This window comes from Ambystoma mexicanum, chromosome 14 (genome assembly GCF_040938575.1).
Source record: "Ambystoma mexicanum isolate Mex_15411 chromosome 14, UKY_AmexF1_1, whole genome shotgun sequence".
In the NCBI taxonomy this organism is placed as follows: domain Eukaryota; kingdom Metazoa; phylum Chordata; class Amphibia; order Caudata; family Ambystomatidae; genus Ambystoma; species Ambystoma mexicanum.
Genome location: NC_090940.1, coordinates 568187466 through 568259554, shown reverse-complemented (window position 1 = coordinate 568259554; position 72089 = coordinate 568187466).

Below are 72089 nucleotides of genomic sequence, written 5' to 3'. Positions count from 1 at the left end.
TTGAAAACTTTGAAGGCCCAAAAAAGGGGTTTACAGGCATCCTAGACCCCCTAAAGTCCAGAAAGTGTTGGTGGCCCTAAAACTGTGCAGAGAGCTCTGAATGTCCCAAAAACATTTGTAGCCTGAAAGGGGCATTAACCCGCATCCTAGACCACTGAATTTCCCAAAAATATTTTGGGCACGGGAAATGCATCCTACACCCTGAAAGTTCAGTATATGTTAGCAGCCCAAAAATGCCTTAAAATGCATCTTAGGCCTGCAAAAACGTTGAAAACTTTGGATGCCCAAAAAAGGGGTTTACAGGCATCCTAGAGCCCCTAAAGTCCAGAAAATATTGGTGGCCCAAAAACTGTGTCAGAGAGCTCTGAATGTCCCAAAAACATTTGCAACCTGAAAGGGGCATTAACCCGCATCCTAGACCACTGAAAATCCCAAAAATATATTGGGAACGAAAAAATGAATCCTATACCCCTGAACGTTCACTATATGTTAGCAGCCAAAAAAGCCCTTAAAATGCATCTAAGGCCTGCAAAAAGGTTGAAAACTTTGGAGGCCCAAAAAAGGGCTTTACAGACATCCTAGACCCCCTAAAGTCCAGAAAATATTTGTGGCCCAAAAACTGTGTCAGAGAGCTCTGACTGTCCCAAAATCATTTGCAGCTTGAAAGGGGCATTAACCAGCATCCTAGACCACTGAAATTCTCAAAAATATTTTGGGCACGAAAAATGCATCTACACCCCTGAAAGTTCAGTATATGTTAGCAGCCCAAACAAGGCCTTAAAATGCATCTTAGGCCTGCAAAAAGGTTGAAAACTTTGGATGCCCAAAAAAGGGGTTTACAGGCATCCTAGAGCCCCTAAAGTCCAGAAAATCTTGGTGGCCCAAAAACTGTTTCAGAGAGCTCTGAATGTCCCAAAAACATTTGCAGCCTGAAAGGGGTATTAACCCGCATCCTAGACCACTGAATTTCCCAAAAATATTTTGGGCACGGAAAATGCATCCTACACCCTGAAAGTTCAGTATATGTTAGCAGCCCAAAAAGGCCTTAAAATGCATCTAAGGCCTGCAAAAAGGTTGAAAACTTTGGAGGCACAAAAAAGGGCTTTACAGACATCCTAGACCCCCTAAAGTCCAGAAAATGTTTGTGGCCCAAAAACTGTGTCAGAGAGCTCTGAATGTCCCAAAAACATTTGCAGCCTGAAAGGGGCATTAACCCGCATCCTAGACCACTGAATTTGCCAAAAATATTTTGGGCACGGGAAATGCATCCTTCACCCTGAAAGTTCAGTATATGCTAGCAGCCCAAAAAGGCCTTAAAATGCATCTTAGGCCTGCAAAAAGGTTGAAAACTTTGGATGCCCAAAAACAGGGTTTACAGGCATCCTAGAGTCCCTAAAGTCCAGAAAATATTGGTGGCCCAAAAACTTTGTCAGAGAGCTCTGAATGTCCCAAAAACATTTGCAGCCTGAAAGGGGCATTAACCCGCATCCTAGACCACTGAATTTCCCAAAAATATTTTGGGAACGAAAAAAATAATCCTATACCCTTGAACGTTCAGTATATGTTAGCAGCCAAAAAAGCCCTGAAAATGCATCTTAGGCCTGCAAAAAGGTTGAAAACTTTGGATGCCCAAAAAAGGGGTTTACAGACATCCTAGACCCCCTAAAGTCCAGAAAATGTTGGTGGCCCAAAAACTGTCAGAGAGCTCTGAATGTCCCAAAAAACATTTGCAGCCTGAAAGGGGCATGAACCCGCATCCTAGACGACTGAATTTCCCAAAAATATTTTGGGCACGGAAAATGCATCCTACACCCCTGAAAGTTCAGAATATGATAGCAGCCCAAAAAAAGGCCTTAAAATGCATCTTAGGCCTGCAAAAAGGTTGAAAACTTTGAAGGTCCAAAAAAGGGGTTTACAGGCATCCTAGACCCCCTAAAGTCCAGAAAATGTTGGTGGCCCAAAAACTGTTTCAGAGAGCTCTGAATGTCCCAAAAACATTTGCAGCCTGAAAGGGGCATTAACCCGCATCCTAGACCACTGAAAATCCCAAAAATATATTGGGGACGAAAAAATGAATCCTATACCCTTGAACGTTCAGTATATGATAGCAGCCCAGAAAAAAGGCCTTAAAATGCATCTTAGGCCTGCAAAAAGGTTGAAAACTTTGAAGGCCCAAAAAAGGGGTTTACAGGCATCCTAGCCCCCCTAAAGTCCAGAAAATGTTGGTGGCCCAAAAACTGTGCCAGAGAGCTCTGAATGTCCCAAAAACATTTGCAGCCTGAAAGGGGCATTAACCCGCATCCCAGACGACTGAATTTCCCAAAAATATTTTGGGCACGGAAAATGCATCCTACACCCGTGAACGTTCAGAATATGTTAGCAGGCAAAAAAGGCCTTAAAATGCATCTTAGGCCTGCAAAAAGGTTGAAAACTTTGGAGGCCCAAAAAAGGGGTTTACAGACATCCTAGACCCCCTAAAGTCCAGAAAATGTTGGTGGTCCAAAAACTGTCAGAGAGCTCTGAATGACCCAAAAACATTTGCAGCTTGAAAGGGGCATTAACCAGCATCCTAGACCACTGAATTTCCCAAAAATATTTTGGGCACGGAAAATGCATCCTACACCCTGAAAGTTCAGTATATGTTAGCAGCCCAAAAAGACCTTAAAATGCATCTTAGGCCTGCAAAAAGGTTGAAAACTTTGGATGCCCAAAAAAGGGGTTTACAGGCATCCTAGAGCCCCTAAAGTCCAGAAATTATTGGTGGCCCAAAAACTGTGTCAGAGAGCTCTGAATGTCCAAAAAACATTTGCAGCCTGAAAGGGGCATTAACCCACATCCTAGACCACTGAAAATCCCAAAAATATATTGGGAACGAAAAAATGAATCCTATACCCCTGAACGTTCAGTATATGTTAGCAGCCAAAAAAGGCCTTAAAATGCATCTTAGGCTTGCAAAAAGGTTGAAAACTTTGGAGGCCCAAAAAAGGGCTTTACAGACATCCTAGACCCCCTAAAGTCCAGAAAATGTTGGTGGCCCAAAAACTGTCAGAGAGCTCTGAATGACCCCAAAAACATTTGCAGCTTGAAAGGGGCATTAACCAGCATCCTAGACCTCTGAATTTCCAAAAAATATTTTGGGCACGGAAAATGCATCCTACACCCTGAAAGTTCAGTATATGTTAGCAGCCCAAAAAGGCCTTAAAATGCAACTTAGGCCTGCAAAAAGGTTGAAAACTTTGGATGCCCAAAAAAGGGGTTTATAGGCATCCTAGAGCCCCTAAAGTCCAGAAAATATTGGTGGCCCAAAAACTGTGTCAGAGAGCTCTGAATGTCCCAAAAACATTTGCAGCCTGAAAGGGGCATTAACCCGCATCCTAGACCACTGAAAATCCCAAAAATATATTGGGGACGAAAAAATGAATCCTATACCCTTGAACGTTCAGTATATGTTAGCAGCCAAAAAAGCCCTTAAAATGCATCTAAGGCCTGTAAAAACATTGAAAACTTTGGAGGCCCAAAAAAGGGCTTTACAGACAACCTAGACCCCCTAAAGTCCAGAAAATGTTTGTGGCCCAAAAACTGTGTCAGAGAGCTCTGAATGTCCCAAAAACATTTGCAGCCTGAAAGGGGCATTAACCCGCATCCTAGACGACTGAATTTCCCAAAAATATTTTGGGCACGGAAAATGCATCCTACACCCTGAAAGTTCAGTATATGTTAGCAGCCCAAAAAGGCCTTAAAATGCATCTTAGGCCTGCAAAAAGGTTGAAAACTTTGGATGCTCAAAAAAGGGGTTTACAGGCATCCTAGAGCCCCTAAAGTCCAGAAAATATTGGTGGCCCAAAAACTGTGTCAGAGAGCTCTGAATGTCCCAAAAACATTTGCAGCCTGAAAGGGGCATTAACCCGCATCCTAGACCACTGAAAATCCCAAAAATATATTGGGAACGAAAAAATGAATCCTATACCCCTGAACGTTCAGTATATGTTAGCAGCCAAAAAAGCCCTTAAAATGCCTCCAAGGCCTGCAAAAAATTTGAAAACTTTGGAGGCCCAAAAAAGGGCTTTACAGACATCCTAGACCCCCTAAAGTCCAGAAAATGTTTGTGGCCCAAAAACTGTGTCAGAGAGCTCTGAATGTCCCAAAAACATTTGCAGCCTGAAAGGGGCATTAACCCGCATCCTAGACGACTGAATTTCCAAAAAATATTTTGGGCACGGAAAATGCATCCTACACCCGTGAACGTTCAAAATATGTTAGCAGGCAAAAAAGGCCTTAAAATGCATCTTAGGCCTGCAAAAAGGTTGAAAACTTTGAAGGCCCAAAAAAGGGGTTTACAGGCATCCTAGACCCCCTAAAGTCCAGAAAATGTTGGTGGCCCAAAAACTGTCAGAGAGCTCTGAATGACCCAAAAACATTTGCAGCTTGAAAGGGCCATTAACCAGCATCCTAGACCACTGAATTTCCCAAAAATATTTTGGGCACGGAAAATGCATCCTACACCCTGAAAGTTCAGTATATGTTAGCAGCCCAAAAAGACCTTAAAATGCATCTTAGGCCTGCAAAAAGGTTGAAAACTTTGGATGCCCAAAAAAGGGGTTTACAGGCATCCTAGAGCCCCTAAAGTCCAGAAATTATTGGTGGCCCAAAAACTGTGTCAGAGAGCTCTGAATGTCCCAAAAACATTTGCAGCCTGAAAGGGGCATTAACCCGCATCCTAGACCACTGAAAATCCCAAAAATATATTGGGGACGAAAAAATGAATCCTATACCCTTGAAAGTTCAGTATATGTTAGCAGCCAAAAAAGCCCTTAAAATGCATCTAAGGCCTGTAAAAACATTGAAAACTTTGGAGGCCCAAAAAAGGGCTTTACAGACATCCTAGACCCCCTAAAGTCCAGAAAATGTTTGTGGCCCAAAAACTGTGTCAGAGAGCTCTGAATGTCCCAAAAACATTTGCAGCCTGAAAGGGGCATTAACCCGCATCCTAGACCACTGAAAATCCCAAAAATATATTGGGAACGAAAAAATGAATCCTATACCCCTGAACGTTCAGTATATGTTAGCAGCTAAAAAAGCCCTTAAAATGCCTCTAAGGCCTGCAAAAAATTTGAAAACTTTGGAGGCCCGAAAAAGGGCTTTACAGACATCCTAGACCCCCTAAAGTCCAGAAAATGTTTGTGGCTCAAAAACTGTGTCAGAGAGCTCTGAATGTCCCAAAAACATTTGCAGCCTGAAAGGGGCATTAACCCGCATCCTAGACGACTGAATTTCCAAAAAATATTTTGGGCACGGAAAATGCATCCTACACCCGTGAACGTTCAGAATATGTTAGCAGGCAAAAAGGCCTTAAAATGCATCTTAGGCCTGCAAAAAGGTTGAAAACTTTGAAGGCCCAAAAAAGGGATTTACAGGCATCCTAGACCCCCTAAAGTCCAGAAAATGTTGGTGGCCCAAAAACTGTGTCAGAGAGCTCTGAATGTCCAAAAAACATTTGCAGCCTGAAAGGGGCATTAACCCGCATCCTAGACCACTGAATTTCCCAAAAATATTTTGGGCACGGGAAATGCATCCTACACCCTGAAAGTTCAGTATATGTTAGCAGCCCAAAAAGGCCTTAAAATGCATCTTAGGCCTGCAAAAAGGTTGAAAACTTTGGATGCCCAAAAAAGGGGTTTATAGGCATCCTAGAGCCCCTAAAGTCCAGAAAATATTGGTGGCCCAAAAACTGTGTCAGAGAGCTCTGAATGTCCCAAAAACATTTGCAGCCTGAAAGGGGCATTAACCCGCATCCTAGACCACTGAATTTCCCAAAAATATTTTGGGAACGAAAAAATGAATCCTATACCCTTGAACGTTCAGTATATGTTAGCAGCCAAAAAAGCCCTGAAAATGCATCTAAGGCCTGCAAAAAGGTTGAAAACTTTGGAGGCCCAAAAAAGGGGTTTACAGACATCCTAGACCCCGTAAAGTCCAGAAAATGTTGGTGGCCCAAAAACTATGCCAGAGAGCTCTGAATGTCCCAAAAACATTTGCAGCTTGAAAGGGGCATTAACCAGCATCCTAGACCACTGAAATTCTCAAAAATATTTTGGGCACGAAAAATGCATCCTACACCCCTGAAAGTTCAGTATATGTTAGCAGCCCAAACAAGGTCTTAAAATCCATTTTAGGCCTGCAAAAAGGTTGAAAACTTTGGATGCCCAAAAAAGGGGTTTACAGGCATCCTGGAGCCCCTAAAGTCCAGGAAATATTGGTGGCCCAAAAACTGTGTCAGAGAGCTCTGATTGTCCCAAAAACATTTGCAGCCTGAAAGGGGAATTAACCCGCATCCTAGACCACTGAATTTCCCAAAAATATTTTGGGAACGAAAAAATGAATCCTACACCCGTGAACGTTCAGAATATGTTAGCAGGCAAAAAAGGCCTTGAAATGCATCTTAGGCCTGCAAAAAGGTTGAAAACTTTGGAGGCCCAAAAAAGGGGTTTACAGACATCCTAGACCCCCTAAAGTCCAGAAAATGTTTGTGGCCCAAAAACTGTGTCAGAGAGCTCTGAATGTCCCAAAAACATTTGCAGCCTGAAATAGACATGAACCCGCATCCTAGACAACTGAATTTCCCAAAAATATTTTGGGCACGGAAAATGCATCCTACACCCGTGAACGTTCAGAATATGTTAGCAGGCAAAAAAGGCCTTAAAATGCATCTTAGGCCTGCAAAAAGGTTGAAAACTTTGGATGCCCAAAAAAGGGCTTTACAGACATCCGAGACCCCCTAAAGTCCAGAAAATGTTGGTGGCCCAAAAACTGTTTCAGAGAGCTCTGAATGTCCCAAAAACATTTGCAGCCTGAAAGGGGTATTAACCCGCATCCTAGACCACTGAATTTCCCAAAAATATTTTGGGCACGGAAAATGCATCCTACACCCTGAAAGTTCAGTATATGTTAGCAGCCCAAAAAGGCCTTAAAATGCATCTAAGGCCTGCAAAAAGGTTGAAAACTTTGGAGGCACAAAAAAGGGCTTTACAGACATCCTAGACCCCCTAAAGTCCAGAAAATGTTTGTGGCCCAAAAACTGTGTCAGAGAGCTCTGAATGTCCCAAAAACATTTGCAGCGTGAAAGGGGCATTAACCCGCATCCTAGACCACTAAATTTCCCAAAAATATTTCGGGCACGGGAAATGCATCCTTCATCCTGAAAGTTCAGTATATGCTAGCAGCCCAAAAAGGCCTTAAAATGCATCTTAGGCCTGCAAAAAGGTTGAAAACTTTGGATGCCCAAAAACGGGGTTTACAGGCATCCTAGAGCCCCTAAAGTCCAGAAAATATTGGTGGCCCAAAAACTGTGTCAGAGAGCTCTGAATGTCCCAAAAACATTTGCAGCCTGAAAGGGGCATTAACCCGCATCCTAGACGACTGAATTTCCAAAAAATATTTTGGGCACGGAAAATGCATCCTACACCCGTGAACGTTCAAAATATGTTAGCAGGCAAAAAAGGCCTTAAAATGCATCTTAGGCCTGCAAAAAGGTTGAAAACTTTGAAGGCCCAAAAAAGGGGTTTACAGGCATCCTAGACCCCCTAAAGTCCAGAAAATGTTGGTGGCCCAAAAACTGTGTCAGAGAGCTCTGAATGTCCAAAAAACATTTGCAGCCTGAAAGGGGCATTAACAAGCATCCTAGACCACTGAATTTCCCAAAAATATTTTGGGCACGGAAAATGCATCCTACACCCTGAAAGTTCAGTATATGTTAGCAGCCCAAAAAGGCCTTAAAATGCATCTTAGGCCTGCAAAAAGGTTGAAAACTTTGGATGCCCAAAAAAGGGGTTTATAGGCATCCTAGTGCCTCTAAAGTCCAGAAAATATTGGTGGCCCAAAAACTGTGTCAGAGAGCTCTGAATGTCCCAAAAACATTTGCAGCCTGAAAGGGGCATTAACCCGCATCCTAGACCACTGAAAATCCCAAAAATATATTAGGGACGAAAAAAAGAATCCTATACCCTCGAACGTTCAGTATATGTTAGCAGCCAAAAAAGCCCTTAAAATGCATCTAAGGCCTGCAAAAAGGTTGAAAGCTTTGGAGGCCCAAAAAAGGGCTTTACAGACATCCTAGACCCCCTAAAGTCCAGAAAATGTTTGTGGCCCAAAAACTGTGTCAGAGAGCTCTGAATGTCCCAAAAACATTTGCAGCCTGAAAGGGGCATTAACCCGCATCCTAGACGACTGAATTTCCCAAAAATATTTTGGGCACGGAAAATGCATCCTACACCCGTGAACGTTCAGAATATGTTAGCAGGCAAAAAAGGCCTTAAAATGCATCTTAGGCCTGCAAAAAGGTTGAAAACTTTGGAGGCCCAAAAAAGGGGTTTACAGACATCCTAGACCCCCTAAAGTCCAGAAAATGTTGGTGGCCCAAAAACTGTCAGAGAGCTCTGAATGACCCAAAAACATTTGCAGCTTGAAAGGGCCATTAACCAGCATCCTAGACCACTGAATTTCCCAAAAATATTTTGGGCACGGAAAATGCATCCTACACCCTGAAAGTTCAGTATATGTTAGCAGCCCAAAAAGACCTTAAAATGCATCTTAGGCCTGCAAAAAGGTTGAAAACTTTGGATGCCCAAAAAAGGGGTTTACAGGCATCCTAGAGCCCCTAAAGTCCAGAAATTATTGGTGGCCCAAAAACTGTGTCAGAGAGCTCTGAATGTCCCAAAAACATTTGCAGCCTGAAAGGGGCATTAACCCGCATCCTAGACCACTGAAAATCCCAAAAATATATTGGGGACGAAAAAATGAATCCTATACCCTTGAACGTTCAGTATATGTTAGCAGCCAAAAAAGCCCTTAAAATGCATCTAAGGCCTGTAAAAACATTGAAAACTTTGGAGGCCCAAAAAAGGGCTTTACAGACATCCTAGACCCCCTAAAGTCCAGAAAATGTTTGTGGCCCAAAAACTGTGTCAGAGAGCTCTGAATGTCCCAAAAACATTTGCAGCCTGAAAGAGGCATTAACCCGCATCCTAGACGACTGTATTTCCCAAAAATATTTTGGGCACGGAAAATGCATCCTACACCCGTGAACGTTCAGAATATGTTAGCAGGCAAAAAAGGCCTTAAAATGCATCTTAGGCCTGCAAAAAGGTTGACAACTTTGGAGGCCCAAAAAAGGGGTTTACAGACATCCTAGACCCCCTAAAGTCCAGAAAATGTTGGTGGCCCAAAAACTGTCAGAGAGCTCTGAATGACCCAAAAACATTTGCAGCTTGAAAGGGGCATTAACCAGCATCCTAGACCACTGAATTTCCCAAAAATATTTTGGGCACGGAAAATGCATCCTACACCCTGAAAGTTCAGTATATGTTAGCAGCCCAAAAAGGCCTTAAAATGCATCTTAGGCCTGCAAAAATGTTGAAAACTTTGGATGCCCAAAAAAGGGGTTTACAGGCATCCTAGAGCCCCTAAAGTCCAGAAAATATTGGTGGCCCAAAAACTGTGTCAGAGAGCTCTGAATGTCCCAAAAACATTTGCAGCCTGAAAGGGGCATTAACCCGCATCCTAGACCACTGAAAATCCCAAAGATATATTGGGAACGAAAAAATGAATCCTATACCCTTGAACGTTCAGTATATGTTAGCAGCCAAAAAAGCCCTGAAAATGCATCTAAGGCCTGCAAAAAGGTTGAAAACTTTGGAGGCCCAAAAAAGGGGTTTACAGACATCCTAGACCCCGTAAAGTCCAGGAAATATTGGTGGCCCAAAAACTATGCCAGAGAGCTCTGAATGTCCCAAAAACATTTGCAGCTTGAAAGGGGCATTAACCAGCATCCTAGACCACTGAAATTCTCAAAAATATTTTGGGCACGAAAAATGCATCCTACACCCCTGAAAGTTCAGAATATGTTAGCAGGCAAAAAAGGCCTTAAAATGCATCTTAGGCCTGCAAAAAGGTTGAAAACTTTGGAGGCCCAAAAAAGGGGTTTACAGACATCCTAGACCCCCTAAAGTCCAGAAAATTTTTGTGGCCCAAAAACTGTGTCAGAGAGCTCTGAATGTCCCAAAAACATTTGCAGCCTGAAATAGATATGAACCCGCATCCTAGACAACTGAATTTCCCAAAAATATTTTGGGCACGGAAAATGCATCCTACACCCGTGAACGTTCAGAATATGTTAGCAGGCAAAAAAGGCCTTAAAATGCATCTTAGGCCTGCAAAAAGGTTGAAAACTTTGGATGCCCAAAAAAGGGGTTTACAGGCATCCTAGAGCCCCTAAAGTCCAGAAAATGTTGGTGGCCCAAAAACTGTGTCAAATAGCTCTGAATGTCCCAAAAACATTTGCAGCCTGAAAGGGGCATTAACCCGCATCCTAGACCACTGAATTTCCCAAAAATATATTGGGAACGAAAAAATGAATCCTATACCCCTGAACGTTCAGTATATGTTAGCAGCTAAAAAAGCCCTTAAAATGCCTCTAAGGCCTGCAAAAAATTTGAAAACTTTGGAGGCCCGAAAAAGGGCTTTACAGACATCCTAGACCCCCTAAAGTCCAGAAAATGTTTGTGGCTCAAAAACTGTGTCAGAGAGCTCTGAATGTCCCAAAAACATTTGCAGCCTGAAAGGGGCATTAACCCGCATCCTAGACGACTGAATTTCCAAAAAATATTTTGGGCACGGAAAATGCATCCTACACCCGTGAACGTTCAGAATATGTTAGCAGGCAAAAAGGCCTTAAAATGCATCTTAGGCCTGCAAAAAGGTTGAAAACTTTGAAGGCCCAAAAAAGGGATTTACAGGCATCCTAGACCCCCTAAAGTCCAGAAAATGTTGGTGGCCCAAAAACTGTGTCAGAGAGCTCTGAATGTCCAAAAAACATTTGCAGCCTGAAAGGGGCATTAACCCGCATCCTAGACCACTGAATTTCCCAAAAATATTTTGGGCACGGGAAATGCATCCTACACCCTGAAAGTTCAGTATATGTTAGCAGCCCAAAAAGGCCTTAAAATGCATCTTAGGCCTGCAAAAAGGTTGAAAACTTTGGATGCCCAAAAAAGGGGTTTATAGGCATCCTAGAGCCCCTAAAGTCCAGAAAATATTGGTGGCCCAAAAACTGTGTCAGAGAGCTCTGAATGTCCCAAAAACATTTGCAGCCTGAAAGGGGCATTAACCCGCATCCTAGACCACTGAATTTCCCAAAAATATTTTGGGAACGAAAAAATGAATCCTATACCCTTGAACGTTCAGTATATGTTAGCAGCCAAAAAAGCCCTGAAAATGCATCTAAGGCCTGCAAAAAGGTTGAAAACTTTGGAGGCCCAAAAAAGGGGTTTACAGACATCCTAGACCCCGTAAAGTCCAGAAAATGTTGGTGGCCCAAAAACTATGCCAGAGAGCTCTGAATGTCCCAAAAACATTTGCAGCTTGAAAGGGGCATTAACCAGCATCCTAGACCACTGAAATTCTCAAAAATATTTTGGGCACGAAAAATGCATCCTACACCCCTGAAAGTTCAGTATATGTTAGCAGCCCAAACAAGGTCTTAAAATCCATTTTAGGCCTGCAAAAAGGTTGAAAACTTTGGATGCCCAAAAAAGGGGTTTACAGGCATCCTGGAGCCCCTAAAGTCCAGGAAATATTGGTGGCCCAAAAACTGTGTCAGAGAGCTCTGATTGTCCCAAAAACATTTGCAGCCTGAAAGGGGAATTAACCCGCATCCTAGACCACTGAATTTCCCAAAAATATTTTGGGAACGAAAAAATGAATCCTACACCCGTGAACGTTCAGAATATGTTAGCAGGCAAAAAAGGCCTTGAAATGCATCTTAGGCCTGCAAAAAGGTTGAAAACTTTGGAGGCCCAAAAAAGGGGTTTACAGACATCCTAGACCCCCTAAAGTCCAGAAAATGTTTGTGGCCCAAAAACTGTGTCAGAGAGCTCTGAATGTCCCAAAAACATTTGCAGCCTGAAATAGACATGAACCTGCATCCTAGACAACTGAATTTCCCAAAAATATTTTGGGCACGGAAAATGCATCCTACACCCGTGAACGTTCAGAATATGTTAGCAGGCAAAAAAGGCCTTAAAATGCATCTTAGGCCTGCAAAAAGGTTGAAAACTTTGGATGCCCAAAAAGGGCTTTACAGACATCCGAGACCCCCTAAAGTCCAGAAAATGTTGGTGGCCCAAAAACTGTTTCAGAGAGCTCTGAATGTCCCAAAAACATTTGCAGCCTGAAAGGGGTATTAACCCGCATCCTAGACCACTGAATTTCCCAAAAATATTTTGGGCACGGAAAATGCATCCTACACCCTGAAAGTTCAGTATATGTTAGCAGCCCAAAAAGGCCTTAAAATGCATCTAAGGCCTGCAAAAAGGTTGAAAACTTTGGAGGCACAAAAAAGGGCTTTACAGACATCCTAGACCCCCTAAAGTCCAGAAAATGTTTGTGGCCCAAAAACTGTGTCAGAGAGCTCTGAATGTCCCAAAAACATTTGCAGCGTGAAAGGGGCATTAACCCGCATCCTAGACCACTAAATTTCCCAAAAATATTTCGGGCACGGGAAATGCATCCTTCATCCTGAAAGTTCAGTATATGCTAGCAGCCCAAAAAGGCCTTAAAATGCATCTTAGGCCTGCAAAAAGGTTGAAAACTTTGGATGCCCAAAAACGGGGTTTACAGGCATCCTAGAGCCCCTAAAGTCCAGAAAATATTGGTGGCCCAAAAACTGTGTCAGAGAGCTCTGAATGTCCCAAAAACATTTGCAGCCTGAAAGGGGCATTAACCCGCATCCTAGACGACTGAATTTCCAAAAAATATTTTGGGCACGGAAAATGCATCCTACACCCGTGAACGTTCAAAATATGTTAGCAGGCAAAAAAGGCCTTAAAATGCATCTTAGGCCTGCAAAAAGGTTGAAAACTTTGAAGGCCCAAAAAAGGGGTTTACAGGCATCCTAGACCCCCTAAAGTCCAGAAAATGTTGGTGGCCCAAAAACTGTGTCAGAGAGCTCTGAATGTCCAAAAAACATTTGCAGCCTGAAAGGGGCATTAACAAGCATCCTAGACCACTGAATTTCCCAAAAATATTTTGGGCACGGAAAATGCATCCTACACCCTGAAAGTTCAGTATATGTTAGCAGCCCAAAAAGGCCTTAAAATGCATCTTAGGCCTGCAAAAAGGTTGAAAACTTTGGATGCCCAAAAAAGGGGTTTATAGGCATCCTAGTGCCTCTAAAGTCCAGAAAATATTGGTGGCCCAAAAACTGTGTCAGAGAGCTCTGAATGTCCCAAAAACATTTGCAGCCTGAAAGGGGCATTAACCCGCATCCTAGACCACTGAAAATCCCAAAAATATATTAGGGACGAAAAAAAGAATCCTATACCCTCGAACGTTCAGTATATGTTAGCAGCCAAAAAAGCCCTTAAAATGCATCTAAGGCCTGCAAAAAGGTTGAAAGCTTTGGAGGCCCAAAAAAGGGCTTTACAGACATCCTAGACCCCCTAAAGTCCAGAAAATGTTTGTGGCCCAAAAACTGTGTCAGAGAGCTCTGAATGTCCCAAAAACATTTGCAGCCTGAAAGGGGCATTAACCCGCATCCTAGACGACTGAATTTCCCAAAAATATTTTGGGCACGGAAAATGCATCCTACACCCGTGAACGTTCAGAATATGTTAGCAGGCAAAAAAGGCCTTAAAATGCATCTTAGGCCTGCAAAAAGGTTGAAAACTTTGGAGGCCCAAAAAAGGGGTTTACAGACATCCTAGACCCCCTAAAGTCCAGAAAATGTTGGTGGCCCAAAAACTGTCAGAGAGCTCTGAATGACCCAAAAACATTTGCAGCTTGAAAGGGCCATTAACCAGCATCCTAGACCACTGAATTTCCCAAAAATATTTTGGGCACGGAAAATGCATCCTACACCCTGAAAGTTCAGTATATGTTAGCAGCCCAAAAAGACCTTAAAATGCATCTTAGGCCTGCAAAAAGGTTGAAAACTTTGGATGCCCAAAAAAGGGGTTTACAGGCATCCTAGAGCCCCTAAAGTCCAGAAATTATTGGTGGCCCAAAAACTGTGTCAGAGAGCTCTGAATGTCCCAAAAACATTTGCAGCCTGAAAGGGGCATTAACCCGCATCCTAGACCACTGAAAATCCCAAAAATATATTGGGCACGGAAAATGCATCCTACACCCGTGAACGTTCAGAATATGTTAGCAGGCAAAAAGGCCTTAAAATGCATCTTAGGCCTGCAAAAAGGTTGAAAACTTTGAAGGCCCAAAAAAGGGATTTACAGGCATCCTAGACCCCCTAAAGTCCAGAAAATGTTGGTGGCCCAAAAACTGTGTCAGAGAGCTCTGAATGTCCAAAAAACATTTGCAGCCTGAAAGGGGCATTAACCCGCATCCTAGACCACTGAATTTCCCAAAAATATTTTGGGCACGGGAAATGCATCCTACACCCTGAAAGTTCAGTATATGTTAGCAGCCCAAAAAGGCCTTAAAATGCATCTTAGGCCTGCAAAAAGGTTGAAAACTTTGGATGCCCAAAAAAGGGGTTTATAGGCATCCTAGAGCCCCTAAAGTCCAGAAAATATTGGTGGCCCAAAAACTGTGTCAGAGAGCTCTGAATGTCCCAAAAACATTTGCAGCCTGAAAGGGGCATTAACCCGCATCCTAGACCACTGAATTTCCCAAAAATATTTTGGGAACGAAAAAATGAATCCTATACCCTTGAACGTTCAGTATATGTTAGCAGCCAAAAAAGCCCTGAAAATGCATCTAAGGCCTGCAAAAAGGTTGAAAACTTTGGAGGCCCAAAAAAGGGGTTTACAGACATCCTAGACCCCGTAAAGTCCAGAAAATGTTGGTGGCCCAAAAACTATGCCAGAGAGCTCTGAATGTCCCAAAAACATTTGCAGCTTGAAAGGGGCATTAACCAGCATCCTAGACCACTGAAATTCTCAAAAATATTTTGGGCACGAAAAATGCATCCTACACCCCTGAAAGTTCAGTATATGTTAGCAGCCCAAACAAGGTCTTAAAATCCATTTTAGGCCTGCAAAAAGGTTGAAAACTTTGGATGCCCAAAAAAGGGGTTTACAGGCATCCTGGAGCCCCTAAAGTCCAGGAAATATTGGTGGCCCAAAAACTGTGTCAGAGAGCTCTGATTGTCCCAAAAACATTTGCAGCCTGAAAGGGGAATTAACCCGCATCCTAGACCACTGAATTTCCCAAAAATATTTTGGGAACGAAAAAATGAATCCTACACCCGTGAACGTTCAGAATATGTTAGCAGGCAAAAAAGGCCTTGAAATGCATCTTAGGCCTGCAAAAAGGTTGAAAACTTTGGAGGCCCAAAAAAGGGGTTTACAGACATCCTAGACCCCCTAAAGTCCAGAAAATGTTTGTGGCCCAAAAACTGTGTCAGAGAGCTCTGAATGTCCCAAAAACATTTGCAGCCTGAAATAGACATGAACCCGCATCCTAGACAACTGAATTTCCCAAAAATATTTTGGGCACGGAAAATGCATCCTACACCCGTGAACGTTCAGAATATGTTAGCAGGCAAAAAAGGCCTTAAAATGCATCTTAGGCCTGCAAAAAGGTTGAAAACTTTGGATGCCCAAAAAGGGCTTTACAGACATCCGAGACCCCCTAAAGTCCAGAAAATGTTGGTGGCCCAAAAACTGTTTCAGAGAGCTCTGAATGTCCCAAAAACATTTGCAGCCTGAAAGGGGTATTAACCCGCATCCTAGACCACTGAATTTCCCAAAAATATTTTGGGCACGGAAAATGCATCCTACACCCTGAAAGTTCAGTATATGTTAGCAGCCCAAAAAGGCCTTAAAATGCATCTAAGGCCTGCAAAAAGGTTGAAAACTTTGGAGGCACAAAAAAGGGCTTTACAGACATCCTAGACCCCCTAAAGTCCAGAAAATGTTTGTGGCCCAAAAACTGTGTCAGAGAGCTCTGAATGTCCCAAAAACATTTGCAGCGTGAAAGGGGCATTAACCCGCATCCTAGACCACTAAATTTCCCAAAAATATTTCGGGCACGGGAAATGCATCCTTCATCCTGAAAGTTCAGTATATGCTAGCAGCCCAAAAAGGCCTTAAAATGCATCTTAGGCCTGCAAAAAGGTTGAAAACTTTGGATGCCCAAAAACGGGGTTTACAGGCATCCTAGAGCCCCTAAAGTCCAGAAAATATTGGTGGCCCAAAAACTGTGTCAGAGAGCTCTGAATGTCCCAAAAACATTTGCAGCCTGAAAGGGGCATTAACCCGCATCCTAGACGACTGAATTTCCAAAAAATATTTTGGGCACGGAAAATGCATCCTACACCCGTGAACGTTCAAAATATGTTAGCAGGCAAAAAAGGCCTTAAAATGCATCTTAGGCCTGCAAAAAGGTTGAAAACTTTGAAGGCCCAAAAAAGGGGTTTACAGGCATCCTAGACCCCCTAAAGTCCAGAAAATGTTGGTGGCCCAAAAACTGTGTCAGAGAGCTCTGAATGTCCAAAAAACATTTGCAGCCTGAAAGGGGCATTAACAAGCATCCTAGACCACTGAATTTCCCAAAAATATTTTGGGCACGGAAAATGCATCCTACACCCTGAAAGTTCAGTATATGTTAGCAGCCCAAAAAGGCCTTAAAATGCATCTTAGGCCTGCAAAAAGGTTGAAAACTTTGGATGCCCAAAAAAGGGGTTTATAGGCATCCTAGTGCCTCTAAAGTCCAGAAAATATTGGTGGCCCAAAAACTGTGTCAGAGAGCTCTGAATGTCCCAAAAACATTTGCAGCCTGAAAGGGGCATTAACCCGCATCCTAGACCACTGAAAATCCCAAAAATATATTAGGGACGAAAAAAAGAATCCTATACCCTCGAACGTTCAGTATATGTTAGCAGCCAAAAAAGCCCTTAAAATGCATCTAAGGCCTGCAAAAAGGTTGAAAGCTTTGGAGGCCCAAAAAAGGGCTTTACAGACATCCTAGACCCCCTAAAGTCCAGAAAATGTTTGTGGCCCAAAAACTGTGTCAGAGAGCTCTGAATGTCCCAAAAACATTTGCAGCCTGAAAGGGGCATTAACCCGCATCCTAGACGACTGAATTTCCCAAAAATATTTTGGGCACGGAAAATGCATCCTACACCCGTGAACGTTCAGAATATGTTAGCAGGCAAAAAAGGCCTTAAAATGCATCTTAGGCCTGCAAAAAGGTTGAAAACTTTGGAGGCCCAAAAAAGGGGTTTACAGACATCCTAGACCCCCTAAAGTCCAGAAAATGTTGGTGGCCCAAAAACTGTCAGAGAGCTCTGAATGACCCAAAAACATTTGCAGCTTGAAAGGGCCATTAACCAGCATCCTAGACCACTGAATTTCCCAAAAATATTTTGGGCACGGAAAATGCATCCTACACCCTGAAAGTTCAGTATATGTTAGCAGCCCAAAAAGACCTTAAAATGCATCTTAGGCCTGCAAAAAGGTTGAAAACTTTGGATGCCCAAAAAAGGGGTTTACAGGCATCCTAGAGCCCCTAAAGTCCAGAAATTATTGGTGGCCCAAAAACTGTGTCAGAGAGCTCTGAATGTCCCAAAAACATTTGCAGCCTGAAAGGGGCATTAACCCGCATCCTAGACCACTGAAAATCCCAAAAATATATTGGGGACGAAAAAATGAATCCTATACCCTTGAACGTTCAGTATATGTTAGCAGCCAAAAAAGCCCTTAAAATGCATCTAAGGCCTGTAAAAACATTGAAAACTTTGGAGGCCCAAAAAAGGGCTTTACAGACATCCTAGACCCCCTAAAGTCCAGAAAATGTTTGTGGCCCAAAAACTGTGTCAGAGAGCTCTGAATGTCCCAAAAACATTTGCAGCCTGAAAGAGGCATTAACCCGCATCCTAGACGACTGTATTTCCCAAAAATATTTTGGGCACGGAAAATGCATCCTACACCCGTGAACGTTCAGAATATGTTAGCAGGCAAAAAAGGCCTTAAAATGCATCTTAGGCCTGCAAAAAGGTTGACAACTTTGGAGGCCCAAAAAAGGGGTTTACAGACATCCTAGACCCCCTAAAGTCCAGAAAATGTTGGTGGCCCAAAAACTGTCAGAGAGCTCTGAATGACCCAAAAACATTTGCAGCTTGAAAGGGGCATTAACCAGCATCCTAGACCACTGAATTTCCCAAAAATATTTTGGGCACGGAAAATGCATCCTACACCCTGAAAGTTCAGTATATGTTAGCAGCCCAAAAAGGCCTTAAAATGCATCTTAGGCCTGCAAAAATGTTGAAAACTTTGGATGCCCAAAAAAGGGGTTTACAGGCATCCTAGAGCCCCTAAAGTCCAGAAAATATTGGTGGCCCAAAAACTGTGTCAGAGAGCTCTGAATGTCCCAAAAACATTTGCAGCCTAAAAGGGGCATTAACCCGCATCCTAGACCACTGAAAATCCCAAAGATATATTGGGAACGAAAAAATGAATCCTATACCCTTGAACGTTCAGTATATGTTAGCAGCCAAAAAAGCCCTGAAAATGCATCTAAGGCCTGCAAAAAGGTTGAAAACTTTGGAGGCCCAAAAAAGGGGTTTACAGACATCCTAGACCCCGTAAAGTCCAGGAAATATTGGTGGCCCAAAAACTATGCCAGAGAGCTCTGAATGTCCCAAAAACATTTGCAGCTTGAAAGGGGCATTAACCAGCATCCTAGACCACTGAAATTCTCAAAAATATTTTGGGCACGAAAAATGCATCCTACACCCCTGAAAGTTCAGAATATGTTAGCAGGCAAAAAAGGCCTTAAAATGCATCTTAGGCCTGCAAAAAGGTTGAAAACTTTGGAGGCCCAAAAAAGGGGTTTACAGACATCCTAGACCCCCTAAAGTCCAGAAAATTTTTGTGGCCCAAAAACTGTGTCAGAGAGCTCTGAATGTCCCAAAAACATTTGCAGCCTGAAATAGATATGAACCCGCATCCTAGACAACTGAATTTCCCAAAAATATTTTGGGCACGGAAAATGCATCCTACACCCGTGAACGTTCAGAATATGTTAGCAGGCAAAAAAGGCCTTAAAATGCATCTTAGGCCTGCAAAAAGGTTGAAAACTTTGGATGCCCAAAAAAGGGGTTTACAGGCATCCTAGAGCCCCTAAAGTCCAGAAAATGTTGGTGGCCCAAAAACTGTGTCAAATAGCTCTGAATGTCCCAAAAACATTTGCAGCCTGAAAGGGGCATTAACCCGCATCCTAGACCACTGAATTTCCCAAAAATATTTTGGGCACGGGAAATGCATCCTACACCCTGAAAGTTCAGTATATGTTAGCAGCCCAAAAAGGCCTTAAAATGCATCTTAGGCCTGCAAAAAGGTTGAAAACTTTGGATGCCCAAAAAAGGGGTTTATAGGCATCCTAGAGCCCCTAAAGTCCAGAAAATATTGGTGGCCCAAAAACTGTGTCAGAGAGCTCTGAATGTCCCAAAAACATTTGCAGCCTGAAAGGGGCATTAACCCGCATCCTAGACCACTGAATTTCCCAAAAATATTTTGGGAACGAAAAAATGAATCCTATACCCTTGAACGTTCAGTATATGTTAGCAGCCAAAAAAGCCCTGAAAATGCATCTAAGGCCTGCAAAAAGGTTGAAAACTTTGGAGGCCCAAAAAAGGGGTTTACAGACATCCTAGACCCCGTAAAGTCCAGAAAATGTTGGTGGCCCAAAAACTATGCCAGAGAGCTCTGAATGTCCCAAAAACATTTGCAGCTTGAAAGGGGCATTAACCAGCATCCTAGACCACTGAAATTCTCAAAAATATTTTGGGCACGAAAAATGCATCCTACACCCCTGAAAGTTCAGTATATGTTAGCAGCCCAAAAAGGCCTTAAAATGCATCTAAGGCCTGCAAAAAGGTTGAAAACTTTGGAGGCACAAAAAAGGGCTTTACAGACATCCTAGACCCCCTAAAGTCCAGAAAATGTTTGTGGCCCAAAAACTGTGTCAGAGAGCTCTGAATGTCCCAAAAACATTTGCATCGTGAAAGGGGCATTAACCCGCATCCTAGACCACTGAATTTCCCAAAAATATTTCGGGCACGGGAAATGCATCCTTCACCCTGAAAGTTCAGTATATGCTAGCAGCCCAAAAAGGCCTTAAAATGCATCTTAGGCCTGCAAAAAGGTTGAAAACTTTGGATGCCCAAAAACGGGGTTTACAGGCATCCTAGAGCCCCTAAAGTCCAGAAAATATTGGTGGCCCAAAAACTGTGTCAGAGAGCTCTGAATGTCCCAAAAACATTTGCAGCCTGAAAGGGGCATTAACCCGCATCCTAGACCACTGAATTTCCCAAAAATATATTGGGAACGAAAAAATGAATCCTATACCATTGAACGTTCCGTATATGTTAGCAGCCAAAAAAGCTCTGAAAATGCATCTAAGGCCTGCAAAAAGGTTGAAAACTTTGGAGGCCCAAAAAAGGGATTTACAGACATCCTAGACCCCCTAAAGTCCAGACAATGTTGGTGTCCCAAAAACTGTCAGAGAGCTCTGAATGTCTCAAAAACATTTGCAGCCTGAAAGGGGCATTAACCCGCATGCTAGACCACTGAATTTCCCAAAAATATTTTGGGCACGGAAAATGCATCCTACACCCCTGAAAGTTCAGAATATGATAGCAGCCCAAAAAAAGGCCTTAAAATGCATCTTAGGTCTGCAAAAAGTTTGAAAACTTTGAAGGCCCAAAAAAGGGGTTTACAGACATCCTAGACCCCCTAAAGTCCAGGAAATGTTTGTGGCCCAAAAACTGTGTCAGAGAGCTCTGAATGTCCCAAAAACATTTGCAGCCTGAAAGGGGCATTAACCCGCATCCTAGACGACTGAATTTCCAAAAAATATTTTGGGCACGGAAAATGCATCCTACACCCGTGAACGTTCAGAATATGTTAGCAGGCAAAAAAGGCCTTAAAATGCATCTTAGGCCTGCAAAAAAGTTGAAAACTTTGGCGGCCCAAAAAATGGGTTTGCGGACATCCTAGACCCCCTAAAGTCCAGAAAATGTTGGTGGCCCAAAAACTGTCAGAGAGCTCTGAATGACCCCAAAAACATTTGCAGCTTGAAAGGGGCATTAACCAGCATCCTAGACCTCTGAATTTCCCAAAAATATTTTGGGCACGGAAAATGCATCCTACACCCTGAAAGTTCAGTATATGTTAGCAGCCCAAAAAGGCCTTAAAATGCAACTTAGGCCTGCAAAAAGGTTGAAAACTTTGGATGCCCAAAAAAGGGGTTTATAGGCATCCTAGAGCCCCTAAAGTCCAGAAAATATTGGTGGCCCAAAAACTGTGTCAGAGAGCTCTGAATGTCCCAAAAACATTTGCAGCCTGAAAGGGGCATTAACCCGCATCCTAGACCACTGAAAATCCCAAAAATTATTGGGGACGAAAAAATTAATCCTATACCCTTGAACGTTCAGTATATGTTAGCAGCCAAAAAAGCCCTTAAAATGCATCTAAGGCCTGTAAAAACATTGAAAACTTTGGAGGCCCAAAAAAGGGCTTTACAGACATCCTAGACCCCCTAAAGTCCAGAAAATGTTTGTGGCCCAAAAACTGTGTCAGAGAGCTCTGAATGTCCCAAAAACATTTGCAGCCTGAAAGGGGTATTAACCCGCATCCTAGACGACTGAATTTCCCAAAAATATTTTGGGCACGGAAAATGCATCCTACACCCTGAAAGTTCAGTATATGTTAGCAGCCCAAGAAGGCCTTAAAATGCATCTTAGGCCTGCAAAAAGGTTGAAAACTTTGGATGCTCAAAAAAGGGGTTTACAGGCATCCTAGAGCCCCTAAAGTCCAGAAAATATTGGTGGCCCAAAAACTGTGTCAGAGAGCTCTGAATGTCCCCAAAACATGTGCAGCCTGAAAGGGGCATTAACCCGCATCCTAGACCACTGAAAATCCCAAAAATATATTGGGAACGAAAAAATGAATCCTATACCCCTGAAAGTTCAGTATATGTTAGCAGCCAAAAAAGCCCTTAAAATGCCTCTAAGGCCTGCAAAAAATTTGAAAACTTTGGAGGCCCAAAAAAGGGCTTTACAGACATCCTAGACCCCCTAAAGTCCAGAAAATGTTTGTGGCCCAAAATCTGTGTCAGAGAGCTCTGAATGTCCCAAAAACATTTGCAGCCTGAAAGGGGCATTAACCCGCATCCTAGACGATTGAATTTCCAAAAAATATTTTGGGCACGGAAAATGCATCCTACACCCGTGAACGTTCAAAATATGTTAGCAGGCAAAAAAGGCCTTAAAATGCATCTTAGGCCTGCAAAAAGGTTGAAAACTTTGAAGGCCCAAAAAAGGGGTTTACAGGCATCCTAGACCCCCTAAAGTCCAGAAAATGTTGGTGGCCCAAAAACTGTGTCAGAGAGCTCCGAATGTCCAAAAAACATTTGCAGCCTGAAAGGGGCATAAACAAGCATCCTAGACCACTGAATTTCCCAAAAATATTTTGGGCACGGAAAATGCATCCTACACCCTGAAAGTTCAGTATATGTTAGCAGCCCAAAAAGGCCTTAAAATGCATCTTAGGCCTGCAAAAAGGTTGAAAACTTTGGAGGCCCAAAAAAGGGGTTTATAGGCATCCTAGAGCCTCTAAAGTCCAGAAAATATTGGTGGCCCAAAAACTGTGTCAGAGAGCTCTGAATGTCCCAAAAACATTTGCAGCCTGAAAGGGGCATTAACCCGCATCCTAGACCACTGAAAATCCCAAAAATATATTAGGGACGAAAAAATGAATCCTATACCCTTGAACGTTCAGTATATGTTAGCAGCCAAAAAAGCCCTTAAAATGCATCTAAGGCCTGCAAAAAGGTTGAAAGCTTTGGAGGCCCTGTATTGCTCTCCTCTAAAAAGTGCACGGAACTACCATAAATCACCAGTGCAATTATAGAGCAAATACTTCAACCCAAAAACAGACACAATAATTCACAGCCACGCACACTTTAGAAGATAATCAGCTCTTTACGGCTATTTATTCAAAGCTTACAGGTACATAGAAATAACTCGTAGAAACTCACATGGGCATAGATCACAGAAAACATAAAGAAGTCAAAGAAAGAAATACATCACCGTGGGCGTAGCTTAATGGAACTTCATCTGGCCAGAAGCGGCTGAAAGACCCCGATAACAGCCAGGCCAAGATCACAACAACCCACAGGAGTGTCGGACCGAAGCGTCCCCCCTCCGACTGAAGTCTTTGTGCTTATCCCCTCTGACCGCTAAGGGCTTCCGCATATATGCCCTCCTCAACAAGGGGTGGCAACTTCTCGAACCTTCTGGCAGTGCGCTTGCACATTGATGGGTGACCGTTGGTTGCCAGCTGAATCAACCGACAGTAACCTCAAGGAGCAAAGCACTTCTCTCTCCTAAACGCCCCGGGAAACAATTCCATAACTCATCTCAAAACCTTGGCACAGGCCGAGCAAACCCAAAACAAACTTCGCTATCAGGTACCAGCCGGCACCTGCGGATCTTAGCTTTCCCAGCGCCGTGTCCTTGGCTGGGAATGCCTGCATTCCAAGCCCATCAGCAATAACGTTGAAAACATGTTGTTTCGCAAAGCAAGTGAGCTTTCCACTGAGGCATGGATAAATATCCATCATGGCTCTGAGTTCCCCCAGAATGCACTGCGCACCAGCGCCATGTTTTAGCTCAACCATCACAATCCACCCTTGCATATTTACTTTCCATAGCCCAGTGGCAAAGGAGGCGGTCTTTAAAACCGACGAAATGTTAAAACCAAGTTGGGACAACAACAACAAGCTATTATGATAGCTAACATAATACAAATACAAGCGAAAGCATAACGCAGTGTACCTTAAACAACACATCCCTTCAACTGCGTTCCAACCTAAATTATGTTTCAGCAATAGATAATCAACAGCAGCTCTGTTTTGCAGTAAAACTCTTAACCACTAAACACACTAATTTTATCAAAGATTTGTAACCCCACAGCAGCTAAACCCGAAACACCCACTAATGAAAGGGTTAATGCTTAAACCTCAGCTTCTGATAGCAAATGTACATGTGAATCACAGTCAGGAGATAATCCCATAGATTCAAAAGTTGACCTTTTACCTCGAGTTATCACTGAGTGTAAAGGAAACATCATTAGTTCTAATCAAGTTAAAGCACATGTTACCACATGGAAAGAGCCATCCTGTTTCAAAGTCAACCATCTCTAATTAGAGCTCACACACTTGGCAGCATTACTACAAATCAAAGGCCTTAATCGCACAGTTAACTCTGGTGTGCGCATTCCTTTTGTCTGAAAATATATAATGCTCGCCCAACCCTGCTGCCCAAACAATTCATGAACCATTTTTCTGGCTACATGCAATGTAGTAATTTTGGAAAAGACAAAACATCAACATCTTTGGTTAAGGCAATTCCTTTGGAAGGGCAAAACCTTTCATTTTTTTCTTTTTCATACATTAATCTCAAAATGCATTTAAGAATCAGGTTTCAACATGTTGGCATTCAAGTGCTGTTTCACACAGCTGTATGTGGTGCATGATGTCACAGTCCACAACTCATTGTCCACAGTCCTTTAGACAAAAAAGGTAAAACATATCAATAATATTATTACAACCGTCGACTGAATCATTCGAATATGCAGCATCAAATGTTTGACAATATGCCAAGTCCGCACCGTGACAGTTCAGCAAAAGTTATTACTTTGTTGGACACTTCTCACAGGTTGCCGAACGAATGTTTTCACTTTTCACGCACGTTAGCAGCCTTGAGTGCGGTGCAGGACAGGTTCAAAGTTGAAATAGCATGTCGCAGTGGCTCGCTTTCTCTGAGAATGCGTCTGCTTGACTGATCAGTGTTACCCGGCAATTGCACACGTCTACCCCTTAATCTACTTTCTTGGTTATTTGCCTAGGCAAAATACAAACAGAAAGGTTAAGATTTCATCAAAAGGTACACTATCAGTGTTATCCACATTAGGATGTCATCAAGACTTCAATATCAACGTTGTCCACCCCTTCCCTTAACACCACCCTTCTGCATGTTACTGGGGGCTTATTTGCACTCAACCATACGGGGTGTAACCGCCTACTCACAAACTCATTTGTGCAATGCGATCATAGTTGGTCAATGGTACCTCAGACTGATCTGTGATTTTACAATAGCCATATAATAAGTACCCAGGTCGCACTTCTCAATGGTCTTTTTCACCAAAACAATCACGAATGCCAGGCACCAACTTGCTTCCAGTGTTTCATGATCTTGATTTAGATTGCCCTGCTGGCATCACTCCATTTCTCATAGGTAAAGTCCTTTAGTCCAATACCGCCGGCAGTTGTACAAGCAGCCTTGTTTATTTTCTCTCCATACAGGCAGTGTCTTTCAAGCCTCTGGTTTTCCACTTGTCATTTTCCCAAAGGGTGTTTGCGGGCCACCCTTTTGAGAGCGATAGTTTGAGTCAGTTCCTTTATTTGCTTCAACAAATCATTCATTCTTGCACTAAGCCGTGAGGCTTCTGGATCATGGCTAATGTGCAGTGTTCATGTTATACTCCAAAGCCTCGCTCTGCATGTTGTCTCTTGCAAAACGGCTATCTTTGTCAGTTTGCTTCCATCTGGAACACCATAATGTCTTTGTCAGTTACTCCAGCCCTGGCAATGTAACTTGCATTTTGCCAGCTGTGTATTTTTACTTCTCAAAGCGCCTAGAGGTTTCTTCTCCAGTGCACAGCGCTTTACTTCAGTTGACATCACATGGGGCACTGGAATGCAGCTTGCATGGCAATGTCTCTTGAAATGGGCAGCTGTGTCTTTTCTTAGCCCATTCACAAATGCACAGTTTTCCCCAAATGTTCATATGCGCGATGCGCCCAGTCTGCCATTTGATACTGGGCAAATTCTTTACTTGGATACATCATCCTTCAGTTCAGTTTCAGCATTCTGTAATTGCACCCCCCTCCTCAGTTTTTGACAGTGTCTCTCTCAGGGGATGGAATGCAGGAATGTCATTGTTTATCTTTCGCGCAGCAAGCTTATCTCTTTGCTCTATAACTCTTAAACTGTGGCGGCTTTAATGGAAGGCACTCGTTTCAGACAGTTCACTCAGATTAACTCTTTCCTGCACTGTTCCAGCAACTTAGATCTGCCAGCTTCTGTAAACACCATTTCACCGAACAGGAGTGCTTTTTCTGCCTTCCTTCAACAGTTTTTTTTCTTTCGCGCACCTCGCCCAAGACAGTGCAAGTTATCTCCAAGCCACAAGCTCCGCACAGCAAGACTCCCATGTTCAAAAGAGGCACATTTTCTTGTCATCAGATTCAACTTCATGTAATTTTGCAAAATGTCTTTTTAGCCTGTTTAAACTGATGTCCCATTTAAAGGCATACATTTTTTTTTTTTTTCCTCGTAACCTTGTAGTTTGGCTTCACAAACTCAGTCCAATGCACTGTGCGATCTTTCAACCCACTAAATCTTTGTGCTGTCTTATCACACACAGATTTTCCATTCTGTTGTACCATTGCCAGAATATAACCACTTATGTCAGTGCATTTAAAACATGTCATGTGTAGTGCAGCTCCCTGCACGTTATCTACAAAAGCAACCCACACTCTGTATTGCTTGTGGGCCGTTAATTGGTCAACAACATTTTCACTATATATCACAATCAACTTGTCCTTGTCTCGTATAAAACATACATCCCTTAATAACAGTACTTTTGCTTTTAGCAGCAATTCCATGGTATAGCGTGCGAACAGTCAAAATACTCTAGGGGCAATTTAGAAAATGTAAATTGTCTTTTCCCCCCAAACCCTTGCAAACTGGTTCTGCAATTTCAAATCAATACACAAAAATCGAAAATTCAAATGCCATTCACTCATTTTGTTTTTTCAAGTGAGCCTCTCACCCATTGTAAACATGGCACAACAGGCAATTTTAGTGTGTTCCTTAAACATAATGCACCGCCAGCACATGGAATTTATAGTTGCCACAAACAAACCCTTTAAGCTTTCAACACCGATGTTACTCTTTCTCCTAAACATGGCTCATTCCCACGTTATCTTCAGGAATGTGAACACTTCAAAAGCATACATTATAAGAAAGGCGCATCCTCGCCTCCTTGATATTACAGCCCCCCACTCACTAGCACACTGGGGCTGAATCGCAATGTTTAATGTTTAAACACTAGTTCACAATTTGCTCATCAAATACTTGCAATTGTTTCTTTCTCTGCTCTCATGCCAAAATAGAGCAAGCTTTCACTTTACAACTTTGTCAAGGGAAACCGCATGAAAAAATTCTTTCCTAATTGAACATAAATCTTTAATTCATCATTCATCGGAGCACTGTGAACATAGACATTTTTTCCTTTCTGCTCACGGCTTTTCGGCTCCTTGGTTTCATTTCCCAGCAGTAAGTCAGCCACGACTGCTTTACTGAAGGGGAAAGATCTCAAACACACATGCTATCGGCCGCGGCAGGCCAACACAAAAGGTACTGTCTATTGGCTGTCTCAGAGCTGCAGTGAGACGACCAAGGAAAGGCGACAGCCTGCTCTGCACTCTCTCACACAATCGTCATTTCACAGCAAGGGAAAAGGAAAAAAAACAAAACAGCTTAACACAGTTCAACACTCACTGCCCAATTAAAACAACCTTTCGCTCGTTCAAACAGATTATTTGGAACACTTCATCACAAATATCTCTGCGTTCAGACGGATTCTTTAATATTTGGAGCAATTCATCACAAATATCCCATCCTCGTCGCCAAAAATGTATTGCTCTCCTCTAAAAAGTGCACGGAACTACCATAAATCACCAGTGCAATTATAGAGCAAATACTTCAACCCAAAAACAGACACAATAATTCACAGCCACGCACACTTTAGAAGATAATCAGCTCTTTACGGCTATTTATTCAAAGCTTACAGGTACATAGAAATAACTCGTAGAAACTCACATGGGCATAGATCACAGAAAACATAAAGAAGTCAAAGAAAGAAATACATCACCGTGGGCGTAGCTTAATGGAACTTCATCTGGCCAGAAGCGGCTGAAAGACCCCGATAACAGCCAGGCCAAGAGCACAACAACCCACAGGAGTGTCGGACCGAAGCGTCCCCCCTCCGACTGAAGTCTTTGTGCTTATCCCCTCTAACCGCTAAGGGCTTCCGCATATATGCCCTCCTCAACAAGGGGTGGCAACTTCTCGAACCTTCTGGCAGTGCGCTTGCGCATTGATGGGTGACCGTTGGTTGCCAGCTGAATCAACCGACAGTAACCTCAAGGAGCAAAGCACTTCTCTCTCCTAAACGCCCCGGGAAACAATTCCATAACTCATCTCAAAACCTTGGCACAGGCCGAGCAAACCCAAAACAAACTTCGCTATCAGGTACCAGCCGGCACCTGCAGATCTTAGCTTTCCCAGCGCCGTGTCCTTGGCTGGGAATGCCTGCATTCCAAGCCCATCAGCAATAACGTTGAAAACATGTTGTTGCGCAAAGCAAGTGAGCTTTCCACTGAGGCATGGATAAATATCCATCATGGCTCTGAGTTCCCCCAGAATGCACTGCGCACCAGCGCCATGTTTTAGCTCAACCATCACAGGCCCAAAAAAGGGCTTTACAGACATCCTAGACCCCCTAAAGTCCAGAAAATGTTTGTGGCCCAAAAACTGTGTCAGAGAGCTCTGAATGTCCCAAAAACATTTGCAGCCTGAAAGGGGCATTAACCCGCATCCTAGACGACTGAATTTCCCAAAAATATTTTGGGCACGGAAAATGCATCCTACACCCGTGAACGTTCAGAATATGTTGGCAGGCAAAAAAGGCCTTAAAATGCATCTTAGGCCTGCAAAAAGGTTGAAAACTTTGGAGGCCCAAAAAAGGGGTTTACAGACATCCTAGACCCCCTAAAGTCCAGAAAATGTTGGTGGCCCAAAAACTGTCAGAGAGCTCTGAATGACCCAAAAACATTTGCAGCTTGAAAGGGCCATTAACCAGCATCCTAGACCACTGAATTTCCCAAAAATATTTTGGGCACGGAAAATGCATCCTACACCCTGAAAGTTCAGTATATGTTAGCAGCTCAAAAAGATCTTAAAATGCATCTTAGGCCTGCAAAAAGGTTGAAAACTTTGGATGCCCAAAAAAGGGGTTTACAGGCATCCTAGAGCCCCTAAAGTCCAGAAATTATTGGTGGCCCAAAAACTGTGTCAGAGAGCTCTGAATGTCCCAAAAACATTTGCAGCCTGAAAGGGGCATTAACCCGCATCCTAGACCACTGAAATTCCCAAAAATATATTGGGGACGAAACAATGAATCCTATACCCTTGAACGTTCAGTATATGTTAGCAGCCAAAAAAGCCCTTAAAATGCATCTAAGGCCTGTAAAAACATTGAAAACTTTGGAGGCCCAAAAAAGGGGTTTACAGGCATCCTAGACCCCCTAAAGTCCAGAAAATGTTGGTGGCCCAAAAACTGTGTCAGAGAGCTCTGAATGTCCAAAAAACATTTGCAGCCTGAAAGGGGCATTAACCCGCATCCTAGACCACTGAATTTCTGAAAAATATTTTGGGCACGGGAAATGCATCCTACACCCTGAAAGTTCAGTATATGTTAGCAGCCCAAAAAGGCCTTAAAATGCATCTTAGGCCTGCAAAAAGGTTGAAAACTTTGGATGCCCAAAAAAGGGGTTTATAGGCATCCTAGAGCCCCTAAAGTCCAGAAAATATTGGTGGCCCAAAAACTGTGTCAGAGAGCTCTGAATGTCCCAAAAACATTTGTAGCCTGAAAGGGGCATTAACCCGCATCCTAGACCACTGAATTTCCCAAAAATATTTTGGGAACGAAAAAATGAATCCTATACCCTTGAACGTTCAGTATATGTTAGCAGCCAAAAAAGCCCTGAAAATGCATCTAAGGCCTGCAAAAAGGTTGAAAACTTTGGAGGCCCAAAAAAGGGGTTTACAGACATCCTAGACCCCGTAAAGTCCAGAAAATGTTGGTGGCCCAAAAACTATGCCAGAGAGCTCTGAATGTCCCAAAAACATTTGCAGCTTGAAAGGGGCATTAACCAGCATCCTAGACCACTGAAATTCTCAAAAATATTTTGGGCACGAAAAATGCATCCTACACCCCTGAAAGTTCAGTATATGTTAGCAGCCCAAACAAGGCCTTAAAATCCATTTTAGGCCTGCAAAAAGGTTGAAAACTTTGGATGCCCAAAAAAGGGGTTTACAGGCATCCTAGAGCCCCTAAAGTCCAGGAAATATTGGTGGCCCAAAAACTGTGTCAGAGAGCTCTGAATGTCCCAAAAACATTTGCAGCCTGAAAGGGGAATTAACCCGCATCCTAGACCACTGAATTTCCCAAAAATATTTTGGGAACGAAAAAATGAATCCTACACCCGTGAACGTTCAGAATATGTTAGCAGGCAAAAAAGGCCTTAAAATGCATCTTAGGCCTGCAAAAAGGTTGAAAACTTTGGAGGCCCAAAAAAGGGGTTTACAGACATCCTAGACACCCTAAAGTCCAGAAAATGTTTGTGGCCCAAAAACTGTGTCAGAGAGCTCTGAATGTCCCAAAAACATTTGCAGCCTGAAATAGACATGAACCCGCATCCTAGACAACTGAATTTCCCAAAAGTATTTTGGGCACGGAAAATGCATCCTACACCCGTGAACGTTCAGAATATGTTAGCAGGCAAAAAAGGCCTTAAAATGCATCTTAGGCCTGCAAAAAGGTTGAAAACTTTGGATGCCCAAAAAAGGGGTTTACAGGCATCCTAGAGCCCCTAAAGTCCAGAAAATGTTGGTGGCCCAAAAACTGTGTCAAAGAGCTCTGAATGTCCCAAAAACATTTGCAGCGTGAAAGGGGCATTAACCCGCATCCTAGACCACTGAATTTCCCAAAAATATTTCGGGCACGGGAAATGCATCCTTCACCCTGAAAGTTCAGTATATGCTAGCAGCCCAAAAAGGCCTTAAAATGCATCTTAGGCCTGCAAAAAGGTTGAAAACTTTGGATGCCCAAAAACGGGGTTTACAGGCATCCTAGAGCCCCTAAAGTCCAGAAAATATTGGTGGCCCAAAAACTGTGTCAGAGAGCTCTGAATGTCCCAAAAACTTTTGCAGCCTGAAAGGGGCATTAACCCGCATCCTAGACCACTGAATTTCCCAAAAATATTTTGGGAACGAAAAAATGAATCCTATACCCTTGAACGTTCAGTATATGTTAGCAGCCAAAAAAGCTCTGAAAATGCATCTAAGGCCTGCAAAAAGGTTGAAAACTTTGGAGGCCCAAAAAAGGGGTTTACAGACATCCTAGACCCCCTAAAGTCCAGACAATGTTGGTGGCCCAAAAACTGTCAGAGAGCTCTGAATGTCCCAAAAACATTTGCAGCCTGAAAGGGGCATGAACCCGCATGCTAGACCACTGAATTTCCCAAAAATATTTTGGGCACGGAAAATGCATCCTACACCCCTGAAAGTTCAGAATATGATAGCAGCCCAAAAAAAGGCCTTAAAATGCATCTTAGGCCTGCAAAAAGGTTGAAAACTTTGAAGGCCCAAAAAAGGGGTTTACAGGCATCCTAGACCCCCTAAAGTCCAGACAATGTTGGTGGCCCAAAAACTGTCAGAGAGCTCTGAATGTCCCAAAAACATTTGCAGCCTGAAAGGGGTATTAACCCGCATCCTAGACCACTGAATTTCCCAAAAATATTTTGGGCACGGAAAATGCATCCTACACCCTGAAAGTTCAGTATATGTTAGCAGCCCAAAAAGGCCTTAAAATGCATCTAAGGCCTGCAAATAGGTTGAAAACTTTGGAGGCACAAAAAAGGGCTTTACAGACATCCTAGACCACCTAAAGTCCAGAAAATGTTTGTGGCCCAAAAACTGTGTCAGAGAGCTCTGAATGTCCCAAAAACATTTGCAGCCTGAAAGGGGCATTAACCCGCATCCTAGACGACAGAATTTCCAAAAAATATTTTGGGCACGGAAAATGCATCCTACACCCGTGAACGTTCAGAATATGTTAGCAGGCAAAAAAGGCCTTAAAATGCATCTTAGGCCTGCAAAAAGGTTGAAAACTTTGGAGGCCCAAAAAAGGGGTTTACAGACATCCTAGACCCCCTAAAGTCCAGAAAATGTTGGTGGCCCAAAAACTGTCAGAGAGCTCTGAATGACCCAAAAACATGTGCAGCTTGAAAGGGCATTAACCCGCATCCTAGACCACTGAAATTCTCAAAAATATTTTGGGCACGAAAAATGCATCCTACACCCCTGAAAGTTCAGAATATGATAGCAGCCCAGAAAAAGGCCTTAAAATGCATCTTAGGCCTGCAAAAAGGTTGAAAACTTTAAAGGACCAAAAAAGTGGTTTACAAGCATCCTAGACCCCCTAAAGTCCAGAAAATGTTGGTGGCCCAAAAACTGTGTCAGAGAGCTCTGAATGTCCCAAAAACATTTGCAGCCTGAAAGGGGCATTAACCCGCATCCTAGACCACTGAAATTCTCAAAAATATATTGGGCACGAAAAATGCATCCTACACCCTGAAAGTTCAGAATTTGTTAGCAGCCCAAAAAAGGCCTTAAATGCATCTTAGGCCTGCAAAAAGGTTGAAAACTTTTGGAGGACCAAAAAAGGGGTTTACAGGCATCCTAGACCCCCTAAAGTCCAGAAAATGTTGGTGTCCCAAAAACTGTGTCAGAGAGCTCTGAATGTCCCAAAAACATTTGCAGCCTGAAAGGAGCATTAACCAGCATACTAGACCACTGAAAATCCCAAAAATATATTGGGCACGAAAAATGCATCCTACACCCCTGAAAGTTCAGTATATGTTAGCAGCCCAAAAAAGGCCTTAAAATGCATCCTAGGCCTGCAAAAAGGTTGAAAACTTTGGAGCCCCAAAAAAGGGGTTTACAGGCATCCTAGAGCCCCTAAAGTCCAGGAAATGTTGGTTGCCCAAAAACTGTCAGAGAGCTCTGAATGACCTAAAAACATTTGCAGCCTGAAAGGGGCATTAACCCGCATCCTAGACCACTGAAATTCTCAAAAATATTTTGGGCACGAAAAATGCATCCTACACCCCTGAAAGTTCAGAATATGTTAGCAGGCAAAAAAGCCTTTAAAATGCATCTTAGGCCTGCAAAAAGGTTGAAAACTTTGGATGCCCAAAAAAGGGGTTTACAAGCATCCTAGACCCCCTAAAGTCCAGAAAATGTTGGTGGCCCAAAAACTGTCAGAGAGCTTTGAATGACCCAAAAACATTTCCAGCTTGAAAGGGGCATTAACCCGCACCCTAGACCACTGAAATTCCCAAAAATATATTGGGCACAAAAAATTCATCCAACAACCCTGAAAGTTCAGTATATGTTAGCAGCCCAAAAAAGGCCTTAAAATGCATTTTAGGCCTGCAAAAAGGTTGAAAACTTTGGAGGCCCAAAAAGGGTTTACAGACATCCGAGACCCCCTAAAGTCCAGAAAATGTTGGTGGCCCAACAAGTGTGTCAGAGAGCTCTGAATGACCCAAAAACATTTGCAGCCTGAAAGGGGCATTAACCCGCATCCTAGACCACTGAAAATCCCAAAAATATATTGGGAACGAAAAAATGAATCCTATACCCCTGAACGTTCAGTATATGTTAGCAGCCAAAAAAGCCCTTAAAATGTCTCTAAGGCCTGCAAAAAGGTTGAAAACTTTGAAGGCCCAAAAAAGGGGTTTACAGGCATCCTAGACCCCCTAAAGACCAGAAAATGTTGGTGGCCCAAAAACTGTGTCAGAGAGCTCTGAATGTCCAAAAAACATTTGCAGCCTGAAAGGGGCATTAACAAGCATCCTAGACCACTGAATTTCCCAAAAATATTTTGGGCACGGAAAATGCATCCTACACCCTTAAAGTTCAGTATATGTTAGCAGCCCAAAAAGGCCTTAAAATGCATCTTAGGCCTGCAAAAAGGTTGAAAACTTTGGATGCCCAAAAAAGGGGTTTATAGGCATCCTAGAGCCTCTAAAGTCCAGAAAATATTGGTGGCCCAAAAACTGTGTCAGAGAGCTCTGAATGTCCCAAAAACATTTGCAGCCTGAAAGGGGCATTAACCCGCATCCTAGACCACTGAAAATCCCAAAAATATATTAGGGACGAAAAAATGAATCCTATACCCTTGAACGTTCAGTATATGTTAGCAGCCAAAAAAGCCCTTAAAATGCATCTAAGGCCTGCAAAAAGGTTGAAAGCTTTGGAGGCCCAAAAAAGGGCTTTACAGACATCCTAGACCCCCTAAAGTCCAGAAAATGTTTGTGGCCCAAAAACTGTGTCAGAGAGCTCTGAATGTCCCAAAAACATTTGCAGCCTGAAAGGGGCATTAACCTGCATCCTTGACGACTGAATTTCCCAAAAATATTTTGGGCACGGAAAATGCATCCTACACCCGTGAACGTTCAGAATATGTTAGCAGGCAAAAAAGGCCTTAAAATGCATCTTAGGCCTGCAAAAAGGTTGAAAACTTTGGAGGCCCAAAAAAGGGGTTTACAGACATCCTAGACCCCCTAAAGTCCAGAAAATGTTGGTGGCCCAAAAACTGTCAGAGAGCTCTGAATGACCCAAAAACATTTGCAGCTTGAAAGGGCCATTAACCAGCATCCTAGACCACTGAATTTCCCAAAAATATTTTGGGAACGAAAAAATGAATCCTATACCCTTGAACGTTCAGTATATGTTAGCAGCCAAAAAAGCCCTGAAAATGCATCTAAGGCCTGCAAAAAGGTTGAAAACTTTGGAGGCCCAAAAAAGGGGTTTACAGACATCCTAGACCCCGTAAAGTCCAGAAAATGTTGGTGGCCCAAAAACTATGCCAGAGAGCTCTGAATGTCCCAAAAACATTTGCAGCTTGAAAGGGGCATTAACCAGCATCCTAGACCACTGAAATTCTCAAAAATATTTTGGGCACGAAAAATGCATCCTACACCCCTGAAAGTTCAGTATATGTTAGCAGCCCAAACAAGGCCTTAAAATCCATTTTAGGCCTGCAAAAAGGTTGAAAACTTTGGATGCCCAAAAAAGGGGTTTACAGGCATCCTAGAGCCCCTAAAGTCCAGGAAATATTGGTGGCCCAAAAACTGTGTCAGAGAGCTCTGAATGTCCCAAAAACATTTGCAGCCTGAAAGGGGAATTAACCCGCATCCTAGACCACTGAATTTCCCAAAAATATTTTGGGAACGAAAAAATGAATCCTACACCCGTGAACGTTCAGAATATGTTAGCAGGCAAAAAAGGCCTTAAAATGCATCTTAGGCCTGCAAAAAGGTTGAAAACTTTGGAGGCCCAAAAAAGGGGTTTACAGACATCCTAGACCCCCTAAAGTCCAGAAAATGTTTGTGGCCCAAAAACTGTGTCAGAGAGCTCTGAATGTCCCAAAAACATTTGCAGCCTGAAAAAGACATGAACCCGCATCCTAGACAACTGAATTTCCCAAAAATATTTTGGGCACGGAAAATGCATCCTACACCCGTGAACGTTCAGAATATGTTAGCAGGCAAAAAAGGCCTTAAAATGCATCTTAGGCCTGCAAAAAGGTTGAAAACTTTGGATGCCCAAAAAAGGGGTTTACAGGCATCCTAGAGCCCCTAAAGTCCAGAAAATGTTGGTGGCCCATAAACTGTGGCAGAGAGCTCTGAATGACCAGAAACATTTGCAGCCTGAAAGGGGCATTAACCCGCATCCTAGACCACTGAAATTCTCAAAAATATTTTGGGCACGAAAAATGCATCCTACACCCCTGAAAGTTCAGAATATGTTAGCAGGCAAAAAAGCCTTTAAAATGCATCTTAGGCCTGCAAAAAGGTTGAAAACTTTGGATGCCCAAAAAAGGGGTTTACAAGCATCCTAGACCACCTAAAGTCCAGAAAATGTTGGTTGCCCAAAAACTGTCAGAGAGCTCTGAATGACCCAAAAACATTTCCAGCTTGAAAGGGGCATTAACCCGCACCCTAGACCACTGAAATTCCCAAAAATATATTGGGCACAAAAAATTCATCCAACAACCCTGAAAGTTCAGTATATGTTAGCAGCCCAAAAAAGGCCTTAAAATGCATTTTAGGCCTGCAAAAAGGTTGAAAACTTTGGAGGCCCAAAAAGGGTTTACAGACATCCTAGACCCCCTAAAGTCCAGAAAATGTTGGTGGCCCAACAAGTGTGTCCGAGAGCTCTGAATGACCCAAAAACATTTGCAGCTTGAAAGGGGCATTAACCTGCACCCTAGACGACTGAAATTTCCAAAAATATATTGGGGGCGAAAAATGCATCCTACAACCCTGAAAGTTCAGTATATGTTAGCAGCCCAAAAAGGCCTTAAAATGCATCTTAGGCCTGCAAAAAGGTTGAAAACTTTGGAGGCCCAAAAAAGGGGTTTACAGACATCCTAGACCCCCTAAAGTCCAGAAAATGTTGGTGGCCCAAAAACTGTGTCAGAGAGCTCTGAATGTCCCAAAAACATTTGCAGCCTGAAAGGGGCATTAAACCGCATCCTAGACCACTGAATTTCCAAAAAATATTTTGGACACGGAAAATGCATCCTACATCCCTGAAAGTTCAGTATATGTTAGCAGCCCAAAAAAAGCCTTAAAATGCATCTTAGACCTGCAAAAAGGTTGAAAACTTTGGATGCCCAAAAAAGGGGTTTACAGGCATCCTAGAGCCCCTAAAGTCCAGAAAATGTTGGTGGCCCATAAACTGTGTCAGAGAGCTCTGAATGACCAGAAACATTTGCAGCCTGAAAGGGGCATTAACCCGCATCCTAGACCACTGAAATTCTCAAAAATATTTTGGGCACGAAAAATGCATCCTACACCCCTGAAAGTTCAGAATATGTTAGCAGGCAAAAAAGCCTTTAAAATGCATCTTAGGCCTGCAAAAAGGTTGAAAACTTTGGATGCCCAAAAAAGGGGTTTACAAGCATCCTAGACCACCTAAAGTCCAGAAAATGTTGGTGGCCCAAAAACTGTCAGAGAGCTCTGAATGACCCAAAAACATTTCCAGCTTGAAAGGGGCATTAACCCGCACCCTAGACCACTGAAATTCCCAAAAATATATTGGGCACAAAAAATTCATCCAACAACCCTGAAAGTTCAGTATATGTTAGCAGCCCAAAAAAGGCCTTAAAATGCATTTTAGGCCTGCAAAAAGGTTGAAAACTTTGGAGGCCCAAAAAGGGTTTACAGACATCCTAGACCCCCTAAAGTCCAGAAAATGTTGGTGGCCCAACAAGTGTGTCAGAGAGCTCTGAATGACCCAAAAACATTTGCAGCTTGAAAGGGGCATTAACCTGCACCCTAGACGACTGAAATTTCCAAAAATATATTGGGGGCGAAAAATGCATCCTACAACCCTGAAAGTTCAGTATATGTTAGCAGCCCAAAAAGGCCTTAAAATGCATCTTAGGCCTGCAAAAAGGTTGAAAACTTTGGAGGCCCAAAAAAGGGGTTTCAGGCATCCTAGACCCCCTAAAGTCCAGAAAATGTTGGTGGCCCAAAAACTGTGTCAGAGAGCTCTGAATGTCCCAAAACCATTTGCAGCCTGAAAGGGGCATTAACCCACATACTAGACCACTGAAATTCTGAAAAATATTTTGGGCACGAAAAATGCATCCTACACCCCTGAAAGTTCAGAATATGTTAGCACCCAAAAAAGGCCTTAAAATGCATCTTAGGCCTGCAAAAAGGTTGAAAACTTTGGCGTCCCAAAAAGGGTTTACAGACATCCTAGACACCCTAAAGTCCAGGAAAAGTTGGTGGCCCAAAAACTGTCAGAGAGCTCTGAATTACCCAAAAACATTTGCAGCTTGAAATGGGCATTAACCCGCACCCTAGACCACTGAAATTCCCAAAAATGTATTGGGCACGAAAAATGCATCCTACACCCCTGAAAGTTCAGTATATGTTAGCAGCCCAAAAAAGGCCTTAAAATGCATCTTAGGCCTGCAAAAAGGTTGAAAACTTTGGAGGCCCAAAAAAGGGGTTTACAGACATCCTAGACCCCCTAAAGTCCAGAAAATGTTGGTGTCCCAAAAACTGTGTCAGAGAGCTCTGAATGTCCCAAAAACATTTGCAGCCTGAAAGGGGCATTAACCCGCATCCTAGACCACTGAATTTCCCAAAAATATTTTGGACACGGAAAATGCATCCTACATCCCAGAAAGTTCAGTATATGTTAGCAGTCCAAAAAAAGCCTTAAAATGCATCTTAGACCTGCAAAAAGGTTGAAAACTTTGGATGCCCAAAAAAGGGGTTTACAGGCATCCTAGAGCCCCTAAAGTCCAGAAAATGTTGGTGGCCCATAAACTGTGTCAGAGAGCTCTGAATGACCAGAAACATTTGCAGCCTGAAAGGGGCATTAACCCGCATCCTAGACCACTGAAATTCTCAAAAATATTTTGGGCACGAAAAATGCATCCTACACCCCTGAAAGTTCAGAATATGTTAGCAGGCAAAAAAGCCTTTAAAATGCATCTTAGGCCTGCAAAAAGGTTGAAAACTTTGGATGCCCAAAAAAGGGGTTTACAAGCATCCTAGACCACCTAAAGTCCAGAAAATGTTGGTGGCCCAAAAACTGTCAGAGAGCTCTGAATGACCCAAAAACATTTCCAGCTTGAAAGGGGCATTAACCCGCACCCTAGACCACTGAAATTCCCAAAAATATATTGGGCACAAAAAATTCATCCAACAACCCTGAAAGTTCAGTATATGTTAGCAGCCCAAAAAAGGCCTTAAAATGCATTTTAGGCCTGCAAAAAGGTTGAAAACTTTGGAGGCCCAAAAAGGGTTTACAGACATCCTAGACCCCCTAAAGTCCAGAAAATGTTGGTGGCCCAACAAGTGTGTCAGAGAGCTCTGAATGACCCAAAAACATTTGCAGCTTGAAAGGGGCATTAACCTGCACCCTAGACGACTGAAATTTCCAAAAATATATTGGGGGCGAAAAATGCATCCTACAACCCTGAAAGTTCAGTATATGTTAGCAGCCCAAAAAGGCCTTAAAATGCATCTTAGGCCTGCAAAAAGGTTGAAAACTTTGGAGGCCCAAAAAAGGGGTTTCAGGCATCCTAGACCCCCTAAAGTCCAGAAAATGTTGGTGGCCCAAAAACTGTGTCAGAGAGCTCTGAATGTCCCAAAACCATTTGCAGCCTGAAAGGGGCATTAACCCACATACTAGACCACTGAAATTCTCAAAAATATTTTGGGCACGAAAAATGCATCCTACACCCCTGAAAGTTCAGAATATGTTAGCACCCAAAAAAGGCCTTAAAATGCATCTTAGGCCTGCAAAAAGGTTGAAAACTTTGGCGTCCCAAAAAGGGTTTACAGACATCCTAGACACCCTAAAGTCCAGGAAAAGTTGGTGGCCCAAAAACTGTCAGAGAGCTCTGAATTACCCAAAAACATTTGCAGCTTGAAATGGGCATTAACCTGCACCCTAGACGACTGAAATTTCCAAAAATATATTGGGGGCGAAAAATGCATCCTACAACCCTGAAAGTTCAGTATATGTTAGCAGCCCAAAAAGGCCTTAAAATGCATCTTAGGCCTGCAAAAAGGTTGAAAACTTTGGAGGCCCAAAAAAGGGGTTTCAGGCATCCTAGACCCCCTAAAGTCCAGAAAATGTTGGTGGCCCAAAAACTGTGTCAGAGAGCTCTGAATGTCCCAAAACCATTTGCAGCCTGAAAGGGGCATTAACCCACATACTAGACCACTGAAATTCTCAAAAATATTTTGGGCACGAAAAATGCATCCTACACCCCTGAAAGTTCAGAATATGTTAGCACCCAAAAAAGGCCTTAAAATGCATCTTAGGCCTGCAAAAAGGTTGAAAACTTTGGCGTCCCAAAAAGGGTTTACAGACATCCTAGACACCCTAAAGTCCAGGAAAAGTTGGTGGCCCAAAAACTGTCAGAGAGCTCTGAATTACCCAAAAACATTTGCAGCTTGAAATGGGCATTAACCCGCACCCTAGACCACTGAAATTCCCAAAAATGTATTGGGCACGAAAAATGCATCCTACACCCCTGAAAGTTCAGTATATGTTAGCAGCCCAAAAAAGGCCTTAAAATGCATCTTAGGCCTGCAAAAAGGTTGAAAACTTTGGAGGCCCAAAAAAGGGGTTTACAGACATCCTAGACCCCCTAAAGTCCAGAAAATGTTGGTGTCCCAAAAACTGTGTCAGAGAGCTCTGAATGTCCCAAAAACATTTGCAGCCTGAAAGGGGCATTAACCCGCATCCTAGACCACTGAATTTCCCAAAAATATTTTGGACACGGAAAATGCATCCTACATCCCAGAAAGTTCAGTATATGTTAGCAGTCCAAAAAAAGCCTTAAAATGCATCTTAGACCTGCAAAAAGGTTGAAAACTTTGGATGCCCAAAAAAGGGGTTTACAGGCATCCTAGAGCCCCTAAAGTCCAGAAAATGTTGGTGGCCCATAAACTGTGTCAGAGAGCTCTGAATGACCAGAAACATTTGCAGCCTGAAAGGGGCATTAACCCGCATCCTAGACCACTGAAATTCTCAAAAATATTTTGGGCACGAAAAATGCATCCTACACCCCTGAAAGTTCAGAATATGTTAGCAGGCAAAAAAGCCTTTAAAATGCATCTTAGGCCTGCAAAAAGGTTGAAAACTTTGGATGCCCAAAAAAGGGGTTTACAAGCATCCTAGACCACCTAAAGTCCAGAAAAATTTGGTGGCCCAAAAACTGTCAGAGAGCTCTGAATGACCCAAAAACATTTCCAGCTTGAAAGGGGCATTAACCCGCACCCTAGACCACTGAAATTCCCAAAAATATATTGGGCACAAAAAATTCATCCAACAACCCTGAAAGTTCAGTATATGTTAGCAGCCCAAAAAAGGCCTTAAAATGCATTTTAGGCCTGCAAAAAGGTTGAAAACTTTGGAGGCCCAAAAAGGGTTTACAGACATCCTAGACCCCCTAAAGTCCAGAAAATGTTGGTGGCCCAACAAGTGTGTCCGAGAGCTCTGAATGACCCAAAAACATTTGCAGCTTGAAAGGGGCATTAACCTGCACCCTAGACGACTGAAATTTCCAAAAATATATTGGGGGCGAAAAATGCATCCTACAACCCTGAAAGTTCAGTATATGTTAGCAGCCCAAAAAGGCCTTAAAATGCATCTTAGGCCTGCAAAAAGGTTGAAAACTTTGGAGGCCCAAAAAAGGGGTTTACAGACATCCTAGACCCCCTAAAGTCCAGAAAATGTTGGTGTCCCAAAAACTGTGTCAGAGAGCTCTGAATGTCCCAAAAACATTTGCAGCCTGAAAGGGGCATTAACCCGCATCCTAGACCACTGAATTTCCCAAAAATATTTTGGACACGGAAAATGCATCCTACATCCCAGAAAGTTCAGTATATGTTAGCAGTCCAAAAAAAGCCTTAAAATGCATCTTAGACCTGCAAAAAGGTTGAAAACTTTGGATGCCCAAAAAAGGGGTTTACAGGCATCCTAGAGCCCCTAAAGTCCAGAAAATGTTGGTGGCCCATAAACTGTGTCAGAGAGCTCTGAATGACCAGAAACATTTGCAGCCTGAAAGGGGCATTAACCCGCATCCTAGACCACTGAAATTCTCAAAAATATTTTGGGCACGAAAAATGCATCCTACACCCCTGAAAGTTCAGAATATGTTAGCAGGCAAAAAAGCCTTTAAAATGCATCTTAGGCCTGCAAAAAGGTTGAAAACTTTGGATGCCCAAAAAAGGGGTTTACAAGCATCCTAGACCACCTAAAGTCCAGAAAATGTTGGTGGCCCAAAAACTGTCAGAGAGCTCTGAATGACCCAAAAACATTTCCAGCTTGAAAGGGGCATTAACCCGCACCCTAGACCACTGAAATTCCCAAAAATATATTGGGCACAAAAAATTCATCCAACAACCCTGAAAGTTCAGTATATGTTAGCAGCCCAAAAAAGGCCTTAAAATGCATTTTAGGCCTGCAAAAAGGTTGAAAACTTTGGAGGCCCAAAAAGGGTTTACAGACATCCTAGACCCCCTAAAGTCCAGAAAATGTTGGTGGCCCAACAAGTGTGTCAGAGAGCTCTGAATGACCCAAAAACATTTGCAGCTTGAAAGGGGCATTAACCTGCACCCTAGACGACTGAAATTTCCAAAAATATATTGGGGGCGAAAAATGCATCCTACAACCCTGAAAGTTCAGTATATGTTAGCAGCCCAAAAAGGCCTTAAAATGCATCTTAGGCCTGCAAAAAGGTTGAAAACTTTGGAGGCCCAAAAAGGGTTTACAGACATCCTAGACCCCCTAAAGTCCAGAAAATGTTGGTGGCCCAACAAGTGTGTCCGAGAGCTCTGAATGACCCAAAAACATTTGCAGCTTGAAAGGGGCATTAACCTGCACCCTAGACGACTGAAATTTCCAAAAATATATTGGGGGCGAAAAATGCATCCTACAACCCTGAAAGTTCAGTATATGTTAGCAGCCCAAAAAGGCCTTAAAATGCATCTTAGGCCTGCAAAAAGGTTGAAAACTTTGGAGGCCCAAAAAAGGGGTTTACAGACATCCTAGACCCCCTAAAGTCCAGAAAATGTTGGTGGCCCAAAAACTGTGTCAGAGAGCTCTGAATGTCCCAAAAACATTTGCAGCCTGAAAGGGGCATTAAACCGCATCCTAGACCACTGAATTTCCAAAAAATATTTTGGACACGGAAAATGCATCCTACATCCCTGAAAGTTCAGTATATGTTAGCAGCCCAAAAAAAGCCTTAAAATGCATCTTAGACCTGCAAAAAGGTTGAAAACTTTGGATGCCCAAAAAAGGGGTTTACAGGCATCCTAGAGCCCCTAAAGTCCAGAAAATGTTGGTGGCCCATAAACTGTGTCAGAGAGCTCTGAATGACCAGAAACATTTGCAGCCTGAAAGGGGCATTAACCCGCATCCTAGACCACTGAAATTCTCAAAAATATTTTGGGCACGAAAAATGCATCCTACACCCCTGAAAGTTCAGAATATGTTAGCAGGCAAAAAAGCCTTTAAAATGCATCTTAGGCCTGCAAAAAGGTTGAAAACTTTGGATGCCCAAAAAAGGGGTTTACAAGCATCCTAGACCACCTAAAGTCCAGAAAATGTTGGTGGCCCAAAAACTGTCAGAGAGCTCTGAATGACCCAAAAACATTTCCAGCTTGAAAGGGGCATTAACCCGCACCCTAGACCACTGAAATTCCCAAAAATATATTGGGCACAAAAAATTCATCCAACAACCCTGAAAGTTCAGTATATGTTAGCAGCCCAAAAAAGGCCTTAAAATGCATTTTAGGCCTGCAAAAAGGTTGAAAACTTTGGAGGCCCAAAAAGGGTTTACAGACATCCTAGACCCCCTAAAGTCCAGAAAATGTTGGTGGCCCAACAAGTGTGTCAGAGAGCTCTGAATGACCCAAAAACATTTGCAGCTTGAAAGGGGCATTAACCTGCACCCTAGACGACTGAAATTTCCAAAAATATATTGGGGGCGAAAAATGCATCCTACAACCCTGAAAGTTCAGTATATGTTAGCAGCCCAAAAAGGCCTTAAAATGCATCTTAGGCCTGCAAAAAGGTTGAAAACTTTGGAGGCCCAAAAAAGGGGTTTCAGGCATCCTAGACCCCCTAAAGTCCAGAAAATGTTGGTGGCCCAAAAACTGTGTCAGAGAGCTCTGAATGTCCCAAAACCATTTGCAGCCTGAAAGGGGCATTAACCCACATACTAGACCACTGAAATTCTGAAAAATATTTTGGGCACGAAAAATGCATCCTACACCCCTGAAAGTTCAGAATATGTTAGCACCCAAAAAAGGCCTTAAAATGCATCTTAGGCCTGCAAAAAGGTTGAAAACTTTGGCGTCCCAAAAAGGGTTTACAGACATCCTAGACACCCTAAAGTCCAGGAAAAGTTGGTGGCCCAAAAACTGTCAGAGAGCTCTGAATTACCCAAAAACATTTGCAGCTTGAAATGGGCATTAACCCGCACCCTAGACCACTGAAATTCCCAAAAATGTATTGGGCACGAAAAATGCATCCTACACCCCTGAAAGTTCAGTATATGTTAGCAGCCCAAAAAAGGCCTTAAAATGCATCTTAGGCCTGCAAAAAGGTTGAAAACTTTGGAGGCCCAAAAAAGGGGTTTACAGACATCCTAGACCCCCTAAAGTCCAGAAAATGTTGGTGTCCCAAAAACTGTGTCAGAGAGCTCTGAATGTCCCAAAAACATTTGCAGCCTGAAAGGGGCATTAACCCGCATCCTAGACCACTGAATTTCCCAAAAATATTTTGGACACGGAAAATGCATCCTACATCCCAGAAAGTTCAGTATATGTTAGCAGTCCAAAAAAAGCCTTAAAATGCATCTTAGACCTGCAAAAAGGTTGAAAACTTTGGATGCCCAAAAAAGGGGTTTACAGGCATCCTAGAGCCCCTAAAGTCCAGAAAATGTTGGTGGCCCATAAACTGTGTCAGAGAGCTCTGAATGACCAGAAACATTTGCAGCCTGAAAGGGGCATTAACCCGCATCCTAGACCACTGAAATTCTCAAAAATATTTTGGGCACGAAAAATGCATCCTACACCCCTGAAAGTTCAGAATATGTTAGCAGGCAAAAAAGCCTTTAAAATGCATCTTAGGCCTGCAAAAAGGTTGAAAACTTTGGATGCCCAAAAAAGGGGTTTACAAGCATCCTAGACCACCTAAAGTCCAGAAAATGTTGGTGGCCCAAAAACTGTCAGAGAGCTCTGAATGACCCAAAAACATTTCCAGCTTGAAAGGGGCATTAACCCGCACCCTAGACCACTGAAATACCCAAAAATATATTGGGCACAAAAAATTCATCCAACAACCCTGAAAGTTCAGTATATGTTAGCAGCCCAAAAAAGGCCTTAAAATGCATTTTAGGCCTGCAAAAAGGTTGAAAACTTTGGAGGCCCAAAAAGGGTTTACAGACATCCTAGACCCCCTAAAGTCCAGAAAATGTTGGTGGCCCAACAAGTGTGTCAGAGAGCTCTGAATGACCCAAAAACATTTGCAGCTTGAAAGGGGCATTAACCTGCACCCTAGACGACTGAAATTTCCAAAAATATATTGGGGGCGAAAAATGCATCCTACAACCCTGAAAGTTCAGTATATGTTAGCAGCCCAAAAAGGCCTTAAAATGCATCTTAGGCCTGCAAAAAGGTTGAAAACTTTGGAGGCCCAAAAAAGGGGTTTCAGGCATCCTAGACCCCCTAAAGTCCAGAAAATGTTGGTGGCCCAAAAACTGTGTCAGAGAGCTCTGAATGTCCCAAAACCATTTGCAGCCTGAAAGGGGCATTAACCCACATACTAGACCACTGAAATTCTCAAAAATATTTTGGGCACGAAAAATGCATCCTACACCCCTGAAAGTTCAGAATATGTTAGCACCCAAAAAAGGCCTTAAAATGCATCTTAGGCCTGCAAAAAGGTTGAAAACTTTGGCGTCCCAAAAAGGGTTTACAGACATCCTAGACACCCTAAAGTCCAGGAAAAGTTGGTGGCCCAAAAACTGTCAGAGAGCTCTGAATTACCCAAAAACATTTGCAGCTTGAAATGGGCATTAACCCGCACCCTAGACCACTGAAATTCCCAAAAATGTATTGGGCACGAAAAATGCATCCTACACCCCTGAAAGTTCAGTATATGTTAGCAGCCCAAAAAAGGCCTTAAAATGCATCTTAGGCCTGCAAAAAGGTTGAAAACTTTGGAGGCCCAAAAAAGGGGTTTACAGACATCCTAGACCCCCTAAAGTCCAGAAAATGTTGGTGTCCCAAAAACTGTGTCAGAGAGCTCTGAATGTCCCAAAAACATTTGCAGCCTGAAAGGGGCATTAACCCGCATCCTAGACCACTGAATTTCCCAAAAATATTTTGGACACGGAAAATGCATCCTACATCCCAGAAAGTTCAGTATATGTTAGCAGTCCAAAAAAAGCCTTAAAATGCATCTTAGACCTGCAAAAAGGTTGAAAACTTTGGATGCCCAAAAAAGGGGTTTACAGGCATCCTAGAGCCCCTAAAGTCCAGAAAATGTTGGTGGCCCATAAACTGTGTCAGAGAGCTCTGAATGACCAGAAACATTTGCAGCCTGAAAGGGGCATTAACCCGCATCCTAGACCACTGAAATTCTCAAAAATATTTTGGGCACGAAAAATGCATCCTACACCCCTGAAAGTTCAGAATATGTTAGCAGGCAAAAAAGCCTTTAAAATGCATCTTAGGCCTGCAAAAAGGTTGAAAACTTTGGATGCCCAAAAAAGGGGTTTACAAGCATCCTAGACCACCTAAAGTCCAGAAAAATTTGGTGGCCCAAAAACTGTCAGAGAGCTCTGAATGACCCAAAAACATTTCCAGCTTGAAAGGGGCATTAACCCGCACCCTAGACCACTGAAATTCCCAAAAATATATTGGGCACAAAAAATTCATCCAACAACCCTGAAAGTTCAGTATATGTTAGCAGCCCAAAAAAGGCCTTAAAATGCATTTTAGGCCTGCAAAAAGGTTGAAAACTTTGGAGGCCCAAAAAGGGTTTACAGACATCCTAGACCCCCTAAAGTCCAGAAAATGTTGGTGGCCCAACAAGTGTGTCCGAGAGCTCTGAATGACCCAAAAACATTTGCAGCTTGAAAGGGGCATTAACCTGCACCCTAGACGACTGAAATTTCCAAAAATATATTGGGGGCGAAAAATGCATCCTACAACCCTGAAAGTTCAGTATATGTTAGCAGCCCAAAAAGGCCTTAAAATGCATCTTAGGCCTGCAAAAAGGTTGAAAACTTTGGAGGCCCAAAAAAGGGGTTTACAGACATCCTAGACCCCCTAAAGTCCAGAAAATGTTGGTGTCCCAAAAACTGTGTCAGAGAGCTCTGAATGTCCCAAAAACATTTGCAGCCTGAAAGGGGCATTAACCCGCATCCTAGACCACTGAATTTCCCAAAAATATTTTGGACACGGAAAATGCATCCTACATCCCAGAAAGTTCAGTATATGTTAGCAGTCCAAAAAAAGCCTTAAAATGCATCTTAGACCTGCAAAAAGGTTGAAAACTTTGGATGCCCAAAAAAGGGGTTTACAGGCATCCTAGAGCCCCTAAAGTCCAGAAAATGTTGGTGGGCCATAAACTGTGTCAGAGAGCTCTGAATGACCAGAAACATTTGCAGCCTGAAAGGGGCATTAACCCGCATCCTAGACCACTGAAATTCTCAAAAATATTTTGGGCACGAAAAATGCATCCTACACCCCTGAAAGTTCAGAATATGTTAGCAGGCAAAAAAGCCTTTAAAATGCATCTTAGGCCTGCAAAAAGGTTGAAAACTTTGGATGCCCAAAAAAGGGGTTTACAAGCATCCTAGACCACCTAAAGTCCAGAAAATGTTGGTGGCCCAAAAACTGTCAGAGAGCTCTGAATGACCCAAAAACATTTCCAGCTTGAAAGGGGCATTAACCCGCACCCTAGACCACTGAAATTCCCAAAAATATATTGGGCACAAAAAATTCATCCAACAACCCTGAAAGTTCAGTATATGTTAGCAGCCCAAAAAAGGCCTTAAAATGCATTTTAGGCCTGCAAAAAGGTTGAAAACTTTGGAGGCCCAAAAAGGGTTTACAGACATCCTAGACCCCCTAAAGTCCAGAAAATGTTGGTGGCCCAACAAGTGTGTCAGAGAGCTCTGAATGACCCAAAAACATTTGCAGCTTGAAAGGGGCATTAACCTGCACCCTAGACGACTGAAATTTCCAAAAATATATTGGGGGCGAAAAATGCATCCTACAACCCTGAAAGTTCAGTATATGTTAGCAGCCCAAAAAGGCCTTAAAATGCATCTTAGGCCTGCAAAAAGGTTGAAAACTTTGGAGGCCCAAAAAAGGGGTTTCAGGCATCCTAGACCCCCTAAAGTCCAGAAAATGTTGGTGGCCCAAAAACTGTGTCAGAGAGCTCTGAATGTCCCAAAACCACTTGCAGCCTGAAAGGGGCATTAACCCACATACTAGACCACTGAAATTCTCAAAAATATTTTGGGCACGAAAAATGCATCCTACACCCGTGAACGTTCAGAATATGTTAGCACCCAAAAAAGGCCTTAAAATGCATCTTAGGCCTGCAAAAAGGTTGAAAACTTTGGCGGCCCAAAAAGGGTTTACAGACATCCTAGACACCCTAAAGTCCAGGAAAAGTTGGTGGCCCAAAAACTGTCAGAGAGCTCTGAATTACCCAAAAACATTTGCAGCTTGAAATGGGCATTAACCCGCACCCTAGACCACTGAAATTCCCAAAAATGTATTGGGCACGAAAAATGCATCCTACACCCCTGAAAGTTCAGTATATGTTAGCAGCCCAAAAAAGGCCTTAAAATGCATCTTAGGCCTGCAAAAAGGTTGAAAACTTTGGAGGCCCAAAAAAGGGGTTTACAGACATCCTAGACCCCCTAAAGTCCAGAAAATGTTGGTGGCCCAAAAACTGTGTCAGAGAGCTCTGAATGTCCCAAAAATATTTGCAGCCTGAAAAGGGCATTAACCCGCATTCTAGACGACTGAATTTCCAAAAAATATTTTGGGCACGGAAAATGCATCCTACACCCGTGAACGTTCAGAATATGTTAGCAGGCAAAAAAGGCCTTAAAATGCATCTTAGGCCTGCAAAAAGGTTGAAAACTTTGAAGGCCCAAAAAAGGGGTTTACAGGCATCCTAGAGCCCCTAAAGTCCAGAAAATATTGGTGGCCCAAAAACTGTGTCAGAGAGCTCTGAATGTCCCAAAAACATTTGCAGCCTGAAAGGGGCATTAACCCGCATCCTAGACCACTGAAAATCCCAAAAATATATTAGGGACGAAAAAATGAATCCTATACCCTTGAACGTTCAGTATATGTTAGCAGCCCAAAAAGACCTTAAAATGCATCTTAGGCCTGCAAAAAGGTTGAAAACTTTGGATGCCCAAAAAAGGGGTTTACAGGCATCCTAGAGCCCCTAAAGTCCAGAAATTATTGGTGGCCCAAAAACTGTGTCAGAGTGCTCTGAATGTCCCAAAAACATTTGCAGCCTGAAAGGGGCATTAACCCGCATCCTAGACCACTGAAAATCCCAAAAATATATTGGGAACGAAAAAATGAATCCTATACCCCTGAACGTTCAGTATATGTTAGCAGCCAAAAAAGCCCTTAAAATGCCTCTAAGGCCTGCAAAAAAGTTGAAAACTTTGGAGGCCCAAAAAAGGGCTTTACAGACATCCTAGACCCCCTAAAGTCCAGAAAATGTTTGTGGCCCAATAACTGTGTCAGAGAGCTCTGAATGTCCCAAAAACATTTGCAGCCTGAAAGGGGCATTAACCCGCATCCTAGACGACTGAATTTCCAAAAAATATTTTGGGCACGGAAAATGCATCCTACACCCGTGAACGTTCAGAATATGTTAGCAGGCAAAAAAGGCCTTAAAATGCATCTTAGGCTTGCAAAAAGGTTGAAAACTTTGGAGGCCCAAAAAATGGGTTTACAGACATCCTAGACCCCCTAAAGTCCAGAAAATGTTGGTGGCCCAAAAACTGTCAGAGAGCTCTGAATGACCCCAAAAACATTTGCAGCTTGAAAGGGGCATTAACCAGCATCCTAGACCTCTGAATTTCCCAAAAATATTTTGGGCACGGAAAATGCATCCTACACCCTGAAAGTTCAGTATATGTTAGCAGCCCAAGAAGGCCTTAAAATGCAACTTAGGCCTGCAAAAAGGTTGAAAACTTTGGATGCCCAAAAAAGGGGTTTATAGGCATCCTAGAGCCCCTAAAGTCCAGAAAATATTGGTGGCCCAAAAACTGTGTCAGAGAGCTCTGAATGTCCCAAAAATATTTGCAGCCTGAAAGGGGCATTAACCCGCATCCTAGACCACTGAAAATCCCAAAAATATATCGGGGACGAAAAAATGAATCCTATACCCTTGAACGTTCAGTATATGTTAGCAGCCAAAAAAGCCCTTAAAATGCATCTAAGGCCTGTAAAAACATTGAAAACTTTGGAGGCCCAAAAAAGGGCTTTACAGACATCCTAGACCCCCTAAAGTCCAGAAAATGTGTGTGGCCCAAAAACTGTGTCAGAGAGCTCTGAATGTCCCAAAAACATTTGCAGCCTGAAAGAGGCATTAACCCGCATCCTAGACGACTGAATTTCCCAAAAATATTTTGGGCACGGAAAATGCATCCTACACCCGTGAACGTTCAGAATATGTTAGCAGGCAAAAAAGGCCTTAAAATGCATCTTAGGCCTGCAAAAAGGTTGAAAACTTTGAAGGCCCAAAAAAGGGGTTTACAGGCATCCTAGACCCCCTAAAGTCCAGAAAATGTTGATGGCCCAAAAACTGTGTCAGAGAGCTCTGAATGTCCAAAAAACATTTGCAGCCTGAAAGGGGCATTAACCCGCATCCTAGACCACTGAATTTCCCAAAAATATTTTGGGCACGGAAAATGCATCCTACACCCTGAAAGTTCAGTATATGTTAGCAGCCCAAAAAGGCCTTAAAATGCATCTTAGGCCTGCAAAAAGGTTGAAAACTTTGGATGCCCAAAAAAGGGGTTTATAGGCATCCTAGAGCCCCTAAAGTCCAGAAAATATTGGTGGCCCAAAAACTGTGTCAGAGAGCTCTGAATGTCCCAAAAACATTTGCAGCCTGAAAGGGGCATTAACCCGCATCCTAGACCACTGAAAATCCCAAAAATATATTAGGGACGAAAAAATGAATCCTATACCCTTGAACGTTCAGTATATGTTAGCAGCCAAAAAAGCCCTTAAAATGCATCTAAGGCCTGCAAAAAGGTTGAAAGCTTTGGAGGCCCAAAAAAGGGCTTTACAGACATCCTAGACCCCCTAAAGTCCAGAAAATGTTTGTGGCCCAAAAACTGTGTCAGAGAGCTCTGAATGTCCCAAAAACATTTGCAGCCTGAAAGGGACATGAACCCGCATCCTAGACGACTGAATTTCCCAAAAATATTTTGGGCTCGGAAAATGCATCCTACACCCGTGAACGTTCAGAATATGTTAGCAGGCAAAAAAGGCCTTAAAATGCATCTTAGGCCTGCAAAAAGGTTGAAAACTTTGGAGGCCCAAAAAAGGGGTTTACAGACATCCTAGACCCCCTAAAGTCCAGAAAATGTTGGTGGCCCAAAAACTGTCAGAGAGCTCTGAATGACCCAAAAACATTTGCAGCTTGAAAGGGGCATTAACCAGCATCCTAGACCACTGAATTTCCCAAAAATATTTTGGGCACGGAAAATGCATCCTACACCCTGAAAGTTCAGTATATGTTAGCAGCCCAAAAAGACCTTAAAATGCATCTTAGGCCTGCAAAAAGGTTGAAAACTTTGGATGCCCAAAAAAGGGGTTTACAGGCATCCTAGAGCCCCTAAAGTCCAGAAATTATTGGTGGCCCAAAAACTGTGTCAGAGTGCTCTGAATGTCCCAAAAACATTTGCAGCCTGAAAGGGGCATTAACCCGCATCCTAGACCACTGAAAATCCCAAAAATATATTGGGAACGAAAAAATGAATCCTATACCCCTGAACGTTCAGTATATGTTAGCAGCCAAAAAAGCCCTTAAAATGCCTCTAAGGCCTGCAAAAAAGTTGAAAACTTTGGAGGCCCAAAAAAGGGCTTTACAGACATCCTAGACCCCCTAAAGTCCAGAAAATGTTTGTGGCCCAATAACTGTGTCAGAGAGCTCTGAATGTCCCAAAAACATTTGCAGCCTGAAAGGGGCATTAACCCGCATCCTAGACGACTGAATTTCCAAAAAATATTTTGGGCACGGAAAATGCATCCTACACCCGTGAACGTTCAGAATATGTTAGCAGGCAAAAAAGGCCTTAAAATGCATCTTAGGCTTGCAAAAAGGTTGAAAACTTTGGAGGCCCAAAAAATGGGTTTACAGACATCCTAGACCCCCTAAAGTCCAGAAAATGTTGGTGGCCCAAAAACTGTCAGAGAGCTCTGAATGACCCCAAAAACATTTGCAGCTTGAAAGGGGCATTAACCAGCATCCTAGACCTCTGAATTTCCCAAAAATATTTTGGGCACGGAAAATGCATCCTACACCCTGAAAGTTCAGTACATGTTAGCAGCCCAAGAAGGCCTTAAAATGCAACTTAGGCCTGCAAAAAGGTTGAAAACTTTGGATGCCCAAAAAAGGGGTTTATAGGCATCCTAGAGCCCCTAAAGTCCAGAAAATATTGGTGGCCCAAAAACTGTCTCAGAGAGCTCTGAATGTCCCAAAAACATTTGCAGCCTGAAAGGGGCATTAACCCGCATCCTAGACCACTGAAAATCCCAAAAATATATTGGGGACGAAAAAATGAATCCTATACCCTTGAACGTTCAGTATATGTTAGCAGCCAAAAAAGCCCTTAAAATGCATCTAAGGCCTGTAAAAACATTGAAAACTTTGGAGGCCCAAAAAAGGGCTTTACAGACATCCTAGACCCCCTAAAGTCCAGAAAATGTTTGTGGCCCAAAAACTGTGTCAGAGAGCTCTGAATGTCCCAAAAACATTTGCAGCCTGAAAGAGGCATTAACCCGCATCCTAGACGACTGAATTTCCCAAAAATATTTTGGGCACGGAAAATGCATCCTACACCCGTGAACGTTCAGAATATGTTAGCAGGCAAAAAAGGCCTTAAAATGCATCTTAGGCCTGCAAAAAGGTTGACAACTTTGGAGGCCCAAAAAAGGGGTTTACAGACATCCTAGACCCCCTAAAGTCCAGAAAATGTTGGTGGCCCAAAAACTGTCAGAGAGCTCTGAATGACCCAAAAACATTTGCAGCTTGAAAGGGGCATTAACCAGCATCCTAGACCACTGAATTTCCCAAAAATATTTTGGGCACGGAAAATGCATCCTACACCCTGAAAGTTCAGTATATGTTAGCAGCCCAAAAAGGCCTTAAAATGCATCTTAGGCCTGCAAAAAGGTTGAAAACTTTGGATGCCCAAAAAAGGGGTTTATAGGCATCCTAGAGCCCCTAAAGTCCAGAAAATATTGGTGGCCCAAAAACTGTGTCAGAGAGCTCTGAATGTCCCAAAAACATTTGCAGCCTGAAAGGGGCATTAACCCGCATCCTAGACCACTGAATTTCCCAAAAATATTTTGGGAACGAAAAAATGAATCCTATACCCTTGAACGTTCAGTATATGTTAGCAGCCAAAAAAGCCCTGAAAATGCATCTAAGGCCTGCAAAAAGGTTGAAAACTTTGGAGGCCCAAAAAAGGGGTTTACAGACATCCTAGACCCCCTAAAGTCCAGAAAATGTTGGTGGCCCAAAAACTATGCCAGAGAGCTCTGAATGTCCCAAAAACATTTGCAGCTTGAAAGGGGCATTAACCAGCATCCTAGACCACTGAAATTCTCAAAAATATTTTGGGCACGAAAAATGCATCCTACACCCCTGAAAGTTCAGTATATGTTAGCAGCCCAAACAAGGCCTTAAAATCCATTTTAGGCCTGCAAAAAGGTTGAAAACTTTGGATGCCCAAAAAAGGGGTTTACAGGCATCCTAGAGCCCCTAAAGTCCAGGAAATATTGGTGGCCCAAAAACTGTGTCAGAGAGCTCTGAATGTCCCAAAAACATTTGCAGCCTGAAAGGGGCATTAACCCGCATCCTAGACCACTGAATTTCCCAAAAATATTTTGGGAACGAAAAAATGAATCCTACACCCGTGAACGTTCAGAATATGTAGCAGGCAAAAAAGGCCTTAAAATGCATCTTAGGCCTGCAAAAAGGTTGAAAACTTTGGAGGCCCAAAAAAGGGGTTTACAGACATCCTAGACCCCCTAAAGTCCAGAAAATGTTGGTGGCCCAAAAACTGTCAGTGAGCTCTGAATGTCCCAAAAACATTTGCAGCCTGAAAGGGGCATTAACCAGCATCCTAGACCGCTGAATTTCCCAAAAAATATTTTGGGCACGGAAAATGCATCCTACACCCTGAAAGTTCAGTATATGTTAGCAGCCCAAAAAGGCCTTAAAATGCATCTTAGGCCTGCAAAAAGGTTGAAAACTTTGGATGCCCAAAATAGGGGTTTACAGGCATCCTAGAGCCCCTAAAGTCCAGAAAATGTTGGTGGCCCAAAAACTGTGTCAAAGAGCTCTGAATGTCCCAAAAACATTTGCAGCCTGAAAGGGGCATTAACCCGCATCCTAGACCACTGAAAATCCCAAAAATATATTGGGAACGAAAAAATGAATCCTACACCCTGAAAGTTCAGTATATGTTAGCAGTCCAAAAAAAGCCTTAAAATGCATCTTAGACCTGCAAAAAGGTTGAAAACTTTGGATGCCCAAAAAAGGGGTTTACAGGCATCCTAGAGCCCCTAAAGTCCAGAAAATGTTGGTGGCCCATAAACTGTGTCAGAGAGCTCTGAATGACCAGAAACATTTGCAGCCTGAAAGGGGCATTAACCCGCATCCTAGACCACTGAAATTCTCAAAAATATTTTGGGCACGAAAAATGCATCCTACACCCCTGAAAGTTCAGAATATGTTAGCAGGCAAAAAAGCCTTTAAAATGCATCTTAGGCCTGCAAAAAGGTTGAAAACTTTGGATGCCCAAAAAAGGGGTTTACAAGCATCCTAGACCACCTAAAGTCCAGAAAATGTTGGTGGCCCAAAAACTGTCAGAGAGCTCTGAATGACCCAAAAACATTTCCAGCTTGAAAGGGGCATTAACCCGCACCCTAGACCACTGAAATTCCCAAAAATATATTGGGCACAAAAAATTCATCCAACAACCCTGAAAGTTCAGTATATGTTAGCAGCCCAAAAAAGGCCTTAAAATGCATTTTAGGCCTGCAAAAAGGTTGAAAACTTTGGAGGCCCAAAAAGGGTTTACAGACATCCTAGACCCCCTAAAGTCCAGAAAATGTTGGTGGCCCAACAAGTGTGTCCGAGAGCTCTGAATGACCCAAAAACATTTGCAGCTTGAAAGGGGCATTAACCTGCACCCTAGACGACTGAAATTTCCAAAAATATATTGGGGGCGAAAAATGCATCCTACAACCCTGAAAGTTCAGTATATGTTAGCAGCCCAAAAAGGCCTTAAAATGCATCTTAGGCCTGCAAAAAGGTTGAAAACTTTGGAGGCCCAAAAAAGGGGTTTACAGACATCCTAGACCCCCTAAAGTCCAGAAAATGTTGGTGTCCCAAAAACTGTGTCAGAGAGCTCTGAATGTCCCAAAAACATTTGCAGCCTGAAAGGGGCATTAACCCGCATCCTAGACCACTGAATTTCCCAAAAATATTTTGGACACGGAAAATGCATCCTACATCCCAGAAAGTTCAGTATATGTTAGCAGTCCAAAAAAAGCCTTAAAATGCATCTTAGACCTGCAAAAAGGTTGAAAACTTTGGATGCCCAAAAAAGGGGTTTACAGGCATCCTAGAGCCCCTAAAGTCCAGAAAATGTTGGTGGCCCATAAACTGTGTCAGAGAGCTCTGAATGACCAGAAACATTTGCAGCCTGAAAGGGGCATTAACCCGCATCCTAGACCACTGAAATTCTCAAAAATATTTTGGGCACGAAAAATGCATCCTACACCCCTGAAAGTTCAGAATATGTTAGCAGGCAAAAAAGCCTTTAAAATGCATCTTAGGCCTGCAAAAAGGTTGAAAACTTTGGATGCCCAAAAAAGGGGTTTACAAGCATCCTAGACCACCTAAAGTCCAGAAAATGTTGGTGGCCCAAAAACTGTTAGAGAGCTCTGAATGACCCAAAAACATTTCCAGCTTGAAAGGGGCATTAACCCGCACCCTAGACCACTGAAATTCCCAAAAATATATTGGGCACAAAAAATTCATCCAACAACCCTGAAAGTTCAGTATATGTTAGCAGCCCAAAAAAGGCCTTAAAATGCATTTTAGGCCTGCAAAAAGGTTGAAAACTTTGGAGGCCCAAAAAGGGTTTACAGACATCCTAGACCCCCTAAAGTCCAGAAAATGTTGGTGGCCCAACAAGTGTGTCCGAGAGCTCTGAATGACCCAAAAACATTTGCAGCTTGAAAGGGGCATTAACCTGCACCCTAGACGACTGAAATTCCCAAAAATGTATTGGGCACGAAAAATGCATCCTACACCCCTGAAAGTTCAGTATATGTTAGCAGCCCAAAAAAGGCCTTAAAATGCATCTTAGGCCTGCAAAAAGGTTGAAAACTTTGGAGGCCCAAAAAAGGGGTTTACAGACATCCTAGACCCCCTAAAGTCCAGAAAATGTTGGTGGCCCAAAAACTGTGTCAGAGAGCTCTGAATGTCCCAAAAATATTTGCAGCCTGAAAGGGGCATTAACTCGCATCCTAGACCACTGAAATTCTCAAAAAGGTTTTGGGCACGAAAAATGCATCCTACACCCCGGAAAGTTCAGTATATGTTAGCAGCCCAAAAAAGGCCTTAAAATGCATCTTAGGCCTGCAAAAAGGGTGAAAACTTTGGAGGCCCAAAAAAGGGGTTTACAGACATCCTAGACCCCCTAAAGTCCAGAAAATGTTTGTGGCCCAAAAACTGTGTCAGAGAGCTCTGAATGTCCCAAAAACATTTGCAGCCTGAAAGGGGCATTAACCCGCATTCTAGACGACTGAATTTCCAAAAAATATTTTGGGCACGGAAAATGCATCCTACACCCGTGAACGTTCAGAATATGTTAGCAGGCAAAAAAGGCCTTAAAATGCATCTTAGGCCTGCAAAAAGGTTGAAAACTTTGAAGGCCCAAAAAAGGGGTTTACAGGCATCCTAGAGCCCCTAAAGTCCAGAAAATATTGGTGGCCCAAAAACTGTGTCAGAGAGCTCTGAATGTCCCAAAAACATTTGCAGCCTGAAAGGGGCATTAACCCGCATCCTAGACCACTGAAAATCCCAAAAATATATTAGGGACGAAAAAATGAATCCTATACCCTTGAACGTTCAGTATATGTTAGCAGCCCAAAAAGACCTTAAAATGCATCTTAGGCCTGCAAAAAGGTTGAAAACTTTGGATGCCCAAAAAAGGGGTTTACAGGCATCCTAGAGCCCCTAAAGTCCAGAAATTATTGGTGGCCCAAAAACTGTGTCAGAGTGCTCTGAATGTCCCAAAAACATTTGCAGCCTGAAAGGGGCATTAACCCGCATCCTAGACCACTGAAAATCCCAAAAATATATTGGGAACGAAAAAATGAATCCTATACCCCTGAACGTTCAGTATATGTTAGCAGCCAAAAAAGCCCTTAAAATGCCTCTAAGGCCTGCAAAAAAGTTGAAAACTTTGGAGGCCCAAAAAAGGGCTTTACAGACATCCTAGACCCCCTAAAGTCCAGAAAATGTTTGTGGCCCAATAACTGTGTCAGAGAGCTCTGAATGTCCCAAAAACATTTGCAGCCTGAAAGGGGCATTAACCCGCATCCTAGACGACTGAATTTCCAAAAAATATTTTGGGCACGGAAAATGCATCCTACACCCGTGAACGTTCAGAATATGTTAGCAGGCAAAAAAGGCCTTAAAATGCATCTTAGGCTTGCAAAAAGGTTGAAAACTTTGGAGGCCCAAAAAATGGGTTTACAGACATCCTAGACCCCCTAAAGTCCAGAAAATGTTGGTGGCCCAAAAACTGTCAGAGAGCTCTAAATGACCCCAAAAACATTTGCAGCTTGAAAGGGGCATTAACCAGCATCCTAGACCTCTGAATTTCCCAAAAATATTTTGGGCACGGAAAATGCATCCTACACCCTGAAAGTTCAGTATATGTTAGCAGCCCAAGAAGGCCTTAAAATGCAACTTAGGCCTGCAAAAAGGTTGAAAACTTTGGATGCCCAAAAAAGGGGTTTATAGGCATCCTAGAGCCCCTAAAGTCCAGAAAATATTGGTGGCCCAAAAACTGTGTCAGAGAGCTCTGAATGTCCCAAAAACATTTGCAGCCTGAAAGGGGCATTAACCCGCATCCTAGACCACTGAAAATCCCAAAAATATATTGGGGACGAAAAAATGAATCCTATACCCTTGAACGTTCAGTATATGTTAGCAGCCAAAAAAGCCCTTAAAATGCATCTAAGGCCTGTAAAAACATTGAAAACTTTGGAGGCCCAAAAAAGGGCTTTACAGACATCCTAGACCCCCTAAAGTCCAGAAAATGTGTGTGGCCCAAAAACTGTGTCAGAGAGCTCTGAATGTCCCAAAAACATTTGCAGCCTGAAAGAGGCATTAACCCGCATCCTAGACGACTGAATTTCCCAAAAATATTTTGGGCACGGAAAATGCATCCTACACCCGTGAACGTTCAGAATATGTTAGCAGGCAAAAAAGGCCTTAAAATGCATCTTAGGCCTGCAAAAAGGTTGAAAACTTTGAAGGCCCAAAAAAGGGGTTTACAGGCATCCTAGACCCCCTAAAGTCCAGAAAATGTTGATGGCCCAAAAACTGTGTCAGAGAGCTCTGAATGTCCAAAAAACAATTGCAGCCTGAAAGGGGCATTAACCCGCATCCTAGACCACTGAATTTCCCAAAAATATTTTGGGCACGGAAAATGAATCCTATACCCTTGAACGTTCAGTATATGTTAGCAGCCCAAAAAGACCTTAAAATGCATCTTAGGCCTGCAAAAAGGTTGAAAACTTTGGATGCCCAAAAAAGGGGTTTACAGGCATCCTAGAGCCCCTAAAGTCCAGAAATTATTGGTGGCCCAAAAACTGTGTCAGAGTGCTCTGAATGTCCCAAAAACATTTGCAGCCTGAAAGGGGCATTAACCCGCATCCTAGACCACTGAAAATCCCAAAAATATATTGGGAACGAAAAAATGAATCCTATACCCCTGAACGTTCAGTATATGTTAGCAGCCAAAAAAGCCCTTAAAATGCCTCTAAGGCCTGCAAAAAAGTTGAAAACTTTGGAGGCCCAAAAAAGGGCTTTACAGACATCCTAGACCCCCTAAAGTCCAGAAAATGTTTGTGGCCCAATAACTGTGTCAGAGAGCTCTGAATGTCCCAAAAACATTTGCAGCCTGAAAGGGGCATTAACCCGCATCCTAGACGACTGAATTTCCAAAAAATATTTTGGGCACGGAAAATGCATCCTACACCCGTGAACGTTCAGAATATGTTAGCAGGCAAAAAAGGCCTTAAAATGCATCTTAGGCTTGCAAAAAGGTTGAAAACTTTGGAGGCCCAAAAAATGGGTTTACAGACATCCTAGACCCCCTAAAGTCCAGAAAATGTTGGTGGCCCAAAAACTGTCAGAGAGCTCTAAATGACCCCAAAAACATTTGCAGCTTGAAAGGGGCATTAACCAGCATCCTAGACCTCTGAATTTCCCAAAAATATTTTGGGCACGGAAAATGCATCCTACACCCTGAAAGTTCAGTATATGTTAGCAGCCCAAGAAGGCCTTAAAATGCAACTTAGGCCTGCAAAAAGGTTGAAAACTTTGGATGCCCAAAAAAGGGGTTTATAGGCATCCTAGAGCCCCTAAAGTCCAGAAAATATTGGTGGCCCAAAAACTGTGTCAGAGAGCTCTGAATGTCCCAAAAACATTTGCAGCCTGAAAGGGGCATTAACCCGCATCCTAGACCACTGAAAATCCCAAAAATATATTGGGGACGAAAAAATGAATCCTATACCCTTGAACGTTCAGTATATGTTAGCAGCCAAAAAAGCCCTTAAAATGCATCTAAGGCCTGTAAAAACATTGAAAACTTTGGAGGCCCAAAAAAGGGCTTTACAGACATCCTAGACCCCCTAAAGTCCAGAAAATGTGTGTGGCCCAAAAACTGTGTCAGAGAGCTCTGAATGTCCCAAAAACATTTGCAGCCTGAAAGAGGCATTAACCCGCATCCTAGACGACTGAATTTCCCAAAAATATTTTGGGCACGGAAAATGCATCCTACACCCGTGAACGTTCAGAATATGTTAGCAGGCAAAAAAGGCCTTAAAATGCATCTTAGGCCTGCAAAAAGGTTGAAAACTTTGAAGGCCCAAAAAAGGGGTTTACAGGCATCCTAGACCCCCTAAAGTCCAGAAAATGTTGATGGCCCAAAAACTGTGTCAGAGAGCTCTGAATGTCCAAAAAACAATTGCAGCCTGAAAGGGGCATTAACCCGCATCCTAGACCACTGAATTTCCCAAAAATATTTTGGGCACGGAAAATGCATCCTACACCCTGAAAGTTCAGTATATGTTAGCAGCCCAAAAAGGCCTTAAAATGCATCTTAGGCCTGCAAAAAGGTTGAAAACTTTGGATGCCCAAAAAAGGGGTTTATAGGCATCCTAGAGCCCCTAAAGTCCAGAAAATATTGGTGGCCCAAAAACTGTGTCAGAGAGCTCTGAATGTCCCAAAAACATTTGCAGCCTGAAAGGGGCATTAACCCGCATCCTAGACCACTGAAAATCCCAAAAATATATTAGGGACGAAAAAATGAATCCTATACCCTTGAACGTTCAGTATATGTTAGCAGCCAAAAAAGCCCTTAAAATGCATCTAATCTGCAAAAATGTTGAAAGCTTTGGAGGCCCAAAAAAGGGCTTTACAGACATCCTAGACCCCCTAAAGTCCAGAAAATGTTTGTGGCCCAAAAACTGTGTCAGAGAGCTCTGAATGTCCCAAAAACATTTGCAGCCTGAAAGGGGCATTAACCCGCACCCTAGACCACTGAAAATCCCAAAAATATATTGGGAACGAAAAAATGAATCCTATACCCCTGAACGTTCAGAATATGTTAGCAGGCAAAAAAGGCCTTAAAATGCATCTTAGGCCTGCAAAAAAGTTGAAAACTTTGGAGGCCCAAAAAAGGGGTTTACAGACATCCTAGACCCCCTAAAGTCCAGAAAATGTTGGTGGCCCAAAAACTGTCAGAGAGCTCTGAATGACCCAAAAACATTTGCAGCTTGAAAGGGGCATTAACCAGCATCCTAGACCACTGAATTTCCCAAAAATATTTTGGGCACGGAAAATGCATCCTACACCCTGAAAGTTCAGTATATGTTAGCAGCCCAAAAAGACCTTAAAATGCATCTTAGGCCTGCAAAAAGGTTGAAAACTTTGGATGCCCAAAAAAGGGGTTTACAGGCATCCTAGAGCCCCTAAAGTCCAGAAATTATTGGTGGCCCAAAAACTGTGTCAGAGTGCTCTGAATGTCCCAAAAACATTTGCAGCCTGAAAGGGGCATTAACCCGCATCCTAGACCACTGAAAATCCCAAAAATATATTGGGAACGAAAAAATGAATCCTATACCCCTGAACGTTCAGTATATGTTAGCAGCCAAAAAAGCTCTTAAAATGCCTCTAAGGCCTGCAAAAAAGTTGAAAACTTTGGAGGCCCAAAAAAGGGCTTTACAGACATCCTAGACCCCCTAAAGTCCAGTAAATGTTTGTGGCCCAATAACTGTGTCAGAGAGCTCTGAATGTCCCAAAAACATTTGCAGCCTGAAAGGGGCATTAACCCGCATCCTAGACGACTGAATTTCCAAAAAATATTTTGGGCACGGAAAATGCATCCTACACCCGTGAACGTTCAGAATATGTTAGCAGGCAAAAAAGGCCTTAAAATGCATCTTAGGCTTGCAAAAAGGTTGAAAACTTTGGAGGCCCAAAAAATGAGTTTACAGACATCCTAGACCCCCTAAAGTCCAGAAAATGTTGGTGGCCCAAAAACTGTCAGAGAGCTCTGAATGACCCCAAAACATTTGCAGCTTGAAAGGGGCATTAACCAGCATCCTAGACCTCTGAATTTCCCAAAAATATTTTGGACACGGAAAATGCATCCTACATCCCAGAAAGTTCAGTATATGTTAGCAGTCCAAAAAAAGCCTTAAAATGCATCTTAGACCTGCAAAAAGGTTGAAAACTTTGGATGCCCAAAAAAGGGGTTTACAGGCATCCTAGAGCCCCTAAAGTCCAGAAAATGTTGGTGGCCCATAAACTGTGTCAGAGAGCTCTGAATGACCAGAAACATTTGCAGCCTGAAAGGGGCATTAACCCGCATCCTAGACCACTGAAATTCTCAAAAATATTTTGGGCACGAAAAATGCATCCTACACCCCTGAAAGTTCAGAATATGTTAGCAGGCAAAAAAGCCTTTAAAATGCATCTTAGGCCTGCAAAAAGGTTGAAAACTTTGGATGCCCAAAAAAGGGGTTTACAAGCATCCTAGACCACCTAAAGTCCAGAAAATGTTGGTGGCCCAAAAACTGTCAGAGAGCTCTGAATGACCCAAAAACATTTCCAGCTTGAAAGGGGCATTAACCCGCACCCTAGACCACTGAAATTCCCAAAAATATATTGGGCACAAAAAATTCATCCAACAACCCTGAAAGTTCAGTATATGTTAGCAGCCCAAAAAAGGCCTTAAAATGCATTTTAGGCCTGCAAAAAGGTTGAAAACTTTGGAGGCCCAAAAAGGGTTTACAGACATCCTAGACCCCCTAAAGTCCAGAAAATGTTGGTGGCCCAACAAGTGTGTCCGAGAGCTCTGAATGACCCAAAAACATTTGCAGCTTGAAAGGGGCATTAACCTGCACCCTAGACGACTGAAATTTCCAAAAATATATTGGGGGCGAAAAATGCATCCTACAACCCTGAAAGTTCAGTATATGTTAGCAGCCCAAAAAGGCCTTAAAATGCATCTTAGGCCTGCAAAAAGGTTGAAAACTTTGGAGGCCCAAAAAAGGGGTTTACAGACATCCTAGACCCCCTAAAGTCCAGAAAATGTTGGTGTCCCAAAAACTGTGTCAGAGAGCTCTGAATGTCCCAAAAACATTTGCAGCCTGAAAGGGGCATTAACCCGCATCCTAGACCACTGAATTTCCCAAAAATATTTTGGACACGGAAAATGCATCCTACATCCCAGAAAGTTCAGTATATGTTAGCAGTCCAAAAAAAGCCTTAAAATGCATCTTAGACCTGCAAAAAGGTTGAAAACTTTGGATGCCCAAAAAAGGGGTTTACAGGCATCCTAGAGCCCCTAAAGTCCAGAAAATGTTGGTGGCCCATAAACTGTGTCAGAGAGCTCTGAATGACCAGAAACATTTGCAGCCTGAAAGGGGCATTAACCCGCATCCTAGACCACTGAAATTCTCAAAAATATTTTGGGCACGAAAAATGCATCCTACACCCCTGAAAGTTCAGAATATGTTAGCAGGCAAAAAAGCCTTTAAAATGCATCTTAGGCCTGCAAAAAGGTTGAAAACTTTGGATGCCCAAAAAAGGGGTTTACAAGCATCCTAGACCACCTAAAGTCCAGAAAATGTTGGTGGCCCAAAAACTGTTAGAGAGCTCTGAATGACCCAAAAACATTTCCAGCTTGAAAGGGGCATTAACCCGCACCCTAGACCACTGAAATTCCCAAAAATATATTGGGCACAAAAAATTCATCCAACAACCCTGAAAGTTCAGTATATGTTAGCAGCCCAAAAAAGGCCTTAAAATGCATTTTAGGCCTGCAAAAAGGTTGAAAACTTTGGAGGCCCAAAAAGGGTTTACAGACATCCTAGACCCCCTAAAGTCCAGAAAATGTTGGTGGCCCAACAAGTGTGTCCGAGAGCTCTGAATGACCCAAAAACATTTGCAGCTTGAAAGGGGCATTAACCTGCACCCTAGACGACTGAAATTCCCAAAAATGTATTGGGCACGAAAAATGCATCCTACACCCCTGAAAGTTCAGTATATGTTAGCAGCCCAAAAAAGGCCTTAAAATGCATCTTAGGCCTGCAAAAAGGTTGAAAACTTTGGAGGCCCAAAAAAGGGGTTTACAGACATCCTAGACCCCCTAAAGTCCAGAAAATGTTGGTGGCCCAAAAACTGTGTCAGAGAGCTCTGAATGTCCCAAAAATATTTGCAGCCTGAAAGGGGCATTAACTCGCATCCTAGACCACTGAAATTCTCAAAAAGGTTTTGGGCACGAAAAATGCATCCTACACCCCGGAAAGTTCAGTATATGTTAGCAGCCCAAAAAAGGCCTTAAAATGCATCTTAGGCCTGCAAAAAGGGTGAAAACTTTGGAGGCCCAAAAAAGGGGTTTACAGACATCCTAGACCCCCTAAAGTCCAGAAAATGTGTGTGGCCCAAAAACTGTGTCAGAGAGCTCTGAATGTCCCAAAAACATTTGCAGCCTGAAAGGGGCATTAACCCGCATTCTAGACGACTGAATTTCCAAAAAATATTTTGGGCACGGAAAATGCATCCTACACCCGTGAACGTTCAGAATATGTTAGCAGGCAAAAAAGGCCTTAAAATGCATCTTAGGCCTGCAAAAAGGTTGAAAACTTTGAAGGCCCAAAAAAGGGGTTTACAGGCATCCTAGAGCCCCTAAAGTCCAGAAAATATTGGTGGCCCAAAAACTGTGTCAGAGAGCTCTGAATGTCCCAAAAACATTTGCAGCCTGAAAGGGGCATTAACCCGCATCCTAGACCACTGAAAATCCCAAAAATATATTAGGGACGAAAAAATGAATCCTATACCCTTGAACGTTCAGTATATGTTAGCAGCCCAAAAAGACCTTAAAATGCATCTTAGGCCTGCAAAAAGGTTGAAAACTTTGGATGCCCAAAAAAGGGGTTTACAGGCATCCTAGAGCCCCTAAAGTCCAGAAATTATTGGTGGCCCAAAAACTGTGTCAGAGTGCTCTGAATGTCCCAAAAACATTTGCAGCCTGAAAGGGGCATTAACCCGCATCCTAGACCACTGAAAATCCCAAAAATATATTGGGAACGAAAAAATGAATCCTATACCCCTGAACGTTCAGTATATGTTAGCAGCCAAAAAAGCCCTTAAAATGCCTCTAAGGCCTGCAAAAAAGTTGAAAACTTTGGAGGCCCAAAAAAGGGCTTTACAGACATCCTAGACCCCCTAAAGTCCAGAAAATGTTTGTGGCCCAATAACTGTGTCAGAGAGCTCTGAATGTCCCAAAAACATTTGCAGCCTGAAAGGGGCATTAACCCGCATCCTAGACGACTGAATTTCCAAAAAATATTTTGGGCACGGAAAATGCATCCTACACCCGTGAACGTTCAGAATATGTTAGCAGGCAAAAAAGGCCTTAAAATGCATCTTAGGCTTGCAAAAAGGTTGAAAACTTTGGAGGCCCAAAAAATGGGTTTACAGACATCCTAGACCCCCTAAAGTCCAGAAAATGTTGGTGGCCCAAAAACTGTCAGAGAGCTCTAAATGACCCCAAAAACATTTGCAGCTTGAAAGGGGCATTAACCAGCATCCTAGACCTCTGAATTTCCCAAAAATATTTTGGGCACGGAAAATGCATCCTACACCCTGAAAGTTCAGTATATGTTAGCAGCCCAAGAAGGCCTTAAAATGCAACTTAGGCCTGCAAAAAGGTTGAAAACTTTGGATGCCCAAAAAAGGGGTTTATAGGCATCCTAGAGCCCCTAAAGTCCAGTAAATATTGGTGGCCCAAAAACTGTGTCAGAGAGCTCTGAATGTCCCAAAAACATTTGCAGCCTGAAAGGGGCATTAACCCGCATCCTAGACCACTGAAAATCCCAAAAATATATTGGGGACGAAAAAATGAATCCTATACCCTTGAACGTTCAGTATATGTTAGCAGCCAAAAAAGCCCTTAAAATGCATCTAAGGCCTGTAAAAACATTGAAAACTTTGGAGGCCCAAAAAAGGGCTTTACAGACATCCTAGACCCCCTAAAGTCCAGAAAATGTGTGTGGCCCAAAAACTGTGTCAGAGAGCTCTGAATGTCCCAAAAACATTTGCAGCCTGAAAGAGGCATTAACCCGCATCCTAGACGACTGAATTTCCCAAAAATATTTTGGGCACGGAAAATGCATCCTACACCCGTGAACGTTCAGAATATGTTAGCAGGCAAAAAAGGCCTTAAAATGCATCTTAGGCCTGCAAAAAGGTTGAAAACTTTGAAGGCCCAAAAAAGGGGTTTACAGGCATCCTAGACCCCCTAAAGTCCAGAAAATGTTGATGGCCCAAAAACTGTGTCAGAGAGCTCTGAATGTCCAAAAAACATTTGCAGCCTGAAAGGGGCATTAACCCGCATCCTAGACCACTGAATTTCCCAAAAATATTTTGGGCACGGAAAATGCATCCTACACCCTGAAAGTTCAGTATATGTTAGCAGCCCAAAAAGGCCTTAAAATGCATCTTAGGCCTGCAAAAAGGTTGAAAACTTTGGATGCCCAAAAAAGGGGTTTATAGGCATCCTAGAGCCCCTAAAGTCCAGAAAATATTGGTGGCCCAAAAACTGTGTCAGAGAGCTCTGAATGTCCCAAAAACATTTGCAGCCTGAAAGGGGCATTAACCCGCATCCTAGACCACTGAAAATCCCAAAAATATATTAGGGACGAAAAAATGAATCCTATACCCTTGAACGTTCAGTATATGTTAGCAGCCAAAAAAGCCCTTAAAATGCATCTAAGGCCTGCAAAAAGGTTGAAAGCTTTGGAGGCCCAAAAAAGGGCTTTACAGACATCCTAGACCCCCTAAAGTCCAGAAAATGTTTGTGGCCCAAAAACTGTGTCAGAGAGCTCTGAATGTCCCAAAAACATTTGCAGCCTGAAAGGGACATGAACCCGCATCCTAGACGACTGAATTTCCCAAAAATATTTTGGGCTCGGAAAATGCATCCTACACCCGTGAACGTTCAGAATATGTTAGCAGGCAAAAAAGGCCTTAAAATGCATCTTAGGCCTGCAAAAAGGTTGAAAACTTTGGAGGCCCAAAAAAGGGGTTTACAGACATCCTAGACCCCCTAAAGTCCAGAAAATGTTGGTGGCCCAAAAACTGTCAGAGAGCTCTGAATGACCCAAAAACATTTGCAGCTTGAAAGGGGCATTAACCAGCATCCTAGACCACTGAATTTCCCAAAAATATTTTGGGCACGGAAATGCATCCTACACCCTGAAAGTTCAGTATATGTTAGCAGCCCAAAAAGACCTTAAAATGCATCTTAGGCCTGCAAAAAGGTTGAAAACTTTGGATGCCCAAAAAAGGGGTTTACAGGCATCCTAGAGCCCCTAAAGTCCAGAAATTATTGGTGGCCCAAAAACTGTGTCAGAGTGCTCTGAATGTCCCAAAAACATTTGCAGCCTGAAAGGGGCATTAACCCGCATCCTAGACCACTGAAAATCCCAAAAATATATTGGGAACGAAAAAATGAATCCTATACCCCTGAACGTTCAGTATATGTTAGCAGCCAAAAAAGCCCTTAAAATGCCTCTAAGGCCTGCAAAAAAGTTGAAAACTTTGGAGGCCCAAAAAAGGGCTTTACAGACATCCTAGACCCCCTAAAGTCCAGAAAATGTTTGTGGCCCAATAACTGTGTCAGAGAGCTCTGAATGTCCCAAAAACATTTGCAGCCTGAAAGGGGCATTAACCCGCATCCTAGACGACTGAATTTCCAAAAAATATTTTGGGCACGGAAAATGCATCCTACACCCGTGAACGTTCAGAATATGTTAGCAGGCAAAAAAGGCCTTAAAATGCATCTTAGGCTTGCAAAAAGGTTGAAAACTTTGGAGGCCCAAAAAATGGGTTTACAGACATCCTAGACCCCCTAAAGTCCAGAAAATGTTGGTGGCCCAAAAACTGTCTCAGAGAGCTCTGAATGTCCCAAAAACATTTGCAGCCTGAAAGGGGCATTAACCCGCATCCTAGACCACTGAAAATCCCAAAAATATATTGGGGACGAAAAAATGAATCCTATACCCTTGAACGTTCAGTATATGTTAGCAGCCAAAAAAGCCCTTAAAATGCATCTAAGGCCTGTAAAAACATTCAAAACTTTGGAGGCCCAAAAAAGGGCTTTACAGACATCCTAGACCCCCTAAAGTCCAGAAAATGTTTGTGGCCCAAAAACTGTGTCAGAGAGCTCTGAATGTCCCAAAAACATTTGCAGCCTGAAAGAGGCATTAACCCGCATCCTAGACGACTGAATTTCCCAAAAATATTTTGGGCACGGAAAATGCATCCTACACCCGTGAACATTCAGAATATGTTAGCAGGCAAAAAAGGCCTTAAAATGCATCTTAGGCCTGCAAAAAGGTTGACAACTTTGGAGGCCCAAAAAAGGGGTTTACAGACATCCTAGACCCCCTAAAGTCCAGAAAATGTTGGTGGCCCAAAACTGTCAGAGAGCTCTGAATGACCCAAAAACATTTGCAGCTTGAAAGGGGCATTAACCAGCATCCTAGACCACTGAATTTCCCAAAAATATTTTGGGCACGGAAAATGCATCCTACACCCTGAAAGTTCAGTATATGTTAGCAGCCCAAAAAGACCTTAAAATGCATCTTAGGCATGCAAAAAGGTTGAAAACCTTGGATGCCCAAAAAAGGGGTTTACAGGCATCCTAGAGCCCCTAAAGTCCAGAAATTATTGGTGGCCCAAAAACTGTGTCAGAGAGCTCTGAATGTCCCAAAAACATTTGCAGCCTGAAAGGGGCATTAACCCGCATCCTAGACCACTGAAAATCCCAAAAATATATTGGGAACGAAAAAATGAATCCTATACCCCTGAACGTTCAGTATATGTTAGCAGCCAAAAAAGCCCTTAAAATGCATCTAAGGCCTGTAAAAACATTGAAAACTTTGGAGGCCCAAAAAAGGGCTTTACAGACATCCTAGACCCCCTAAAGTCCAGAAAATGTTTGTGGCCCAAAAACTGTGTCAGAGAGCTCTGAATGTCCCAAAAACATTTGCAGCCTGAAAGAGGCATTAACCCGCATCCTAGACGACTGAATTTCCCAAAAATATTTTGGGCACGGAAAATGCATCCTACACCCGTGAACGTTCAGAATATGTTAGCAGGCAAAAAAGGCCTTAAAATGCATCTTAGGCCTGCAAAAAGGTTGACAACTTTGGAGGCCCAAAAAAGGGGTTTACAGACATCCTAGACCCCCTAAAGTCCAGAAAATGTTGGTGGCCCAAAAACTGTCAGAGAGCTCTGAATGACCCAAAAACATTTGCAGCTTGAAAGGGGCATTAACCAGCATTCTAGACCACTGAATTTCCCAAAAATATTTTGGGCACGGAAAATGCATCCTACACCCTGAAAGTTCAGTATATGTTAGCAGCCCAAAAAGGCCTTAAAATGCATCTTAGGCCTGCAAAAAGGTTGAAAACTTTGGATGCCCAAAAAAGGGGTTTATAGGCATCCTAGAGCCCCTAAAGTCCAGAAAATATTGGTGGCCCAAAAACTGTGTCAGAGAGCTCTGAATGTCCCAAAAACATTTGCAGCCTGAAAGGGGCATTAACCCGCATCCTAGACCACTGAATTTCCCAAAAATATTTTGGGAACGAAAAAATGAATCCTATACCCTTGAACGTTCAGTATATGTTAGCAGCCAAAAAAGCCCTGAAAATGCATCTAAGGCCTGCAAAAAGGTTGAAAACTTTGGAGGCCCAAAAAAGGGGTTTACAGACATCCTAGACCCCCTAAAGTCCAGAAAATGTTGGTGGCCCAAAAACTATGCCAGAGAGCTCTGAATGTCCCAAAAACATTTGCAGCTTGAAAGGGGCATTAACCAGCATCCTAGACCACTGAAATTCTCAAAAATATTTTGGGCACGAAAAATGCATCCTACACCCCTGAAAGTTCAGTATATGTTAGCAGCCCAAACAAGGCCTTAAAATCCATTTTAGGCCTGCAAAAAGGTTGAAAACTTTGGATGCCCAAAAAAGGGGTTTACAGGCATCCTAGAGCCCCTAAAGTCCAGGAAATATTGGTGGCCCAAAAACTGTGTCAGAGAGCTCTGAATGTCCCAAAAACATTTGCAGCCTGAAAGGGGCATTAACCCGCATCCTAGACCACTGAATTTCCCAAAAATATTTTGGGAACGAAAAAATGAATCCTACACCCGTGAACGTTCAGAATATGTTAGCAGGCAAAAAAGGCCTTAAAATGCATCTTAGGCCTGCAAAAAGGTTGAAAACTTTGGAGGCCCAAAAAAGGGGTTTACAGACATCCTAGACCCCCTAAAGTCCAGAAAATGTTGGTGGCCCAAAAACTGTCAGTGAGCTCTGAATGTCCCAAAAACATTTGCAGCCTGAAAGGGGCATTAACCAGCATCCTAGACCGCTGAATTTCCCAAAAAATATTTTGGGCACGGAAAATGCATCCTACACCCTGAAAGTTCAGTATATGTTAGCAGCCCAAAAAGGCCTTAAAATGCATCTTAGGCCTGCAAAAAGGTTGAAAACTTTGGATGCCCAAAATAGGGGTTTACAGGCATCCTAGAGCCCCTAAAGTCCAGAAAATGTTGGTGGCCCAAAAACTGTGTCAAAGAGCTCTGAATGTCCCAAAAACATTTGCAGCCTGAAAGGGGCATTAACCCGCATCCTAGACCACTGAAAATCCCAAAAATATATTGGGAACGAAAAAATGAATCCTACACCCTGAAAGTTCAGTATATGTTAGCAGCCCAAAAAGGCCTTAAAATGCATCTTAGGCCTGCAAAAAGGTTGAAAACTTTGGATGCCCAAAAACGGGGTTTACAGGTATCCTAGAGCCCCTAAAGTCCAGAAAATATTGGTGGCCCAAAAACTGTGTCAGAGAGCTCGGAATGTCCCAAAAACATTTGCAGCCTGAAAGGGGCATTAACCCGCATCCTAGACCACTGAATTTCCCAAAAATATTTTGGGAACGAAAAAATTAATCCTATACCCTTGAACGTTCAGTATATGTTAGCAGCCAAAAAAGCCCTGAAAATGCATCTAAGGCCTGCAAAAAGGTTGAAAACTTTGGAGGCCCAAAAAAGGTGTTTACAGACATCCTAGACCCCCTAAAGTCCAGACAATGTTGGTGGCCCAAAAACTGTCAGAGAGCTCTGAAAGTCCCAAAAACATTTGCAGACTGAAAGGGGCATGAACCCGCATGCTAGACCACTGAATTTCCCAAAAATATTTTGGGCACGGAAAATGCATCCTACACCCCTGAAAGTTCAGAATATGATAGCAGCCCAAAAAAAGGCCTTAAAATGCATCTTAGGCCTGCAAAAAGGTTGAAAACTTTGAAGGCCCAAAAAAGGGGTTTACAGGCATCCTAGACCCCCTAAAGTCCAGACAATGTTGGTGGCCCAAAAACTGTCAGAGAGCTCTGAATGTCCCAAAAACATTTGCAGCCTGAAAGGGGTATTAACCCGCATCCTAGACCACTGAATTTCCCAAAAATATTTTGGGCACGGAAAATGCATCCTACACCCTGAAAGTTCAGTATATGTTAGCAGCCCAAAAAGGCCTTAAAATGCATCTAAGGCCTGCAAATAGGTTGAAAACTTTGGAGGCACAAAAAAGGGCTTTACAGACATCCTAGACCCCCTAAAGTCCAGAAAATGTTTGTGGCCCAAAAACTGTGTCAGAGAGCTCTGAATGTCCCAAAAACATTTGCAGCCTGAAAGGGGCATTAACCCGCATCCTAGACGACTGAATTTCCAAAAAATATTTTGGGCACGGAAAATGCATCCTACACCCGTGAACGTTCAGAATATGTTAGCAGGCAAAAAAGGCCTTAAAATGCATCTTAGGCCTGCAAAAAGGTTGAAAACTTTGGAGGCCCAAAAAAGGGGTTTAAAGACATCCTAGACCCCCTAAAGTCCAGAAAATGTTGGTGGCCCAAAAACTGTCAGAGAGCTCTGAATGACCCAAAAACATGTGCAGCTTGAAAGGGCATTAACCCGCATCCTAGACCACTGAAATTCTCAAAAATATTTTGGGCACGAAAAATGCATCCTACACCCCTGAAAGTTCAGAATATGATAGCAGCCCAGAAAAAGGCCTTAAAATGCATCTTAGGCCTGCAAAAAGGTTGAAAACTTTAAAGGCCCAAAAAAGTGGTTTACAAGCATCCTAGACCCCCTAAAGTCCAGAAAATGTTGGTGGCCCAGAAACTGTGTCAGAGAGCTCTGAATGTCCCAAAAACATTTGCAGCTTGAAAGGAGCATTAACCCGCACCCTAGACCACTGAAATTCCCAAAAATATATTGGGCACGAAAAATGCATCCTACACCCCTGAAAGTTCAGTATAAGTTAGCAGCCCAAAAAAGGCCTTAAAATGCACCTTAGGCCTGCAAGAAGGAT